Source organism: Aplidium turbinatum, chromosome 2 (genome assembly GCF_918807975.1).
Source record: "Aplidium turbinatum chromosome 2, kaAplTurb1.1, whole genome shotgun sequence".
NCBI classification, from domain to species: Eukaryota; Metazoa; Chordata; class Ascidiacea; order Aplousobranchia; family Polyclinidae; genus Aplidium; species Aplidium turbinatum.
In genome coordinates, this window is record NC_137473.1 from 30,272,887 (window position 1) to 30,344,975 (window position 72,089).

The 72,089-nt window shown below is 39.6% G+C and overlaps 3 protein-coding genes across 3 annotated transcripts; all 3 read right to left on the minus strand.

The window, feature by feature from the left end:
- Positions 1-423: 423 nt before the first annotated feature.
- LOC145788201 (prostamide/prostaglandin F synthase-like) lies at positions 424-23,897 on the minus strand. Its single transcript, XM_082599893.1, has 5 exons — positions 23,791-23,897; positions 14,915-15,119; positions 9,518-9,709; positions 5,020-5,147; positions 424-3,652 (listed from the first exon to the last, which is right to left on the minus strand). The coding sequence occupies exons 1-5, from the start codon at positions 23,848-23,850 to the stop codon at positions 3,641-3,643; spliced, it is 597 nt and encodes a 198-aa protein (XP_082456019.1). The 5' UTR covers positions 23,851-23,897; the 3' UTR covers positions 424-3,640.
- Positions 23,897-25,077, minus strand: LOC145788200 (NADH dehydrogenase [ubiquinone] 1 beta subcomplex subunit 10-like). The gene has a single exon (XM_082599892.1). The coding sequence runs from the start codon at positions 25,056-25,058 to the stop codon at positions 24,456-24,458; it is 603 nt and encodes a 200-aa protein (XP_082456018.1). The 5' UTR covers positions 25,059-25,077; the 3' UTR covers positions 23,897-24,455.
- A 26,838-nt stretch (positions 25,078-51,915) lies between these two features.
- LOC145788493 (uncharacterized) lies at positions 51,916-53,274 on the minus strand. The gene has a single exon (XM_082600255.1). It carries the CDS (start codon positions 53,272-53,274, stop codon positions 51,916-51,918), a length of 1,359 nt encoding a protein of 452 aa, XP_082456381.1.
- Between the last annotated feature and the right edge of the window lie 18,815 nt (positions 53,275-72,089).

Genomic DNA, 72,089 nt, shown 5'->3' on the forward strand with positions numbered 1-72,089 from the left:
TGACAAACTATCGAGCTTCTAACAACGGTTTCACTGTCAAAGTGAGGCTCAATACAGTAACTACCCCAGCGCTGCACTCACTAAATAATAACCTTTCTTATATACCGTAGTAAGAAAAAACTCACTCGACATCTAAAAAGTTCTAAAATCCAAAATTTTTAAAAATCATAATTTTTCATAATTGCTCACATGTTTATAGCCTACTGCTTGCTAGAGCCTCCCAACATGGTGATAAGGTAGTTTCAACAGCACTTTCTCAGTAGGCTATGCGTATGATACGTAGCAATAACTATTTTACTTAAAAAAATATTTAGAGTGGGCCAACTTACCTGAGTCTCAGGCTAAACATCTGAATATTTTCTGCTCAACTTTTAGGAATTCTCAACCAATTACACATTTATTTCTTAACTCTCACAACTTAAAACAGGCTCATTTTCAGTGCATTTTTTTAAATTTTACATGCGTTAAATTCAACATGAAAAAATAATTTTGATTATTTGAGCAAAAAGTCAACAATAAGTTCAATCTTAATGAACTTTTTGAAACATGCGGAATGTTCTTGCCCAAATTTTTATCAAATTTTCGACTGATTGAATAGGGGTGCGGTTGCAATATATTTGACATTTGCATACTCATTATTTGAGCCAAAAATAAATTCAATTTTAATATAAATTTGGAAACATTCTGAAAGTTCTTGCCCAAGTTTTTGTTTAATGGAAAAGTGTATGGGTACCATTACATTCCATGAACCCCCAGCGCCTAGGGGAAGACGGGGCAAAGCAGAACATCGCGATTTCTCACGTTTTGTACTCTTTGTTAGGCAACTGTAAACTGTATTTGCTGTGGAAAAATTGCGACTGGCAGAGCACAACGCGTGTCTTGAGGAAGTAAAATGTGTTTTGACATGGTTTGTTATAAGAAAGCGATGGAAAAGTAGCTACCACATTCGTTAGCATAAGCCAGGGGTCACCAAACTACGGCCCGCGAACTGATTTCATCCGGCCCGCCACGTGCTGTCGTTCCGTGCCGCCGTCGTTCTTGTAGTTCGTTGTTGTATGTTGAATTTGTACATTTTTCCACCAGGCAGCCTACAATACATGTTGGATTGTTGGTGTTCTGTTTTTATCATTAGGCTACCACAAATGGGGACAACCTAGGCCAAATTTGGAAAGATGTAGTGTTTTTTCAAGAGCACGATGCCCTGTAGTGTATCACAGCAGGAGATAACTTTTCCAGCAACCTTTCGATTTTCATCATACCTTTGCTTTTCCACCGCTGACTTTGTTATTTATTGTGCTCAATTCAAGTCAATAGAGATTCTAAATAGTTGTATATCTTTTCGCAATTTGCATCCGGCCCGCAGCTGTTAATCTCGCAGCAATCCGGCCCTCAGAGAAAAGGTTTGGTGCCCCCTGGCATAAGCGAATTTGTTGGTAGCTTTGTTTTTATCTTAGACATTGAGACATTATTTGTTGGTGACAAAAGCAACTTTAACCTAAAACTTCACAGGTTTCAGCAGAGATGTTATTTTCTAAAGGCTATTTGGGGCAAAGTGGGACAGTGCATTAAGGCAACATAAGACTCCAAAAGTCTAAATTGTATCTGTGGTTCTTCCGTTGATTGAATTTTTGTGGATACCAAAGGAAAAACCTGACTTGGCGATAGTACACGTTCTTTGTGTTTAACATGCTACCATAACACAATTTTCAAGAAAATTTTGCCCCATTTGCGGTCTAATCAGCATTCCGCGAGTGCTTTTGTCAGAGCTTTCAAAACAGGAATGGGCGTGAGCAGCGAAGCGTGCGACTGTACAGTCTACGTCACTATAGACTAGCAATCAGTTGATCGAGCAACAGTTGTTACTGTGGGCGAATTAACTGTAGGTTATGTATGTATTTACATCAAAACATCAGATTTTAACATCAAAACATCAGACAGTTTGCTCGAAACATCAGATCTCATGTTAAAACATCAGATGTGGTAACGTGGCTTTTGTTATTGCTGTCGATAGTGACGTATTCTCGAACAGTGTTTCTACTTCTTGGTCATTTTGAAAAAATTAAAAATTCATGAAACATTGGACTTTGCCAGTGCCATAGAAAACAATTTTTTTTTTTGAAATGTATTCTTGAATGTTCAGTTTATGCATTTCAATGCTTAATTCCCGTTTGAAAATTTAATTTAGTAGGCTATGCCTTTAAGAAGTTTATCGAAGGCCGGAGAAAATGACGGCGCGGGGCAACCCAGCCAGTAGTTTGAAAACCCATGGCGTAATCTAAACCTATGTATAAATTTATTCAGTGAAAGAAACTATCTTGGATGTCAAATATATTTGCATTCCTATGAAACAGGATACTAAAAGTAACACTATGAAGCGTTGATACATAAACCTAGTATACACTGTACACGAACAACTTAGCAATATAAATTCTGATCTGAATGACAATTACTAAAAGAAAAACAGTAATTTTGAAGGATCAAACTCTACTATTAATGGTGTAGTACAGTGCTTCTCAACCCCTGGGTCGCGACCCAAAACTGGGTCGCCGTTTCATTTGGCTGGGTCGCTGTAAGATGTGGTGATAAAAGATAATGTCTCTTGAGTCTTGAGCAAAGTTAAAACTGCCTACCACTAATTTAGTTTTCGTAATTTCCACTATTCAAACTACGTCGCTGGTTTCACCCAACGATTTTACCACACGCATTTTGCGGTGAAGGAGTACACACTAAACTAATTTAGAAGAAGAGTTTTTGTTCTGCAAAGCTTCAGAAACAACAACACGAGGTCGAGGCGAAGATATCTTTGCTTTGGTCGCCTCATTTATGAATAAAGAGGGTTAGAGTGGATAAAATGCTCCAGTATTTGCAGTGATGGAGCTCCAGCTATGCTCGGATCCCGCAAAGGTTTTACTGCTCGTGTGAAAGAATTAATCCTAATGTAGCCTACTCGTCAGTCCCTGTTTCATCAAACCAAAGGAGTGAAATTGTCTTCAACCTGGACATGACGTGAGATTGGCACTAAGTAAGATGGCTCCAAATTTTGACAAGTTGTTGAAACAATACAAAGTCAAGGCTCATATTAATTAAATTCGACATTTTGTTGTTATGTTTAAATGTGTAATATGAGTGTGGCTCATTTTTTCACGCTTACAAAACGTTGTGCGAAACGTAGTTTTGGAAATAGGGTCGCCAAATCTTCGCTATGACTTTGACCTTAATTTTTGGGTCGCCACAAATAAAGGTTGAGAAGCACTGGTGTAGTATGTGCTTCTCAAATAAAACAAAGGCCACAACAACAGGAATGCGCATGTTTGGAAACAAACAACAATTCATTTGTGTTGACCATGAGTTGTTGAGGTTACGCTTAGGTTGAAGATTATCATCCAGCAGATAGCCAAGTTTCGTATTTGCAACAGCAAGGTTTTCTTTAGTAGATTGTGGTTAAATTTCCTTAAATTGAACAACTAGCAAAAAACTAGTCAATTAAACGTAAAGCATGTTTTTCTACAAACGAGCCCATGAAGAAATGCGAATTATACGGTGTCAACAGAGCATACAGATGATAAGTGTGCTGTGTGGTGACATTTGAGTTCATTGAAATTTGAGATCTTGGAATGGAAAGCAGAGTTGTTCCGTGAGGTCATAAAGTGCACTGGAAATGCAGGCATAAGTTAATGATTTAGCTAATTACTTTTCGTTGTAAGACACACTGCAGTAGGCTACTACACTGATAGTTAGTATCAAACAAGCAAAAAGATCAAACAGGAAATTTTGTTGAAAAGGAAAGGAATTATATTATCGGTATAATAAAGCTTAGCTTATTCTGTACTAATATCAGTTTGTAATAGCTGTAACCAAATTAATTCAATCGTTGATTTATTCATGGCGAAAAAAACAGTACATTGGCTATTAATTATAAGATAATACACACTTAAGGAAATGTTTAAATGTTTTCAAAGCTTGTGTCAGTAGGAAATCAACAAAAAACAAAAAACAATGTGGTCCTGTGTTATTGTTTTGGCTCGGTTTGGTTGCCGCATTGCTAAGTGACAGCTTTAGTAGAAACCAAACAATTGAGAGCACACGTTCACAAGAGCGAGAGTTTCTTGTTTTGTGACTTCACAAAACTTACGACTTATGTAATATTACAACGGGTTATGTAACATTACAACGGATTATGTAATCAAACAGCGTGGCGGATGACTCGGTAAAACTATTTGTGCGTTATACAACTTGCCTTAATAGGAAATCTATGCAATGTGTCAAAAATTTAAGCCGTTTTTCCTGGATGTTGATTACGAGACAATAGCATGTAACATGTGTAATAATAAGAATTGTATCAACTGATATCAAGTATATATAGTAGGCAACAAACCTATGACATAAATTTGCAGTGTAAGCCAACAACTGATTTTCACATAATTCTGGCATAGCATTATGTCACATAAGATAATTTTACCTCAAACTGTTGCAACCAGCTAATGAAGGTAGCAAATAAAAGAAGTAGACTGATAGACATCATTGTTTTCAGATGGTAATAAGATAATTTTGAGTAAATTCATTTTGAGATGTATCAATCGGTTTGGCACACACAAAAAAAGATTAATATACAGTAGTACATAATTGCAACTTAGCTGTTGTTTCAAAAAAAAGTATCCTCACTAAAAGGTTCCTATATTTCATACCAGTAATAACTATAGCTATTTTTCTTCTAAATTTCAGCTTTACTAGCTGATTAATATCGAAATTAGAGCATTTTGAAAGTTCTGGTTGAATAGTGAAAAGGCTAGATAGCAGCGATAAGTGGATTATGCACCACACTGAAGCTTCATCACTGCACGTTTGCGTATTCTTTTGTCTTTTTACCACAAAACTGAGATTTTCAAGTAATGATATACGGTACCGGCAAGAAAAGTAAAGGGATCTATGGTAAACTATACAAATATAAGTTTTTGATCAGCATTGACTGTTCCGTTTGGGAACGAAAACGATGTTAAAGAAAAGTTAAAATTAACTTACGGTTGGCATTTCATCACTGGGTCCTTGACCAGTGTTTTCTTTTATAGCAAGAGCATCAAGAATTGCTTGATTCTCTACATGATCACTCGCTTTGACCTGCTTAAAGTTCATCAAGATTTCCTCACCACCTGGCAGAACGTTCAAACCAGCATTAACGTGTTTGCAGATGCATGCAAAAGGGAACAATACTGGTGAAGTATTACATATAAGAAAATTAATCCTTTCTAAGGTCAAGCGTCTAAAGAAGTTATAAAGATGTAATACAATGTAAAAATACTATTATTACGCTGGAGAATTATCTTGAGATTTTGTGATGTGAATATGATTGTATGATCTAAAGCAGTTTTTAATATGTTACGTTTACTAAATATCAATTTTGTAAAATTAAATGTATATATACCCCATATGCGTTTGACGGAAGTGATTTGAAAAGTACGGCACCTAATGGCGCAACCATGTCGCATACAAACGCACGATTAAAAAAAAATAGTAATGTGGACGTTTAACTTTAGAAGGTCAAGTTATCGTAGCCATACGTATGTGGCATTTTTCAAAGCCCAAGAACAAAGCTGAATGTTGTCACGAGAATTAGAATCATCTATTGTTTGCTATAAACTTCAGTATATCATCCACCAATGACGTGAGATTGAAATAGCTTCCTACAGTTGTTTTTGTGCAAATTCATTTGACTTTGTTTGATGACTTTGTTTCTTAACACTAACAACGCAATCAATACTGTATTTTAAAAACCTAAATGAGAAAGTTCACACTCAAAGACACAAAAATTGCACGAATTAACTTTGCAAAGTTGGTGGCTTTTGGAAGGATTTGCAATCTGGTTTTATTATTCTTTATATTTTAATCAAAGATAACATCCATCAATGATTTTCCATGTTTCTTTAACCTAGTTCTAGATCTATGTCATGGTACACAATAAATTAATGTACAAGAACTCAAATTAAAAAGTAATTGAACCACAAGATGCCAAATTGTATTTTGATAGCGAAAAATCACGACTTCTAAAAGTTTCTTGTTGGTACATCAACAAAATAAATTGTATTAGGCTCTACAAACCAGTGATTCTCGATGTTTGAAGGATTTAGGCGAATGCCAGGTAAGCTATGGCTCACTGGCACAGTTTGATTTAGGCGCTATACCGAAAAAAGCGCAAGATAGTTGCGATCACACGATATATTTTACCAATAAACCGGTACTAATCTCAAGTAACAGGTAACATTCTTACAAAGTAGTAGTGTATAGTACGTAGTAGTCCAGTTTTAATCCAGTGATGTTCTGTTACCGAGAGTGGCCGGATTCACCTCCAAGTGCTGCAATCGCCTTCACTCACAGTCTCACACCCTGCCTCCACATCGATCTGCCTAAAGTGTCCTGACTGTCCTCTCTTGTCAATGTTAAGCCTACCTTGCTGCTTTCCTCCTCAACTTGCCTTTTCCACGTTTTTTTGGGTCTTCCTTCTTTTCTATGACCCTCCACTTGCAACTCCAGCACTCTTCTCAAAACATCATCTGCATCCCTTCTCAAAACACGAAAACTTCATTCGCTTTCGCCAACTTATCAACATTCTCATTCTCGACACTGTCTGAATTTCACTCAACCAAACCTTACTCTTGCAGTCACTGCCGCTTCACAACCACGACTGGCATTCAATCTATCTCCTAGATAGCAAAACCCATCGACTGATTCAAGTTTGGCATTCAGCTTTTTAACAGGACCAACTATCCCTTCTTCAATCTTCTTGCATTTTTCACATTCAAAACCATCTCCGGATCTGCAAGTCACTCTCTTCATCTTTGCACATCTTCCATGCACCCACTTCCTGCATTTTGTACACATAACAGAATTTGCCATCACTTTTGAACTTCCACATACACCACTTGGGTCAATTTTGCTCATTGTGATTCCCCCTTCCATTTTACTAATTACAACCTTTGTCTTTTTGATGCTGACACGCATACCTTTACATTGAAGCGACTCCTTCTACTTCTCTCTCAGATCTTCCATTGTGTCACTCAACAAAACTAACTCATCTGCGTATAGTATCTCCATCAATAAATCTTCTCTTACACATTCGGTAATCACATCAGTCACAATGGCAAAAAATAGAGGAGAGAGAACAGAACCCTGGTGTACACCCGCTTCAGCAAAAAGTGGTCTGAGGGCAGATCCAACTCGAACTCTTGTCCCTGAACCGTCATAAAGACTCATTATTGCTTGCACGAGCGCCTCTGGTATTTCTTTTTTCTCATTGCCCATTCCATCACTCTGCTTGTAACTCTATCAAACGCCTTTTCTATGTTCACAAAACACATGTATGTACAAGTTCTTTCCCTTGTCCCAAGATTCCTCTTGCAACCTTCTCAAAATAAAAATAGCATCTGTCATTCACTTCCTAGGCATAAATCCACACTGCATCTCGTCCAGCCTCACCACAGATCTTATTCTATTCTCCAACACCCTTTCCACTACCTTCATCGCATGCTACAATAGTTTTATTCCCCTACATTACTCACAATCGATTACATCACCCTTTCCCTTGAAGATGGGTATCACCATGGTCGTCTTGCATGCATTCGGCATTCCTTTCCCATCTAACACACGTTGGCTGATTTCCTGCATTGCTTTAAATCCTGTCTCCCCACTTGCGTATATCATTTCCACAGTGACTTCAGATAGTCCAGGAGCCTTCCTCGATTTCATTTTCTTCATTGCTTGCGGCACCACCTTTCGAGTTACTCTCTAATGGACCTGCTACCTCGTCAGCTTCCACATTCTAATCTCAATCGTTTTCCTCGTTCATTATCACCTCCATTTGTTCTTTCCACATTCTTCCACGATCTTTCTCAATGAAACCAAGTTTTCCACCTCTTCCTTTAATACATTGTCCACCATCCACATCTTTCCCATCCCGCTTCAGAACCTACATGAACTTATATACTTTGTTGGGACTGTTTTTTAATTTGGTCAATTCCCGCTCAGCTTCTTTCTTCATAACTGTTGCAACTACGTATTCTCTTTACGATTTTTCAATTGCTTGTACTTGAGCTTAGTTATTTCTGATCTATTTCTGCACCAATCCTTGTATGGAACATGGAACTTTTTTCTCCCCAATTACTTCCCTCGCTGAAGTTCGCATGGTATCGCTTTCACATTTTTGATCAGTATTCTGTTTTTCCTGCATACCAACCCAAAGTCAATCTCAGTTTGATTTGCACCAGCACTAAAACTTACTTTTCTTCCTTCGTCTTTCTTAAACCAGGTATTAGCAGCAAACAGGTCCTTTTCGTTACAAAACTCAAGTAGTCGCCTTCCATCACGATTCCTTTCTCCCACGCCAAACCCTCCACGGACACCATCAAACCTATCAATTTGTTTGCCAAAGTGCCAATTATAATCCCCAAGACCCAATACGATCTCCTGATCAGTTCTTGTGCTCCATTCATGGGCTATTTTGTCATAAAATCTTTCTTTTTCTGCACCGGATCTTCCACTTTGTGGTGCATAAACACAGATTACTCTGATCACTACATGCTCGACCACCATCACTATCACCATTATTCTATTGCTCTGCTTACAAACCTCAACAACATTTTCACATAGCTCTTCTTTCACCAAAATCTCAACTCCTCCGATCACAATATCATTGCATGACCACCACAGTTTGTATCTCCATCCTTTGACACCCAAAAATTTGGCTCCTTTGTTCCTCTACCGGACTTCCAGTAAACAGCAAACATCTACCTTCCTCATTCTTAGCTCTTCACTCACTTTAATACCTCTACAACGCAAGCTTCCTACATTTAGACTTCCCAGTCGTACCCTGAATTTTTAACAGCAATGTTAGACAACCCGGAGATTCTTCGCACCCCCTGCCCATTTAAGGGCTGCTGAGGACCGGAGGCCATTCCTTTTTCAACACTTATCAAAACAAAAAGGTAGATTATGAATTGCAATTAAAATTGCAATTAAACAAATTGATTTGAACATCTGCTGTATTGGCTAAAACGGTGAGGCATAATCAGTGATGTAGGCTACACACAAGATTTACTATACAACAATGAAACTCAAAAAGTTTTCATATTGAACAACTTGAATTTTTTGTATATTGTTCATTGTTAATACAAATTCCAGTATGGAAAGCATTATCTAACTTAAGCTGAAAAACAGAAATCCCTTGAACCCGTCATCACTCCCATGCACCCAATAAAATACACTTTACTAGAAATAGCATATAAATCGCCCGGTGCTACAAAGGGGATGCTACATGACATGTGACTCCCTCACTGCACCTAAATGTCGTACTTCTCCAAAGCAGAGCATTGCTAATTTTATTGTACACTACAGTGAAAAATAAACAAAAATTTAAAATTTGTTTAAATGAAGCTAATACAATAAAATTAAAAAGAATATGAGCATCAAAATTCGATAAATTCTATAATTGAGAAATGAGAATACACCAAAGCTTACTCCTGTACAATACCTTTCTTCACTATTAAAAGCCCTCCCATCTGGTAAAAGTCGCCTTTGAAATTTCCTCCTAAACCTTCAGCTTTTGCCTTGTCTGCCAACTCTCTCGTTTTCTTATCCAGAGCCGCTCCCATGGCACCGAGCATAGAAACTGTACCATACTCTAGGTCCTTGTAGCATTGCTTTTTCTCATCAAAATATAGCTCTAAACAAAAAAACATCTAATCTTTTAGAGAATTAGCATATAAATACATTAACAGCATATAAGCCCAAAAGTAAGTTAGTTAGTGCACAGTTTTAAGTATTTTATTCCCGGTATTGCGAGGGTTGGACGTCAACAAGTTTCAATGATCCAGCTAAATGGCAGCTTTCCATGTGCTCCTATTCTGAGCGTTGACTGCCACAAGGTTCTCCTTTTGTAGGTCGCTCCGCATGTTAACGCAATATCTCTTGTTTGGTCGTCAACATGGATAAGATTACACCCTACTTTCAGCAACTGAACCTTCTTAAGCCAGGATTCTTCCATTTGTTGCACATTTATAACAGTTCTACTTCATCGTGTGAGCCTCTGGGGCCGTGGGTCTATTCTTTTACCATCCCAGACTCACGATGTTTCCGGACTAAACGGAAAGACTACTAGAGAGCAGCTAGTCGTTGGTTTCATTACACTAGTCTACAAGAAATTTTTACAGGACAAACTAACAATCACTTCCACCTAAATTAGGTGTGCTGAGCTCGAATCTGAAATCAGAATTTGGCTACCGTACTATGCCAGGATTTCATGAGAATTCACTTTTCGTTCTTTTTCCAGCAAATAACAAATATTTCACAGAGTTTATTGTCTCAATCATTGTATTTATGACGTAACAATGGTGTTAGCATTATGATGTAAGCAGGCCTCGAAATTCATTTTTGTTGACGGCGGACAAACGTGTCCGGTCTGAACAGCTATCTCGGCGGACACACCAGTTTTAGCGTCGATCGTCATGTTTAATCACTTTATCTTGATAATTCTTTGCCACTTGAGATCTATAGCTACTGTTCAGAAGGCTTTTTAAAATTACAGCAAAGTTACTCTGAAAGGCTTTCATCAGACCAACGACGTGCGCTTGAAGAGTCAAAGCGCCGTGTATTTGCTTAATACGCTGCATAACTCATTAACTTCCACCGAACGAGGTCGTGTGGCTTCTTGCGTCACAATGCTCTAGGCACGAGTCGGAAAACTTTTACACTAACGCCACTATTTTCTGCTGTGCAAAGTTTCATTAAGCTTTTTTCTTTAGATTTCTTTTTGCGTGTCATGCGAGCGAAAGTGAATTTTCCTTGGGAATACCAAAAATTAACAAACTTTGCTGCATCTTGCTGTAATAGCCTACTCGCATAATCTAATTTTGTAACCAGCCTTGCCTTATCAATATTACTCGGAGATCAAAGCCAGACATTGTGACATAAGACTTGAACTAAGTTACAGTGCGTGATTAGTGTAGAAGTACCGGTATTCCAATCGATTCTTAGCGAAGAATTTGCCTTTGTTACGCTGATTTAATGTCATCAATCGTTGAAGCAACGTAAAAATCAAAAGTTTTCCTGCTTGAATGGAACCTAAGGGATACAGTTATCCACAATGCACGGGAAATTATATTCTTGCAACAATTGTTCGACTGTTCGTGCTATGCAATGACGATTTGTATCGCTAGTTCCTGTGTTATTTTTCGGCAGACAAATATGACCGATCTAGATGGTACTTCCCGCAAACATCACATTCTGTGACGGTGGACATGTCCGCCGTGAATTCAAAGATAATGGATGGTCACTTATTTTTGTTCGGATGCGAAACGTACATAGAACAAAAACGTACAGTGTGCACTGTGCATCCAATGAGAGAGTGCAAAAGACCGTAGCCATAAAAAGGCGTAGAAAGTCATCGAGTCGGTACTCTCTCATTCAAACAGTTATACGAAAGCAAGTATTGCGTTTTTAAATAGCTAATTGACACAAAAAAGAAGAAGGAAGAACAGAAGAAAAAAACAAATACACAGGCAAGAAATACAAAAAAAAATTAATAAATAATTTATTGCAAGTTTTACTGAACAATTTGTAGCCTTTTTTCATGTTTTTTCATATTTTGGGGTGAATTGTCCCATACCTGACTCCCAATGAATTTGAAACTTTTTTGGAATAATTGGGTATTTGCCTGTTGAGTATAAAGCGAATTAGAACTTGAACGTCAATGTTATACAAATGCATAGATGATACATGTGTAAAGAAAGTTTTGAAGTGTTCCGGTAGCTTGTTATTATAAATTTTGAACATAAATTTGCTTATTTCTAGTTTACAATTGGAATTTACAGTTAGTATTTCATTATCTTGATAGAGTGGCAGTAATTTAGTTTTTATTTCAAATGCTCCTGTAACGATTTTAATTTGCTTTGTATTATATTCAAGTATTTTGTGGGTGTGCATCCCCAGTTGATAATTCCATATTGTAGATGAGAGTGTACTGTACAATGCTATAATAAATATTTACGAGAACTTTCCCTAGAAATAAATTGTCTAAGTTTACTTAGTACGCCTGAAGAAAAGAATAGTTTTTTCGAGACATTATTAATGTGCTGATTCCAGTTGAGTTTGTTATCTATTGTGATTCCTAAATAGCGTGTGTGGTCAACTTCCTTAATTATTGTACCATTTAACTTAATTTGCATTTAATTTTTATTGTTAAAGAGAATGTAGTTAGTTTTGCTCAAGTTGAGTGTCAATGGATTGTTATCAAACCCAGTGTATAGTTTGCATAATTGTTTGTTTATTACACAGGCCAACAAACATTTTTTTTCAAAAGGCACAACATGTGAAAGTCATTTTAGGGTATTTTGAGGCCCCTGATTACGAAAATGCACATGGTTTTTGCGAATTGGCTCTACTTTTTGAGATACAGCAAAAACATTTTTTTTAGCCCGTATAGATTTAAAGCCATGTCGTTTATTACATAGACAAAAACTGGAAGTGATCCCAAGCACATTTCTGAGTTGTATAAACGCTGTTTGGAACCAATCAAGTTGATTACAACTCAAACAAACAGCTATTTAACGTTTACTGGCCTAGTAACAATCAAAATACAATGTGAAGCAAGCCTGAGGGGTAGGGTGGTTTAAAAAAAGTGAAATTTTGAAATTTTAAAGTCTCACCCTTTCAAAAGTTACCATTTACTACAAAAACACCTTGTGAAAAAAAATTTTGAAAAATATTAATGTTTAGGAGTAGCTCAAGGCTTTTGAAATTTGGGGGTATTTGATGAAATGGGTCAAAGTTTCAAATTATAAATACATGTAATGTATTTCGTAAACCCTTAAAGCAAACATATATACATTATGTTTGGGTTCATTACAAAATGAATACAAAACTCTTAATGTGAAGTTTTATACATTCTTTTAAACATTTAGTGGTAGCTGAAACACGTTGAAATTTCAGTAAAATCTGGAATTGTTGCAATTGATAGTACACAGCACAAAGCACATGCAAAATCAAGTTCCAAACAATTGATAACCGTGAACCATTGAGACTTTCCCACTTCCAAGTGATGGTGTTTTTGTTGCTATCAGGCAAAGCTTTTCTGTGGACATACACAACTGCACAGTGCACAACCTGTAACACTAACAGATACTGAAGTTGGTCCTCATCACGTGTTAGTAGGCCAATGAACTCCTGAATTTGAGCTACTCCTTGTTCTGCGTGGTTGTTGACAACTTTTATGGCCTGCAGCACTGCACATTGCACAATGTTACACGCTGCTTGAAAATCTTCTCGCACTTTCCATGTTTCTGGATCTGCTTTGAGAAAATCATCAGGAAGGTTCATTCTCTCAAAAAGTATTTGGAATCTTTGTGTGACAAAGTCGTCCAAACAACTTCCTTTATTTATTCTATATTCACATGAATTCGCTTCGAAGGATCTGTATGTCCCCCATTATCCAATGCGAGAACCATTTTTCATTCACTGCTGCAGGCACGTTCTTGTCAAACAAGGCCAGTCCAATCAACTCTTCTGATAAATACTACAGGTGGCCAACAAGCTTTACTGATGCTGCTTTAGAAATGGCTGGGTTAATGCGTTTGGCCGAAGAGTAGACCTACACTTCATGTTTTGATTCTGTGAAGCTGTCCATCAGGCACAAGCTTGCCTGCAAGCAATAATTTGATGTGAAGTTGGGGATTGAAACAAAACCCACACTTTACATATTGCAATAGATGTAGTAACACAGAGCTTGTGTAGCGCTGGCTGGACAGTAAAAGCAAGGCAATGCCTGCTGCTCTGCCAATAGTATGGTATATGTCAGATTGTCAGTGGTTCTCAAACTTTTTGAGCGCAACCCAAATCTGAATTTTTTGAACATCTCATGACCCAAGCTTCAAACATCACAATGTATTTTTTCTGACATGCATGAAATAAAAAGTCACAGACAACCAGTTGTAGTACACAGTACTATGAAACAATGATTTATCATAAACAAATGATTGATTTATTTTAGTGTGATTGATGACACTGAAATTTTTCTTTCATAATATCTTCAATGCACGACTCTATTTTAGTGAGCGCAATGCGCAGATCGTAACCAGAGTCGAGGTGATTGTGAGCCTTGGTTTTAGTAACTAACCGTCAGTGTGCGGTGGAGGGTGACTAGTCCTCACACCCTTTGGTCGACGTTACCTTACATGCGAGATTGGGAGCTCCCAGTGTTGGGTTGCTCAAATTTGTGGCACCGGTACTGAAATACAGCGAAATCCTGAAAGCGGATCAACCTGTTTCGTGCCACAAGTGCCGAAGATCTTTGCTCGCACAGATACGTGGTCGCAAACGAGAACAAAAAAGTCATTGCTTCATCACCAATTATTGGCTTTTCCTTTTCAACTGAAAGTCCAGAATTTTTCAAGTGACGCTGTGGAAAAAAGTTGTTGATAGAACTGATAGTGATGCAGTTCGATAAGCTCTTCTTGTAGTCCTGCAATATCCTCTGGTAAGTCGTCAACCTTTGCCATAAACGGATTTCTGACCCACACCCGAGATGCCACATTTATGTCTGGGATGTAGCGACCGAACTCCGAGATAAGGTTTTCTAAATGCTCCAATAAGAGGGCCGCTTTCGGCCCGCAGGTTCCCTACCCCTGCTCTATAACAAAGTGATAGCAATACCTGTTTATGCACTATTTATGGTAGAATATAAACATTAGGCTTATTTACATAAAACATTAGAATTATAAACATTAGTAGAATATAAACATTGACAAGCTAATCTACTCTATGATTTAGTTTTGGCATGCACTGCGTAAAATACAGGTCAATTTGCAGTCATGTTTGGATCTTTTAATACCAGTAGGCACTAGGCACTAATGAGTTGAAATGTAAATATTCACACCTCCATCAAAGATCTTGTCATCAAAGAACTGCTTTGAACCATTTTGTTCTGGTCCAACTCCAACAAGTTTAACATTATGCTCATCAAGAATAGGTTTAATGGTGCTGAGATTATGTGAAATCCAGCGGCAAACTGGGCAGCCAAACCTTCTCAAAAAGTATATGACCACATCATTGTTTTCCCATAGGCTCTGCATTTTAGTAGTCTGCAAAAATATTTGCAAAAATACATATGAACATTGAACAAACTATTATTTATCATTATACGAACAAAATATTTTAGGTTACAACAAATCTCTTTCAATGGCATTGGTCTGTTTAAGGAAGCCTAATATTGTTGCACAAATCTTTAAGGCATCTTCTCCTAATCTTATCTCCAAAATTTATGTTGCAGACATCGAAACTGAAGGCGGCCATCGCCGCAAATAACCTACAAAAACCGACATTTTGTCCGCCAGGTCTCGTCCTTCCATCGGCCGCAATTTGTCCGCCGTGAAGTTCCAAGAAAATTTTACACAAGTGGCCTTATGAATAAAATACTTTGTCACATTAAATCACAAAGGATTAGAAAGCAGTCAAAGTACCCGATAAATCACAATATACCAGTGGTTCCCAACCTGGGGTCCGTGAGAAAGCATTTGGGGGTCCGTGACTACCTTGATGAATTTTTGGAAAAAAACAAAAAGCGATATTTTTACTTTCATTTCTCTCTTTAAATGCAAATGCGTCAAGCTCGAGCCGCGAGAATAAACTGTACTGGTATGCATTAAAATAAATCTATGCTCCTGCCAACAGTGTGTAGCCTACATTGACCACTACATCTACCACAACGCTTGTCGATTACAGTCAAATCAGGATTGGCTCGTCTGTTACGTCATAGAAAACATGCTGTGCAACCAAAGTTTACCTCATAGTGGCGGGAACGACACCACTGCTTGCAGTTGGAGACTTTGGGTCACCTTAATATTCAAATACTGCTGACATTTCTTGAACAATTTGTTCATTTTCTTATTTGAGCAACTGTTTAACCTGATATTAACAGCAGGAATCCTAGCGGCAAGCTGGCAATGCAATATGACACAGTACAGTTGTTGAGTACCGGTAGCATAGGCTAATTATTACAATAGTCAATAGTATGTTAATTGAGTTTCAGGCAAAATTTAGGTAGGGGTCCGCAGAATTAATAATTTGTCTAAAGGGGTCCGTGACAGCAAAAAGGTTGGGAACCAATGCAATACACCCTGTCTATGCTTGAATTGTTAACATTATTGATTGACCAAACAGCTGATGTCTGACATAAGCAGGATGCAAGTGTCGTGACATTACAATACACTTTATTGATGTGATATATTCAGTTTTCGAATTTAGTGTCGGCAGGTGCCGACGCAGATGTATGAATGGCGCATTAGCGTCGGCAATAAAAATGCCGAGGCCACACGAGCGCTTGTAAGGTTACAGGGTTAAACATTCCTCCCAGTCGTTATGGCACAGCGATAGATTTGTTCCTTAGTCAACACCCTGACGGAGCTCTGAGAAAGAAGCATGTAAATTGGTATCAAAGCCTGAAAGCCGCAAAACGTGGACGTTTTATTGCAAACGGCGAAGACGGTGTAGATTTACAGCAAAGCGATTCATTGATTGAATCTTTATCCTCGGACTTGGAAAGCTTCTTGAGGAGCTAAATCCTGGCAGTTTCGCATACTTGTAGAGGCTTTGAATCACTGATGCAGGCCTGGTCACTGAGATTGACAGAGGTAGTTTTCCGATTGTGGAAGTCTTGTTGCCGGGGAATTATTCCATCCATTAGATGCCACTGAATGGAGAGCAGTCCTTAACGTGCGTTGCTCAAGCGCACACCCCGAGAGTCAAACCAGCGCCACTTGATCTTGAAGTTTCTTTGTTTCAGAAGTCGTGCGCTAACCAACTGAGCCGATGCCAGTGATGACGCGAAAACATCATGCTCCGATACAGCATCTGATGATTCCGAATCTTAACAGCTACTTCTTTATCAAACAGACTTTGCCTTGTTCGCAGTATCCCAATTGTGCCGAAATTATGGTAGTGTATATACATAAATCCAATTGGTACCAACTAGCACATAATCATGTAAATTGGCATGAAAAGGGGAAGGCTTATGCTCTGCAGTGGGCTCTCACAGGCTGAAAATGATGATGATACGTAAATCAAGGCAATCTTCTCGCAGGGAGCTATTAATTTGTTACCGGTACCTGGTTGAGCAATTAACATTATTTTATGATAATTCATCGTTGCTAGATGTCGAATTAATGTAAAACAAACGTAAATTTCTTATTGGGTATTGTTGTTATGCAATATAACCCGCCAGTAAAATTAAATCGATTTGGGCTGGCTCAAACGTTAAATCAACCCAAAATTAACAGTTTACTTTTCCCCCATGGATGTGAGTTATTTAACATGAATTACTGTAGCAGCGTGCGACGTGCGTATCTTGTTGCTCACTTTATCGCTACTTTTGGTATCATTACATCACAACAATTCAAACAGTGCGGTCAAGATAGACTACTCTAGTCATAGACGCCGAGTTTTCAAAATAGCTGGGCGGGTGAACACATACTGTCACGTCATAAAGGTATTTTGTGCGTTTTTCAAAAGGGCAATTTTGCTAGGTTGTTGGGCTAGCCTAGTTTTACATTTAAGTCTATGTCTCCTCTAACACGATTTGGAAACAAGTAATAAATATAATTGGTACGCAACAACGTCTGGTCCTGGTAATTCAGTTCCGCATATGTTTTGTGATTGGTATGTGCGGGTTGCGGACGAAAACTGCAATACTGTACTAGTTCCATAATTACAGTACAGAAATTTTGGACTTAAAATTGAATTAATTTTTTTATAATTCCTGAAATGTCCGGCGGGCGCGGCCCACCCGCCTGCCCGGGACTCGGTGACTGATATAGTCGTCATCTACGTTGAATATATGTAACTCGTGACCAGCGTCACTACATAATCACCGTTCAGCGTTTTCTGGTACAGACGCTGGAATTGATTACCACCGCATTGCGCGTGTAATCAATTGAGCGTTCTGTACCACGTTCCTTAGTTGATTGTTTTGCGTTTCTTTCTTACTATATATGGCGTTGCTTTTATACACTGAATCAGTAAGTAACAAGAGGTAAATGGTTTTCTCACTTGGTTGGCTATCGCTACAATTATTATTGTTTATTTTATATTAAACGTCTGGAAATACAACAGACATTTAACTGGCGTCGCCGGCAGGATCTTGACAGAATTTCTACAGGATTTTAGAAACATGGAGAAACTGATCGAAGTCCTGCAACAACAAATTGCCAACCAAGAACGCCAAACGAAGGAACGACAAGAAGAACGTCACCGAGAACAAGAACAACGTCACCAAGATCAGACGAAAATACTCATGGAGCAACTACGAGAAATGCGAGCCCAAACTGCGAGATCACAGCCAACAACAATACAACAGCAGGTATCTTTACCTAAGTTCGTAACGTTCGATGCCACCACTGAACTGTGGGCAGACTATTGGAAGAGGTTTAACACCTTTGTAGCAGCACATTCAGTCGCACAAGACAAAATGCCGCAGGTTTTTCTCACCAATCAATCACCTAAAAAAAAAATGTTAACAAATTTGGCTGCGCAGGAAACAAACCCAAAGGAAGTCAACGATCTCACCATGACGGAAATTACAAATTACATGGCTCAACAATTCGACCCAAAACGCTTCATCGTGAGGGAGCGATTCCGTTTCTGGAGCGAAATGAAGCGCAAGCCCGGTGAAACAGCTCAAGAACTAGCCATCCGCATACGCCAGGCAGCTGCCACCTGTGACTTCTCGTCCATTTTAAATCCATTGGACGAAGCTTTACGTACTCGTTTTATTTGTTTAATAGGTAACGAGGCGGTGCTTAAGGGGTTATTCAAAATCAGAGCTGATGAACTTACTTTCAAACGTGCGATAGAGGTTGCATCAGAAACCGAAGAGGCAGCCAAGGTGGCCAAAGAAACTGTTTACGGCACTCCACCAGCACCAGTTGCAAAAGTAAGGACCATCAGCAAACCTCCAAAAACTAGGCAACTTACAGGTACTTTCTTTACTTCTAAAAATAAAGAATGCTATCGCTGTGGTAATTCCAACCACAACGCCAATGACTGTAGGTTTAAGAAAGCCACCTGCCATTTCTGCAATATTACGGGACACTTACAGAGTGTTTGTCGAAAGAAAGCTAGACAGTTCAAACCTTCTAAGGTAAATTGTATCGAGGAAATTAACATGCTCTCTAGTTCTTGCAGAAAGCCTCGAAATTCAAAGTTGGAAGTACCGATCTCCATTAATTCGGTAACTACACACTTAGAACTGGACACTGCTACAAATGGAAATTTCCTTTCCAGCGACGTCTGGACTCGGGTAGGCGCACCTCAATTGCAAGCACCAATGTCGCAGTTCCAATCTGCTACCAAGCATCTAGTACCAATCACGGGTTCTTTCACGGCCCAGGTAACTTGTCCTTCCACGGGAAGGTCAGATAATATTCCTTTTGTAGTCACGACAGTCAAGGGACTAAACTTGCTAAGTCGTGATGCAATCTCGTCTTTAGGAATTTCTATCGATAAATTCCTTCTATCTAACTATTCTACTTTACAGAGTATCCAGTCATGCGACAAGCCTGATAAGAGTCTGGAGAAAGCATGCTCCCTCTTATGTGACGAGTTCAAAGATGTTTTTAAGCCTGAACTCGGGTGCTTACGAGATTATGAACTAGATATAGATTTTAAGTCTGATGCTAAACCTGTTTTTCTCAAACCTAGGCTTGTACCTTTCGCGCTAAAGGAGGACTTAGCACAAGCCTATGATTCGGGTATTGCACGTGGTGTATGGACACCAGTTCAGTTTTGCGATTGGGGCACACCGGTTGTTCCAGTCCGTAAGCGTTCAAATTCTTCAGAAGCGAAGGCCAAGTTACGCATATGTGGCGATTATTCAGTCACGGTGAACCCTTCCCTGGAGACCCATCGCCACCCGTTACCCTTACCAGAAGACTTAATACAAAAGTTAGGTGGTGGGTATGGTTTCAGCAAGATAGACTTGGCTGATGCCTACAATCAGATTCGACTTGGTCCTGAAAGTCGAAAACGACTCGCATTGAGCACTCACCGTAGCGTACTTTTACAAAATGTTTTACCTTTTGGCATATATTCTGCTCCAGGTTATTTTCAGAAGATCATGGACGACCTTACAGCCGACCTTCCAGGGGTCGCAGTCTACCTAGACGACATTCTTGTCAGTGGCACTACTGCTGAGGAGCATCTCCAGAATCTTAGACGGCTCCTCGATCGACTTCACTCAAAAGGCCTGAGGTGTAGGAAAGACAAGTGTAAGTTTGCACAACCTCAGGTAGAGTATCTCGGACACATTTTGTCCAGGCAGGGCATCTCCAAAGGTCCTAAGGTAAACGCGATACTGGAAATGTCTGCCCCCACTGACGTATCTTCTCTTCGTTCATTTTTAGGTTCCTTACAATTTTATTCGAAGTTTCTACCGTTGAACACTTCCACTGTAGCAGAACCACTATACCATCTCACGAAAAAGGACATTCCTTGGAGATAGGGAAAACAAGAGGAAAACTCTTTTGTTCAGCTGAAGCATTATCTTTCTACTGATGAGGTTCTTACACATTTCAATTCGTCACTTCCGGTAGGTATCGCATGTGATGCTTCTAGTGTGGGCATCGGTGCTACTTTATTTCACCGTTACCCAGATGGCACAGAACGGCCTATAGCAAACGTTTCAAAGATATTAACAGCTTCGCAGAGAAACTATAGTCAAATTCAGAAAGAGGCTTTGTCGATAATTTTTGCGCTAAAGAAATTCTATCAATATCTTTTTGGTAGATCATTCATTTTGGTCACAGATCATAAACCATTGCTTAGTCTTTTTGGCCCGACCAAATCGACACCTTCTTTGGCAGCAAATCGTTTGGCTCGTTAGGCACTCTTTTTGTCGCAATTTACATACACTATTGAGTACAGGAAGACGAAGGATCATCAAAACGCTGATGCTTTGAGTCGCTTACCAGCAGGAGGGGATAAAGTCTTCGATGAAGAGGAAAGTGCGGATGACATTGATATCGTCTGCGCTATCGATGCTTTGGATTTGCAGGTCCAGACCCCGAATGCTGCCTCACTACGTAAAGAATCTTCTAAAGATCCTACCATTTCCACGGTAATGCGTTTCATTCATGAAGGATGGCCGGCCAAGTCTTCTCCACAAGACCCGGTCGAACCGTTTCAATTCCAAACTTTCTGTAAGGAGAGGGGTATGGTACACATCACGGGTGCCCCTTACCATCCGGAAACCAATGGAGCGGCGGAGCGCCTCGTACGTACGTTCAAGCAAGCACTTCGCAAATCTTCCCTACCCCCGAAGCAGGCCGTCTTGGAATTCCTACAGCAATATCGACGTACGCCCACTCCGAGTGGCTACTCTCCAAGCCAATTACTCAACAATCGTCAGATTCGAACCAAGATCGACACGCTTCTCCCCACATCGTCTCAAGTGGTACCAAGACAAAACCATCATAACGCGGACGCCTCCGAAAGTACAAAACGACATTTCAAACCGGGAGATCCCTGTTACGCGCTATCATTCACTCCACGACGGAGCCAGGATCCTCGTTGGGTTCCATCCGAGGTGATCAAGCGACAGGGTAGCCGAATCTTCCTGGTACGTCTGCTGCCACATGGTCCGACGTGAAGGCGCCATATGGACCAACTGCAACCTCGCTATGCATCATCGGAGGACCAGGAGCCGGGAGAAACTCCTGCACCAACAATCGACTCCTCCGCTGTCTCCACCTCAGCCCGAACGAATTCGGACGACACACCGACTGTACCGGAATTCGGGCCACACAACCCACGAAGGTCGAGCCGTCGCCGCAGACCTCCGGCTCGTTTCGGACTTTGAGTTTTATTGTTAATTCGGTGTCTTGTTCATTTTTTATGTTTGTGTAAAAAATTATCGGGGAGGTGTTATAGTCGTCATCTACGTTGAATATATGTAACTCGTGACCAGCGTCACTACATAATCACCGTTCAGCGTTTTCTGGTACAGACGCTGGAATTGATTACCACCGCATTGCGCGTGTAATCAATTGAGCGTTCTGTACCACGTTCCTTAGTTGATTGTTTTGCGTTTCTTTCTTACTATATATGGCGTTGATTTTATACACTGAATCAGTAAGTAACAAGAGGTAAATGGTTTTCTCACTTGGTTGGCTATCGCTACAATTATTATTGTTTATTTTATATTAAACGTCTGGAAATACAACAGTGACTCTAGTACATTTTTCGCTTCTCGTTTTACATGTTTTAGTACAATTGTTTCATAACAAACGTTCACGGCAATTGATGAGGCAATTTCAACTTTTGTCGTTTGGCCTCGGCAACGTTTCTGCCGAAGTAAAAATGTGCTAATTTTGAAAACTGCATGTTGATGCGTGTCGAAGTTCTGATGGCCGCCATGTGCTTGGCTGCGGAATAGCTTGCTTCAGTCGGACACGTTTGGCCGCCGGAAAAAAAGTTGTTTCGAGGCCTGTGTTGTGTAACTTATCTATCTTTACATGTGTTTTCTGTCCGAATTTCCAACTCTTTCATCCTATCTCTGAACAGTAGGCTATCCTAGCCAGGAGTGTAGCACGTACATTACATGGAAGAAAGCAATTTACTCTACATACCGTATTTAAACCGGTATACCATTTCTCATGCTTATGTTGAAATAAAAAAATGCATCAAAATTAATGATACGACAATGGGAGCAAGTCTTTTAGGTGCAGACAGTTAGGCGCCGGTCAAATAGGCGCGCACAGCCGCACACTGTTGCGTCAGGATATTTAGGTGCGTAACACTGTGGCGCCCGATCATTTAGGTGCTATTCTTAGCTAAGTCTGCAGATTGTATCAACTTGGCAGGTAGGGCAATGCTTTACACACAAAATGTTATATTGAACAGAAAAATATGTTGTTTTGTTAATGCGTGTGGATTTATTTGTTGTTAATCATGGCTTCAGTGAGTGAAGCTGCTTTATCCGGCAATGCTTTTCACACAAAATATTATATTGAACAGAATAATTTGTTGTTTTGTTAATGCATGTGGATTTATTTATTGTTAGTCATGGCTTCAGTGAGTGAAGCTGCTTTATCCGGCATTGCTTTTCACACAAGATGTTGTATTGAACAGAAAAATATAATATATTGTTTTTTTAATGCGCATGTTCGGCATTTATTTGTTGTTAGTCCAGGTTTGCGTCGGCGAAAGCTTTATCAATAAATTATTCAAGTTTCCGAACGTGACTGAGTTTACTTTAAGTTAAGTCAGATAATAACTACACTCGGCATCAGTAAAAATATACAGTAGCCTATGTTCAAGCGGGTGGCAAGCTTGAGTGAAGACTGAAGAGTAGCCTAGTTTAGTTTTCCGTGAAAACCCCAACTAGATTTTGCCAAAGCTGAGCTGATACAGTCTGCAAACTTTACTAGAAATAGCACCTAAATGAACGGGCGCCACAGTGCTTTGCACCTAAATATCCTGACGCCACAGTGTGCGTGCCTATTTGACCAGCGCCTAACTGTCTGCGCCTAAAATACATGGACCCACGACAATAGGGTCCTTTAATTATGCTTAACTATTGACACAAACAGTTATGCTAATAGCTCTATCCACCTAAATCTCATCGCTCTTACTTTTCACAAGCAACCAACTTAGTTTGTCTTCAAATAATTCTGTTTTTGAATTTCTGAAAACTAGGCCGTTAATAATTGGAAAATTTAAAACAGTTTAAATGAAAAAAATACACAGCATTTATTGTGTTACCTCACCACCAGGTACTCTTGCCAGCATGTTTGAAGCAATCTTCCGCAAAAGGTCTGCCATGATTTCAGTTAATGAAGTTAGCAATACACCAAAAGAAATCTGAAAACTAAATAAAAAAAGCACAAAATAACTTAGTGATCATTGCGCATGAGAATCATTTAATATTATTTTAGAAATTTAAAATAATATAATACATACAGACTATAGTACATTGATAGAAATTAGCAGTTATCTTGACTAAGCAAAACCATGCATTATTATCTATTCATTCTACTGGTATTATTAAAAACCTATTTACGTCACATGGGTTTAAAGTGGGAGAATAAGCAAAATCATACACCACGTACAATACATAGCTAAACCTCATAAATAATAACCGATGCACATTATGTGTGATATATATCTTACATACAAATACCACCACCATTTTGAAATGCACTACTATCATGTACGCAAATATTCAAAAAGCTCCTCAATTTAACACGAATTTGCTAAAGGAGCTAGCTAATATTTCATGCAGTTTTACATATTGTCAAACAAAACGATATTGTCAATGCTGTCAAAGCACACATCAACCCAATAACATTCAACTAAATGCAAAACATGTTCCATTGGTAATTGTAGTCAGCACAACTGATGCATGTGAAATTCGTGAAAAAATGCAGCTATTCACTTCCTTTGGCACTGTCTTTTCCTACTCTGGCAAGGTATCGATCTTCTATGAAGCGATTTTTTTGCTTTTGTAAGACATTTTTAGCATTGACACGAATTCCCAAATCACCATATTTAATCTGCCATGCTTCTTTAACTTTCTGTAAGGTTTCAATGAGATCCTTACAATGAACAATGTGATTTACTCCTTCACGATATGTGCAAACATCCACCCGTCTTTCTAAGATTTCAATAATTTCTTGATCAATTTTCATATCCCTTTTGAATTGGCACTCAGCTTCGTACACACATACCAGGTCATCAGTGGCACACTCCCAGATCTCTGGCACCCTTCGGAACTTTTGGTGGTAGTACCGCCTTGGATGTACAACTTTAATTGATTCAAATGCTTTATGAGCAACATCAAGTGGAAACTCAAAAGCATAATATAGAAGTTTAGAAAAAAGAGGCATCGGATTGTAATTGCTCATCAACTCAATCATGGGAATATTAACTTTAGGATCTGCATAGAGACTTCTCCTTTCTTTTTCATTTGGATCTTCTATGGGACCTAATACTCCAGGAATATCTTTTAGACCAGTTGATTCTGAAGACATTTTGCAAGAAAATACAGCTTATTCTGTTAAAACAATGAAAAAAGATTAAAAATAATCTAAACGTTAAACTAACCGCAACCTTCACTCAAAAAATCTTTTTGGTAATGGTTATATAAAGTTTTGAAGACCTTCTCTAAAATGTATTTATTTCAGTTATGCTACAAAATATCTATCAGTTCACGCAACAAAAACAAGCCTACATTGAGACTAAGATAAATGTTTCAATATAGCGATATTAAAAATGTGTAGCAGACATAATACTGTAGAATGTAGATCTAATTTTCTTGAACCATAGACACTAAGACAGCCACATAATGATTCATTGCATATTTTCAAAGAAGTGTAATGTTTGATATGCAATTGAGATTGAGCATGAAACATTGACCATGTTGTTCAACATTCCCATCTTGAGCAGAAAAGTCTGTTTTTAGTTTACATTTAGTGGCATATCAAAATGTACAAGTATATATTGTATGGAGTTCTTTGATCTTACATGATCAAAACCTTTGTCATCAGATGAACTACAAATTAAAAGCTGAAACGCAAACTGTGTTGCAAGCAGTTGCTTTAGAGCAGAGGTCGGCAAACTGCTTTAGAGCAGCGGGCCAAATGCGGCCCGCGGACAAACTTTTTGCGGCCCTCGAACGATCTTACTTTTAGTGCATTAACTAAAGTTTCATCATTATCTACGCATGAATTTATTTTATATTATAACAAAAAGTCCTTTAACATGTGTCCCGGCATTACTCGGTAACTCCCATGTACGCTACAAAATCTCTCAAAATTATGGTCTGACGTTACTCAAAATTAAAATGGAAATAATTTGAACTTCAATCATTCAACATATTGAAGGCCAGGCCTTAAAACTCGTGTTTTTTTCTGGCAGCCATCGTGGCCTACCGAGAGCTCCTTCTCGGCGGCCAAATCTGCGTGCTTGGAGGCCAAAATACAATAACGATAGCACAAGTAAATAGCATTAAACTTGCAACAATGTTAAAATGATCACTTAGCGTTGTTAAAGTCTGGGCGACGTCCAGCAATAGAATCGTTGTACCACGCATTAAATGCTTTATCGGGATTGTAATCCGGTATTGCGGGACCATCTAACGACCCTAAATTGTTTTAACTGCTCACAGCTCAGTAAATTGTTTCAACTGCAGACAGGGGTCCCACGCTAGAGTTGTCCAATTTTATTATGATTTTATGCTCAAAACAGGCTATTTTTTATGCTTTTTTTATGATATTCAGTACAATTTTGTGGCTTTTTTTATGTTTTGGGCAAATTTTTAAGGTCATGTACACAACAATTGCACGACTTGGAATGGTAAAAATACAATCGTTAAAAAGTGTTTTGGTTTAAAAATTGGCAAAACTATTTTAAACCAACACTTTTTACAGCAGCATTGCTTATTATACTGAATTCAGAACAACCACACCACATTCTCACAATGTAAAATACTTAAATGTGAAAACTACCAGGTATGGTTCCTTCGTAAAATTTTCAGTATTAGACTTTAAAAATGAATAACATTGCTTCGATTCACAATACAAAGTGGTTGATTATGAACATTTGGCCACATGTTCATACTCAAAACCTGCCCTACATTCTACAACTTTCCAAAAATTATACTGAAACACCACTTTTCCACTTCACAATAAAACACAATTAGCCACAGGAAGAAATGCAATTAAATTAAAAAACAAAGCAAACAAAGGTACAGAAAGTGTAACACAAAGGCTGCCCTCCAGTTTATAACGTTCCAAAAACTTTTGAAAAGCCACTACTCCACTTTACAAATATGTAAAGTATGGTGAGCAGTAATAACCCTTACGTTTCACCCCAACTTCACTTTTTTCAATTTAAGGGCAGCCAGTTCTTTATCGCACCGACGCTTTCTCTCAAGGCCAATACTAATTTCGCCTGCGCAGACAATAGTTCGTTTTTATAAAGTGTTTTACTAGAAAGAGCCTCTTGCAGCTTAGCATTCCCTTGCTCAATAATTTTCTCTGCAGTCTTCAACCCAATCTCGCATCTCTCAATCTCATCATTCAGCAAGGCCTTACGAGGCAGCTTTTGTGTTTCAAGTCCTGTAGCATCTTCTTGCTCTTGGCAACTCTGCCTCTCCCGTTCTTTCAAAATCTTTGTTTCTTCCAAAAAAGCCATATATTTACTTCTTGCTTCTTTTACTTGTTGCCAAAGTTCTTGTGTGATAGGAAATTTTAAAGTGCCTCCAAACTTATTGATCCATTCTTTAACAATTCGCAAAGATACAATGGTACCATATCTTCCTGTATTGCGTAGCCATGGCTGGCAAGTAAAGCCTTATTAATTGAAAAGCCGCATTCAGGAGCAGTATTTCCGTGACTTAATGCGCAAACAGTTAGAGCAAGATTGGTAAGTTGGGTGTATTTTTAGTACCATTTTCGTCAAGCGATTGTCCTATTTTCAGCCAATGGTGGTCAATTCGTTTGTAGCTTGATTGAGTGTTTTCATACTTACCAGCCAGCAGCAACCCACATCTTTCTAAGACATCTTGCCAATAGGAATATTTATGTTGACTTTTGGAAGTTGTAAACTCATTAGTGGTATCACTTGTGCTTTTTTTATACCATTCCTCTTCAACATCTTCATACTGGTACCTCAGCCACTGGTCCCTAACCTTGTCGCAAAGCTCTTCTACTGTTGTTGAGTTAAGTATGTCAAACACAGATGAAAGACATCCCTTCATCACACTAGCCACTCCAATGGTCAAATTCGAGATGGCATTGGTAGCACCATGAGCACTTCGTTTCTCTGGGTGAAGATACTGAGCATATTTCAGTATTGGTTGATTCAAAGGCAAATGATCAATCAGATATTTAATAGATTTTTTGTAGAAATTCATGCACCAATTTCTGAAATTTGTTTGGTCTGATTTTGAAAATAATTGGATCTAATAGCAATTGCTTTCCTTTAGTACCAACATCAATTAAATTTACAGGCTTCAAATTTTCGTTCTTCCCAACATCAATTCCAATATTTGTAGTAGCATCGCTGGAAAGAGCTTTCTTGCTGACAAACTTGTGCATCATGTTGGAAATAAGGTTACACATAGCAGGGTACATCAGATGAATTTTGGGTTCATTACTTTGAAAAGGTTGTAAAAATCCCTCAAAATCATTTGCAATGTAACTGCAAAAAGACAGCGTTGCTTCAACCAAAAGATCATTTAAATTCTTGCATATCCGCTTATATCTGTCGGTTTTTTGAACTGTGCTTCTCCTTGGGTAGAAATATCAGAAAATATTCCTTAATATTGGGATATTGATCTAAAACACGAACCGCAACATACTTCATTGCTAACCAGCGAGTTTGTGAAGGCTGTTTTAAAAAATGTGCGGTTATGCTTGTTAAATCCTGCATTCCTAAGAAGTCTTCTCTTCTGGCACTGAAATACTTGAAAAAAAAGTGGAGGTCTTCCAAAAAACCGTCAATATCATAGGCTAATTCTGTAAAACCTCGTCGAAATGCTGTGTGTACAGGATGCAAAGAACATGTCCTTAAATCAAGAACTGTTGTGTCAACGTTTTCTTGCAATTGTTTTACCAGCTTTAAGTGAAAACTGTTATTAACATTTGGTCCATCCATGCCGATATGAAGCAACAACTTACAATGGCAATGGTAAACTTCAGTTTCCTTATTTTCACTGCAAGCAGCAAGAGTCAGGATCATCATCAGCAAGTTAACATATAGGCTTGTAGGTAAAATACCCTTCAGTTTTATTTTGCCTTTTTATCCCAAAAGTTGATTTTACTTTTTAGGCAAAATAAACACTGCTTAAAAAGATCACTCACTCCAATCAAGGTAATTTGGATTTAAAGTTTTTTTTTATGCCAATGGTTAAATTTTATGACAATTTTATGACTTTTTATGATAGGGGTGAAATTTTATGCTATTTTATGATTTTATGCCGAGTGGGAGCCCTGACTGCAGTGCATACCGCCTTTCATAAAACCTGACCATTTATTCCGTTATGATGTCACCATTGAGGGTGTGAAGTCACTAACCCACAGCGTTTTCAACTATGAAGACAAGTGTTTTACCAACGGATGTCAACTAACCTAGTTCTCCTTTTTAACAACGATTCAATGTCCGACAACATTGAATCGATATAAAAACGACAATATTGCCAGCCGATGTAAATTAGCACTTCGGATTAACACTTTGTTAAAATAAACATCGGGAATTGCAAACAAGACTTACAGCGCTGGTGATCGCAGCTGAATATATTCAATACAACAGTATGATGATGATGCGCTGATCTAATTCTACGTCACTCTTTGATACTACATATTTTCGACATTTAATCCACGATCATTCTATTGCGAAATTAAATGATTGGCTAGAAGAAACCGGCGGCCAAACTTGGCCGACGGAGGAGGTAGCACCGGCGGTCATTCAAGCACTACTTAGCGGCCATGGCCACGATGGCCGCCGGCTGCTTTAAGGCTTGGAAGGCCAAATACGATTCAGTTCCAATTGCCAACTTTTATAAAGAATATGTCCAGAAATCCACCTATTCTCATCTGTATGACAATGCAAAACGTGTAATGTGTATTGTGTATGTTTGGAAGGGGTCTGCTACTATTCGGCGAGTCTGATTCGGCGAGTCCGATTCGACTAGTCCGATTCGGCGAGTTCCCTATTCGGCGAGAGCCTTTTTCGGCGAGTGCCCTATTCGGCGAGTTTTTGAAATTTTTGAAAGAAAATTATCGGGTACCGTAGCCTAATTATAATTGCCGTTTTTACGTAGTTTTAACGTCGCTAAACGTTGAAATTGTGCAGAATGGAATAAAAATAAAATGTTTGAACTATTAAATTAAAATTCGTCATGTCAGTTCAGTTGTTTTTATTTCTGACCATCATATGAAAGACAATACACGTCAACATAGCAAAGGTGTAAAAAAGGTAGAAGCGACAAAACGCGAACGTTAAAACGTGCTTGTGACCGAAGTAAATTATTGAGTTGAAAGAAACATACGCACCGACTTCAGGGGGGGCCGGTGCCCCCCGTAAATTTATGGTTGAGGGGCAACAAAAATGGTGATGACAAGTGGTGTTTCAAATATAAAACACTTCGCGAAGGAGATTTAGATAATTTAAACGGACTTAAAAAATGCCGAAAGCAAGAAAAGCCTACGTTGCTCTTGCCCGCAAAACAGCAGCTCGCGCATGGCTATCTCATACCAGTGGCGTAGCCAAGGGGGGGGTTTTGGGGGTTACAACCCCCCCCTTAGGCACGCGTGTGACGTCACGATATTGAGAATGATGCTTTCAGTCTAAAAACAAATTGCCTAATTTTAAACAAAATTGCATTAAAAGAGCGAGTTTTGCCAATACCAAACATTCAAACATCTCAGCCAGGAATTAGCAACAAGAAAACACAGAGACGTAGCTTTTTTTTCCGAAAAATGCCGAAGAAAACATGATCTTATCCTTTTGCTATGCTACCGGACAGCACCATTTTACAGGAATATTTGTACCCACATTTTTGTTGAAAATGCTCTCAGAATGCACCAAATTCGAAGCAATTTTTCAAAATTTTCTGGGGGAGGCCCCCCAGACCCCCCGCTGTTGGGTGGTCAAAACCCCCCCCCTTTCAAAATTCCTGGCTACGCTACTGTCTCATACGGTATGGAAATTTCAAAGTAGATGGTAGAGTACTGCTGGAATAGTCACGTAACTATTCACTGCAATATTAAGTAAACCAGCTAAATTAGACGCGCTATTTTCAACGAGGTCTTCCCGCTGTGAGATCAATTGTGATTCAACAGAACGCATTGTTTTTGCAATGTGTGAGAATTAAATTGAAAATCGAAAAAAGAAAAGGTGTTTAATGGTCTTGGTCGCAGATATTGCCTGCATTAACGACGTCTCTTACCGCTATTATCACCTAGCTAACCTGACATCATTGTTTTATGCGGCCGCTAAGGTTTGACATCGACTTTAACGATCATGGAATATGTTACGTAATAATAAGAACGATTATATCCTACACGCAAAAATAAAAAAATGATCTCCTCTTTCTGTTTTGTCTCGTGAGCTTTGCATATTGCTCAACAAGTGCATAAAGTTTAGAATTGACAAGAAATCATTGAATTTGAAAATTAAGTTTGAATCACTGCAAATAAACGTATTCAAAACTTTCACTTAAGCCGACGCGATTTCACAATCCGTAATCTACGTCGACAATGATTTTTAGTGCGTTCATTTTGAAAATTGCTGAGCTGGAGACAACAGCTTGTCCCGTGTTAGTTGAACTTGTCTTTTTGAGGTGAAAATCACTTGCGAACATCTCGACCTTTACTCGAGTATAGCCTACTGTATTCAATAAAAGACTATAAAGACTTTCGATAAAAAACAGAAGAGAAAACACTTCGCCGTTGTCAACGCTTTGAAAGTAAGTAATTAGCGAAACGAGGTTAATTAAACTGATACCGGGTTTTCACTCTGCTTGATATCATGATTTTTTGCGTTTTATTTCGATAACTTCACTGTCTTGATCGTTGTTGTTCACTCGCACGAAAAGGAAATGAATCGGCTTGTTTTCCAACAGTTCCAATTATGAGCTAACAATATCAAAATTTTTACGACTAGGCGTACTGCGTGCGTAAAACTAATCCTTTCAAGCAGCGCTTCTAATAAATTCGGTTTGCGACCTATTTGTTAATATAAACACGACACTAAGCTTAATCAAAGACTATTTTAATTGAGTAAATAGCGCTATGGTTATGACGTTATCACCTTTCTCGCCCCCCAAGGTTTTTTGAAAAGTCGGCGCCTATGGAAAGAAATTTGGCAAGGTCGCAACACCTTCAGAAAAATTTAAGATATGAAGGGAAAATAAAATAAAGAAAATGTTCCAAAAAAAAATAAAATAAATCATGTTTATGTCTGTAAGTTAGCACTTTTGAATAGTTAAAATGATTAGTTTGGATCAACAAATGTGTGGCCTACAGCTTGGATTTAAAAGAAATTATCGGGTACCGTAGCCCAGTTATCCCAACCAGCAAAAATTTCCGTTTTTACATCGTTTTAACGTCGCTAAATGTTGAAATCGTGTAGAAAAGAGAACTTTGCTGACTAGGATACGTTGAAGCTGAGAAACATTCACAGAAGCCCTTCGAATTGTTCCAAGAACCCATTTAGCATAACATTTCATTTGTACATTGATTCAACGTCTGAATACATTATCTTAAAAATGCAACGTATCGTAGGGCTTCTGTGAATGTTTTTCAGTTTCAACGTATCCTAGTCAGCAAAGTTCTCTTTTCTACACGATTTCAACGTTTAGCGACGTTAAAACGATAGGCCACACATTTGGTTAGCCTTTTCATTCTGTTACTACAATGGGTTCTCATTTGTTGATCCAAACTAATCATTTTAACTATTCAAAAGTACTAACTTATACACATAAGCATGATTTTTTTTGTAACATTTTCTTTGTTTTATTTTCCCTTCATATCTTAAATTTTTCTGAAGGTGTTGCGACCGTGCCAAATTTCTTTCAACTCAATAACTTACTTCGGTCACAAGCACGTTTTAACGTTCGCGTTTTGTCGCTTCTACCTTTTTCTACACCTTTGCTATGTCGACGTGTATTGTTTTTGATATGATGGTCAAAAATAAAAACAACTGAACTGACATGACGAATTTTAATTTAATAGTTCATTAGTTCAAACATGTTATTTTTATTCCTTTCTGCACGATTTCAACGTTTAGCGACGTTAAAACGATGTAAAAACGGCAATTGTAATTAGGCTACGGTACCCGATAATTTCCTTTTAAAAATTTCAAAAACTCGCCGAATAGGGCACTCGCCGAAAAAGGCTCTCGCCGAATAGGGAACTCGCCGAATCGGACTAGTCGAATCGGACTCGTCGAATCGGACTCGCCGAAACGGGCCATTCCGGTTTGGAAGCACATATTGCTGTAAGCAGCTCTTTTCGAAAATGAATTACGCAAAGAATAAACTTTGCACTCGCCTGTCAGATCGTCATTTGAATGACGTATTGCAAATATCATCAACAAAGTTGCCAGTTGATTTAAACACCTTGGCCATGACAACAGAAACAACATCATCCTTCAGATTGATAAATGATAAGCAAATAAAAACAATGCATTGCGTTTTAATACGTGTTTGATACTAAATATGAAACGGCAACAAACACGTCTCATTGTGCAATAGACACAGGAATAGGAGTTGCAGGTGCGCCATGATTTTAAGGATAATGTGGCGATTGTTTATAGGTTGAAATTTACGTGGCCGCACGTTACCGGAAGTTTGTAGATTTGGCCCAGTAGTACAGAAAGTTTGCCGACTTCTGCTTAGAGCAGGGACGGGCAACATACGGCCCGCGGGCCAGATCCGGCCCGCGACGGGATTTTGAGCGGCCCGCAGACAGTTCCCTCTCTTTACTTGATAATGTGGCCCGCGGCCACACTCTGCCGCAATCACTCACTACTTGCTTACTACGTCAAATAATACTGACTGTTAGTTATTCTTTAGTTGTTTGTGTTCTTTGACTCTTTGTTTTCGGTTTTTAGTCAAGTGACAAGCATATTATGTTACGTCATAAACAGGCCCTTCCATCCTTTTTCTTTGTCTCTTGTAAGAATCTCCTTCAGTCTGAAACCTCGCCTCAAGCCGGAAAAATAAATCAAAGTGAAATTTGGCTAAGTAGTGTAATAATTAAATGGAGAACGTATGCAAATAATAGTGACTGTTAGTTATTCTTCAGTTCTTTGTGTTTTTAGATTCTTTGTTTTCAGTTAAAATTAGATTATGAATTTACAATAAATATTTTCCCATTGATTTTGCCAAGAAACGTAAGCAGTAGGCCTTATGTTTGCTTTGCAATGAAAGTGTTACCGAAATCGACCACAGATGTCTCACTAACTTCAGCAGCTATTGAAGAACATTACGCTAATTGTTGATAAATTCATTAAATACTGTTTTTGATCTCTATGCTTTAAACTTCAAGTTTACATTACATACGATTTATTTCTTGTCTAAGTAGATAAATACGCGATTAATGTAGCAATTCGTGAATCCGGCCCGCCAAGTACTTCATTTTCCCATATCTGGCCCGCCGACTGGAGAAGTTGCCCGCCCCTGGCTTAGAGGATAGATTTTATCGGTGCTCTTTCACAATTCGCCCTGCCGGTCAAGTGAACTGGATGATGACGTCATCATACGTCACACACGTTGGAATAGACCATTATAAAGGAGGAAGTACGGGGTGGAAATGCACTGAAAAACACCTGAAGAAAATTGTCTCCCATTTATTCATTTGTTGTTCAATTTCAACTAATTTGCTATCGTTGGAAAGCACAAGCATAGATCTAACATACTAAGTTAATGCCAAGTCCCAAAATACCACTAGCTCCATCTGGTGGCCACTTAAACTTGACCAAATTCAAACCATTATCAAAAGTTTACTTTAAATATACATTTCTTGTTCAATTTCAACAGATTTGATATCGTTGGAAAGCACAAGCATAGATCTAACCAACTAAGTTAATACTAAGTCCCAAAATACTACTAGCTCCATCTGGTGGCCACCTAAACTTGACCAAATTCAAACCATCACCAAAACTTTATTTTAAATGATAAACAATCTATAGTCAATCTGGGTAATGCGCAGCGCAGGAGAAACAGCGATAATGCGCAGCGGTGCGCTTTATAAGAAACAAACAAAGAAATTTGATATTTAAAAGTTGGTTATTTACAGCTAAACTACCCAGTTGTTCAGTGGAAACCAAGTCAAAAGAAGGATTGAACGGTATCCATCCTAAAATCTTTCTTTTCATACGTCACCTATTTTCTCTTCGTTTTAACTTTGGGAGCCGGATTTCTAATTTTGCTGCTGCAAAGAAGAAAACGCTTGTATCAAAACGGCTCCAACGTGTAGCGATCATGCACACACAAACCTTTATTTAAACTAAAAAATAATAGAGAAGTAACTTTGTTTCTTTAAGAAAATGGAAAAATACGCATTTGGCCACAGCAACAAGTCACGCGTTAAATGCGTGGTAACCACGTGCTGCTTTGAAATTAGGAGCCAGACAGTGATACAAAATGGCCGCTGGGTCTGTTGTGTTTGTACATCAATCCCAGACAGCAAATGAGCCATCACGTTGCTTCAACGTTGAATCAATGTAAAAAACAAGTGATTTGCTGTTTGGTGCAGCAAAAGGGCGCTTAACTAAGAAATCGGATTTGACAGTTACAGCACAGAATTAAAAGTTTACTGGTGTTATTAAGATGTTAAAGTTTTAAACAACAATTGCAGCAAAAATTAGTCGTAAATCAACCGGAAACAGTGATGCCGGCGGCTCCACGGTGGGTGCAGCTTAATGTGAAGCGATACAATTCGCTTTCCCACTCCGGAAGATAAAAATGTGAAAGAAAACAAAAAAATAGTTTAGTTAGATAAACTACGGATTACGGAAGGTATAACTTCATATTTTCCAGATTATCTATATCTTCCTACAATATCACATTGTTTGTGTTACGTTTACTGTTCGAGCATTAGCAAGGAAAACAAATTATTTCCTTTGTTCGAGCATATAAAGAGAATGTCCCCACTGATTGATAACCCCTGTTGATAATTTGTGCCATAAACAGTAGGGTGACCCAAAAAAAACTAAATTTTGATTTTTAAACTTTTTCTTGTTTAGACCTATGCATTATGGTCCAAAATGACACCTTGCCAAGTTTTGTTGAGATTGGTCCACATTTGACGCCCTAGCAGTGGGCCGGTACCCCTCGCCGCGTCAAAATCGGCCAATCTAGCCGGTAGGCCTAGAATGCTCAAAATTGGCTTTGAAGAAGCAGAATGCATGGTTTCCTATCTAACTTCCAGAAGGTTTTCGGGTCTAAACCATTTGATTTTGGAAAAAAATGCAAAAAACACATTTTTGACCAAATGTGGCCCCCATAAACGTGTAATGTTCAACTTTTAGTTTAACATACAACACTAATTGACTAATAACACAAAATTTAAAATACAAGCAACTTTTGTTTAATCATAGACAAGCATTTTGTTTTTGCACTTTGGTTTACCACTTAACTTTCAACCACTGACCACTGTAATTACCCATTAAATAATTCAAAACAGTGTTTTTTTTTCATTTTTTGTATTAGTTTACCACTTAACATTTCTTAAAAATGATTTTGTGGTTGTGTCCAGCTTTTTGGTAGACAATGACTTCTTGGCCATATCTCGAACTTTATAACGGTAAGCATGAGTGACTTTAATTGCTTTGTCCAACTCGTTCCCACTACTTGAGGCAGAAGCCAGTTTCCTCAACATCATGCCCAAAACGCTCTCAACATCATCATTTGTTGCAGGCATGTTCTGTAGCAGAGTTTTGAATGATGAAAACTCCTCCATATTATGGTGCCAAGATCTGGGACTTTTATGAGTCAGACATTCAAACTCGGGAAAAACTCTAATGAGTTGAAAAGAGTCTTCCTGGTCCGATTAAGTCCGCAAGTGAGTGGAGTTTTGAATAGTATGCATTTGAACTAAGCCCTTTCCAATAACGGCTCTCTCAGAACTTGATCAAAATGTTTGCATCTTTTGCCACATTCGGACCTTGGTGGATATGCTCACACGATCACTTGCAAAAGCAAACACAATATGTGGCGCTCAATGACAGGCCTCGAAACTGAAGGCGGCCATCGTGGCCATGGCCGCGATTAACCTGCAAAAACAAACATTTTGTCCGCCGGGTCTTGCCCTTCCGTTGGCCGCATTTGTCCGCCATGAAGTTCCTAAAAATTTTTACCCAAACGGCCTTGTGAATAAAGTACTTTGCCACTTATAATCACAAAGGATTAGAAAGCAACCAAAGCACCCGATAAATCACAATACACACTGTCTAGTGTCTATGCTTGAATTGTCATTATTGATTGACCCAGCAGGACGGTGATGTCTGACATAAGCAGGATGCAAGTGACATCACAATATACTTTATTGATGCGATATATTCAGTCTTCGAAATTAGCGTCGGCAATGCGTGAATGGATCATTCAACGTTGTTAGATGTCAAATTAATGTAAAACAAACGTAAATTTCTTATTGGGCATTGTTGTTACGCAATATAACACGCCGAAAAATTAAATCGATTTGTGCTGACTCGAACGTTGAATCAACCTAAAATTAACTTACTTTTCTCCCCGTGATTTATTTAACATGAATTACTGTAACAGCGTGTGACGTGCGTATCTTGTTGCTCGCTTTATCGCTACTTTTGGTATTATTACATCACAACAAATCAAACAGTGCGGTCGTGATAGACTACTCTAGTATATTTTTCGCTTCTCGTTTTACATGTTTTAGTACAATTGTTTCGTAATAAACGTTTACAGCAATTGCCGAGGCAATTTCAACTTTTGTCGTTTGGCCTCGGCAACGTTTCTGCGGAAGTAAAAATGTGCTAATTTTGAAGACTGTGCGTTGATGCGTGTCGAAGTTCCGATGGCGCCATGTGCTTGTGATTGGCCGCCGAACAGCTTGCTTCAGTCGGACACGTTTGGCCGCCAGAAAAAAAAAAGTTGTTTCGAGGCCTGAATGAGGTACCACAGGTGCAGGTTGAGTTTCACGCGAGCACCAACAGCCATTTCAAGGAAAAGGTCCAGGTAGCCTATGTTGCTTCTTTTAGGAATGGCATTTGTGAGAGCGTTCCACATTTCTTAGTCATTCACTTCAGCATTGGTCAAACTTGGGGATATAAACCAATATTTAACAAAAAAAGCGTTAACATACTGGAAAAAATAAGCCAGTTCTTGCAGTGGTACTGAAATGTTTAAATAATGGGGCAGAAGTGTTGGTTGATGTGATAAACACGACGGACTCAAGTGGATCAAAGAATGAAACAAGAAACGTGATTGAAGCACTGAATGCTGTCAATTTGCTTGCATAGGCGCCGACTTTTCAAAAAACCTTGGGGAGCGAGAAAAGTGATGACGTCATAACCTGTGTTTCCTCTTCTGTTTTTTATCGAAAATCTTTTATCACATACCGTATATATTCGAGTATAGATCGAGATGTTCGCATACGTTTATTTGCAGTGATTCAAACTTAATTTTCAAATTTACTGATTTTTTGTCAATTCTAAACTTTATGCACTATTGCACTTGTTGAGCAATATGCAAAGCTTACGAGAGAAAACAGCAGAAACAGCTGTTAGAGATCAATTTTTTTTTGTTTTTGCGTGTAGGGTATAATCGTTCTTATTACGTAACATTCCATGATCGTTGAAGTCGTTGTCAAACCTTAGCGGCCGCATAAAACAATGATGTCAGGTTGGCGAGGTGATGATAGCGGTAAGAGACGTCGTTAATGCAGGCAATATCTGCGACCAACACCATTATAAACATCTTTATCGTTTTTCGATTTAATTCTCACGCATTGCGAACAAAACAATGCGTTCTGTTGAATCATAATTGATCTCACAGCGGGAAGACCTCGTTGAAAATAGCGCGTCTAGTTTAGCTGGTTCACTTAATATTGCCATGAATAGCCTAGTTGCCATAATATCGGAATGGCCCGTTTCGGCGAGTCCAATTCGGCGAGTCCGATTCGGCGAGAGCCTTTTTCGGCGAGTGCCCTATTCGGCGAGTTTTTGAAATTTTTAAAAGGAAATTATCGGGTACCGTAGCCCAATTACAATTGCCGTTTTTACATCGTTTTAACGTCGCTAAACGTTGAAATCGTGCAGAAAGGAATAAAAGGAAAATGTTTGAACTATTAAATTAAAATTCGTCATGTCAGTTCAGTTGTTTTTATTTTTGACCATCATATCAAAAACAATACACGTCAACATAGCAAAGGTAGAAGCGACAAAACGCGAACGTTAAAACGTGCTTGAATTCGTCATGTCAGTTCAGTTATTTTTATTTTTGACCATCATATCAAAAACAATACCAAAAACAATACAATACACAAAAACAACATAGCAGAGGTAGAAGCGACAAAACGCGAACGTTAAAACGTGCTTGAATTCGTCATGTCAGTTCAGTTGTTTTTATTTCTGATCATGTCAGTTCAGTTGTTTTTATTTCTGATCATGATATCAAAAACAATTCACATCAACATAGCAAAGGTGTAGAAAAAGGTAGAAGCGACAAAACGCGAACGTTAAAACGTGCTTGTGACCGAAGTAAGTTATTGAGTTGAAAGAAATTTGGCAAGGTTGCATCACCTTCAGAAAAATTTAAGATATAAAGGAAAAATAAAACAAAGAAAATGTTACAAAAAAAATAATGTTTATGTCTATAAGTTAGTACTTTTCAATAGTTAAAATCATAGGCGCCTAACTATTGTTTTGGCCATGGGGGCGAAAGCGTGTTTTATCAGCAGCAACGTAAATTCAGCGAAATGTCACGCAGATGGATGACGTAATTATGTCGTCACACTAGGATTGCTTTTATTGCCACACTCGAAGTTATCTCTACATTCGACCTACTGTTAATTATTATAAACAAAGCTTGACCAAAACACATGTTATGCGTCTGCGTTGGCTAGCGGTTGATGGACTGCGACTCTTTAAGCTAAGCACAACATAAAGTTTAGCAACGAACTAGATTTATTAGCATGAAACAAGAGACGAAAAGGTTTACTAAAAGGTATACTGTAAATGGAATGAAAATACTAACTTGATCATATGCTTGAAAATATACCTGTTGAAAGCAAAATCATTCATGTTTACACCAATTCAACAGCACGTCACCTTTAATAAATTTAAAAGCTGCTGACATCCGTAAACAGCCCTTGAAAAATAGTTACAGAGAGACCTTTGATTAAGTTTTCGACTTGACATTGCTCCCTTTTCACTACAATATCGCAACTTATAGCTGACCAGCTTCCAAGTTCCAATTCGCTGTAATACGCCCGTTTTTGTGTTGCAGATGAAACAAAAGATGCGCATATTCCCCGCCTTTGATCGGGTTTCTATGGCAACGGACGTGTGTGGGCCATGCAGTTTGCACGAGTCCGTTGTTGTGTTAATTATGCCGCTTGTGCGACTGTGGGCAGTGCGGTTTGTACCAGCCCTTGTTACGTTGGTTAGTGGTAACCTCAGGCCGAGACTTCAAGTTCATTTTCACAGCAACCGATTCACTGCCGCGACAATTCTCTGCAGAGGTTTCGACTTTCGAAAGCGACAGCGAGTATGTTTGCAAGCGCATTAAGTTAAACGCACGCTGCGTCAACGTAGCAAATTATGTTGTTTTTGGGTGCATTCAACATCTGATGACATTGAATCGACGCAAAATGGTAGATTTTTGCAATGTCACAGGCAGCAAACTCAGTCATTTTTACATTGATTCAACGTCTGCAGACGTTAAATCAACGTAATGACAGATTTTTTTTGTCTGGGGTGGGATTGTAGCATCGCTACTCGTTCTAGTGATTATTTACTGCGAAGCTGTTGCGGTTTGCATTTAAAAATGTTTTCCTGCTGCCGATCGCTAGTTCATCTATTGTTTTATGTATCAATGCCGCATAAAAAGTTGCTCCCACGCGGAAATATGCGTGGGGGCCTGGTCCCCACGGCTTAGGCGCCTATGGTTAAAATGATTAGTTTGGATCAACAAATGTGTGACCTACACTCCTACAGCTTAGATTGAAAGGAAATTATCGGGTAGGCTACCGTAGCCTAGTTATCCCGACCAGCAAAAATTTGTTCCAAGAACCCAGTTAGCCTAACAGTTCATTTTTACATTGTAGTAATAGAATGAAAAGGCTAACCAAGCGTGTGGCCTATCGTTTTAACGTCGCTAAACGTTGAAATTGTGTAGAAAAGGGTGCTTTTGCTGACTAGGATACGTTGAAACTGAGAAACATTCACAGAAGCCCTACGATACGTTGCATTTTTAAGATAATGTATTCAGACGTTGAATCAATGTACAAATGAAATGTTATGCTAAATGGGTTCTTGAAACAAATCGTAGGGCTTCTGTGAATGTTTCTCAGTTTCAAAGTATCCTAGTCAGCAAAAGCACCCTTTTCTACACGATTTCAACGTTTAGCGACGTTAACACGATAGGCCACACATTTGTTTAGCCTTTTCATTCTGTTACTACAATGTAAAAATGAACCGTGTTCTTGGAACAAATTTTTGCTGGTCGGGATAACTAGGCTACGGTATCCGATAATTTCCTTTCAATCCAGGCTGTAGGCCACACATTTGTTGGTCCAAACTAATCATTTTAACTATTCAAAAGTACTAACTTATAGACATAAACATGATTTTTTTTTTTTTTTTTTTTTGTAACATTTTCTTTGTTTTATTTTTCCTTCATATCTGAAAAGTTGCGACCGTGCCAAATTTTTTTCAACTCAATAACTTACTTCGGTCACAAGCACGTTTTAACGTTCGCGTTTTGTCGCTTTTACCTTTTTCTACACCTTTGCTATGTTGACGTGTATTGTTTTTGATATCATGATCAGAAATAAAAACAACTGAACTGACATGACGAATTCAAGCACGTTTTAACGTTCGCGTTTTGTCGCTTCTACCTTTGCTATGTTGACGTGTATTGTTTTTCATATGATGGTCAGAAATAAAAACAACTGAACTGACATGACGAATTTTAATTTAATAGTTCAAACATTTTATTTTTATTTCTCTCTGCACGATTTCAACGTTTAGCGACGTTAAAACGATGTAAAAACGGCAATTATAATTAGGCTACGGTACCCGATAATTTCCTTTCAAAAATTTCAAAAACTCGCCGAATAGGGCACTCGCCGAAAAGGGCTCTCGCCGAATCGGACTAGTCGAATCGGACTCGCCGAATAGTAGCAGACCCCCATAATATTGCCATGAACGTGACTATTCCAGCAGCGTAAGTTACTCTACGCTCTACTTTGAAATTTCCTCACCGTATGTCAATGTACTTAGATAAATCATGGAATGGTAGTGCCGGGAATAAGCTATTCGACTTATACACGGGAGAAGGAAATATCACCGATTTTCAGCTCAAAAGTAGGGATTCGACTTATACACGCGATCGACCTATACTCGAGTAGGCAATATGCGGTAGTGCAGGAGTGTATATTAATGAGTGTATGAGATGTATATATTTTCACATAATATACGTCAATACAGTGCTTATTGAAGCAAAACACGGATGACAGTTTTGAAAAATGCATTTTTTTTTAAGTTGTATTCACGTAATTGTTCGTTGTGTCGTAGTTTCAACTCGATAAAGTTTGCTAAAATCGATTTCATGTTTGAAGTCGCAGAAAATCTAAGGGACGTTCGGATATATCGTGAAATGAGAATAAACATTCAACCTCGCATTCGTTTTTTCGCTACCACGCGTTTTGACTTTAAAGTTGCTCTTCACGCGCGCGAAGATTAGCAGTGTGTGACTGTGAGCGTGCGTGCCTTGCGCATCTTAGTAGAATTCACGTTCCAGAGAAAGCCGTGCGATCAGCTTCTGTTTTGCGGGCAAGAGCAAGGTAGGCTGATTATCGCTTTCAGCATTCTTTAAGTCCGTTTAAATGATCTAAAACTCTTTCGCGAAGTGTTTTATTTTTGAAACACCTTGAAATAGCCATTTTTGTTGCCCCTCAACCATAAGTTTATGGGGGGCGCCGCCCCCCGGCCCCCCGGAAGTCGGCTCGTATGTAGTTTTGGGTCTTGTTTTTGACACAACTGCACTAAATAGTGGTTAGAAAAGTGGCGTCACTGTTCAATTTCAAAGCCATATAGGACACAATATCCTTCAACTAGCCTGCAGGCATCATAATTATGGAGCTTGTTTGTGGAGGAGCAGCTTCATGTGGTGACACAGAATCACCACATGAAGCTGTATTTAAAAGCTTTGCAGAAGTTTGGGTGAACAACATAAATGTTTAAGTTTATGAAACTTTCCAAACGAACAACAGAAAATTGAATAGAATTAAAGAATCGGTTCTAGATTTCTTATTCAGTTGGCTTCAAAATGGAATAAACATACGAGAAGATTACAAAAAGTTGGCTAAATTTAGCGGAAACTGCAAAACTGCGGAAATCATCATCATCGGGGGTAAGGGTTAGAGAGCATAGATTACTCGATTGTTAGAGTTAGGGTAAGTGGAAACTGCGATTAACGAGGGTAAGGGTTAGAGCATAGATTACCGTACTCTATGGTTAGAGTTAGAGTAAAGTTTAGTGGAAACTGCGGAAAAATGTTTGCGAAAAATGTTTGCGGAAACTGGGGTCAGCGAAAGTTAGGGCTAGAGCTTAGATTAGTCTATGGTTAGGATTAGCGGAAACTGCGATCAGCGACTTCAGCTTTTTTTTCTTTTTTCTCTCGATCTTTTCAGGGTACGAACTGTTCAGGGTACAAACTAGATTGCATCCTCTCTAACCCTAACCCTCGCTGATCGCAGTTTCGCAAACATTTTTCCGCAGTTTCCGCTAACCTTTACCCTAACCATTAGGGTGGGTCGATTACTCCATTTATCATATAAATTTGAACATAGGTGCGACTTCACCTTCTAAACATTTCCTCAAAGTTTAAAATCGTTTTGTGCACAGCAACCCATTACCCTAATGACCCCTGTTCCTATAACAGGGTTGCCAGATTGGGCAAAAAGTAGCGAAAATTTTTGTCGTTTTACCTCATCTTTTCGCCAAATCCGGCAATTCTGCGCAGTGAGCGAACTTCTAATAGTTGTGCGGTTTAACACGCCACAAAAAAACTTTGTGAAACTGACTCTTTATCTTATTCATGCGATAATGATCCGAATTTCATGGAGAGTGTCTCAACAAGTAATGCCTACAATACCATCCCAATCCCTTGTGTTGCAAGGGAAGCCGATCGAAAGATGGTTTCTAACGAAACAGTTGCTGCTATTGCCACTGCTACTTTGCAGGATGTGTTAGGAAGAGACTTCTCCACAGACATCATTATTGACCCACGGAAGGTGAGACATAGCTGAGTCAAGAGGCGTACTGGATTGAAACCAACCCAACATGTCGTCAATAATTTTATATCGCTCTATTTCGATGAGAGAAAGGATGAATCATATGTCTTTGATGACTACCACCACAGGAGAAAAATAAAAAAATACCATTACGTTTTACTGACACAACCTAGTGACATCTACATCTCTCATGTCACAACACCAAGTGATCATTCAGTTGACATTTTAAAATGTATGATCGACGAGAATATGAACATGGATGGAGTTTGAATAACAGGTTGTGACGGGACAGCAGTGAACACTGGGAATCGTAATGGAGTAATTGCTAGAATAGAAGATCATATCCATTATCCAGCATAAATTTCCGTGGAATATATGTTGGCCCATGCTGCCCATCAATGAGTTACCATTGCGGCTTCTATTTGGATTATTTGGAAAGACATCTGGTCCAGAAACATTCATTGGTGAAATTGGCGATATTCTGTGGTCAAACCTTATAGCCTTGGAGATCGCATTGTTTGATAAAATTGAAACTCCCCAATCCCCATTTGCCAAAATTGGAAAATTCAAAGGATTTAAGCACAGACCAAATGTACCTTTTGGAAATCTGCCATGCAATCAGTTCCGGGGAATGCTCTGAAACACTCTTACACAGAGATCCTGAAAAATGTAATCATTCACAGGAGCAAATCGAATGTGCCGCTATGTTAGTCAAAACCATCCATCAAAAGCTGTTGACATTGACACAATTCATTGCAACTGTATATGAGCCTTTATGGTTTGCCACTAAGATGGCCACAGATATCAGCGATGCTCCAGCAGTACTTTTCCTTATGATACAACTCAGTCGTGGACTTGAGCTAGTAGAAGTGCAGTCTGTCATCGACAAATTGATCAAGCAAAATTGTTATGCGGCTCATCTCGAAAACTTGCTATATGCCATGTTTCATGACAGTAGACCTGCCATTAGTGAGGCAGCTGTTAGGCGAAATCTGAAAGCTCGAAAGCTTTCATCTACAATAATACGAAGATTCCATCGCCCTGCTGATCAATTTTATCTTAATGCAATGGATTATATTGATATGGTCGACTGAGCATAGATTGACGTTACTGAATCACCATTATTATCATCTAAGAGTGAGGATAAACTTTGGGATGCAATAAAGTAAGTCCCAGTGAAGTCGTCATACACACCACAGACTCAAGCCGTTGAAAGAATGAATCGTGTGCTGGTAGTCGCTGAGGTCAGCCTCAAAACTAGGGTGGAGTGAAAAAAAGTTTTTCTGTCTTATCAATGAAGAGGGTTGATAAAAAGGTGTCATAAGGTCTAATATTGACTTTAAAAATATTTTTTTGATGTGGCACCCAAAATCGAGCGTGCCACCCAGCCCCATGGGTCACGCAAAGGTCAAAATTCATGAAAACAGCATAACTTTTTTTCTAATGCTCCTAGAAAGCTGGGAGTAGGCTTAAAAGTTGCAGAACAGCTATGTTCCTATATGCTTTAAAACAGTGGTTCTCAACCGGGGGTCCGCGGACCCCTGGGGGTCCGCGAAGCAATTTCAGGGGGTCCGTGAAAGTTTCCGAGTTTGCAGAATGATTAATAAATTACAAATTTAAAAATTGGTTGGTTGTGCTTTATTTGTGTACTGTATTACCGTGATTTTCCAACTGTACTTCCCAACGAACTGGTGTGATGTCCTTTGAACTTTCAAAGGACATTGCACAAAGGTTTGGTTTCCTAACTAAAAAAATATACAAATAGAGATGTACCGATATATCGGTATCGGTATCGGTGATATCGGCCATTTTTTGAGTATCGGTATCGGTATCGGCAAAATTTGGCCGATACTGTGGCCGATACTAAACACGGAAAAAAAGGCTTTTGCTGCGGATTTTCTAGAGAAGCAAAGATATAAATTTTTTATAGTAGTAACTAACGTCACATTGATGTAGAAAAATAACAACCTGTTTAAATTTTTGATAGTCACACTCCCATGACTTCTTGCGCGCAAGTTTTAACATTGGTTGCTTAGAGTGATTCTTTCACTTAAACAAAACATTTTGTTTCAGCGGTTTTGCGTTGTTCGATTCTTAAATTGTGTAAGGAGACTCAATTTCTCCAATATTTATCATTTGTGTTTCTTTTTTACTCTCAGCAGAGTATGAAACTTGTAAAAGTTTTTCATCCATACAACGTCATTATTGCGTTCATAAACGTAGTTGCACTGATGAGAATTTAATATTCGAAAACGCGTTCTGCAACACTGTTTTTTGCACTCTGCAATGCCTGATGCAGATTTATCTGTAGATTTCCATCACGCATTGAAGCGGTGATCTGATAATGAAATTTTCTACGGTTCGAGAAAAAGTTTTCTCTGCCTATAAAACGTTGAATGGTAGTTTAATTAATTATTTCTGAAAGTTCCTTGGTTTCATATTATCTGAATTAAATTATTATATCTGAAATCGGCATAATAACGTGACATCATCTAAACGTAACAGAAATAGCGAAGAGCAAGTATCACTATAAAAAAAAAACACAAAAATGCAACGCAAATAGGCAACATCAAAAGACATGGATGTTCTTTGACTTGTCAGCAGCAAGTGGTGATAACTGTGGCTGTGGGAGTTTGTTGCGCAGCCTACTTAGCCTACTCTGACATTGTTTAAGCTTGATGAGTTTATTACAACGAAAGGTGGAAATTAAATCACAAACTGATAGAACCAGCTTACTAAAAACAACCAAGTTACATGTTTTTTTTAAACGTTTAGCAACGTAAAAACGATGCAAAATTATACATTTTTGCTACCTTGGTAGTCTTGGCCTGGCAAAAGCTTCTCAACCAAACGACAAGCGCCCTTAAGGGTAGAACCTTTGACATACTGATATCCAATTGAACGAACCCGAACCATCAGATGTTAGGTTGTCCGTCCAATTGTGGCTATTTCAGCATTCAGCCAGAGAGTTGATTATTACTTTAAACTTTTTTTGGTAATTACACAACAAACAAGAGCAATAGCAGTGGTGGGAAGTTGCATTTTTCCTTTGTTCCGAGAAACGCAACCTTGATGACGTCATGAACAGCGTAGCTTCTGATTGGTTGATGATTCAATGGGATATCAGTATGTTAAAGTGCCTACCGCCCTTAGGTTGCACATTACTTGTCGTATAGTTTTTGTACGACTACACAAATGACTTGGTTTACATTTTACATCTTATTATCAATTATGATTGCCTATTTGGAGAGTTTGCGCAAACTCTTTATTAATTTTTCAGAAACCCCAATTATGATATAATGTTTCTTCCCTTATACCCCAGCTCTCAATCACGGTGGCCTTTCATTACTAAAACCTACTATTATGACACAACATTGAGTTGGGATTGGATTCTTGAATCTTCAAGTACCAAGGACTTCGAAATCCGTCCATTGTCACTCATAATGACGTAATAATGCCCCTTTGGCCCCTAATGTTGCCCATTTGAAGTTCCCCTTGCTGCTCTATAAATTTCCAAATTTGGTTGGTTTTGTGGCGTATTTTGGAATTTATTTATTGTAAGCGCTAAACTTGAACACAACTAATTTTAAATTTAGGGGATTTTTTGGTTTTAGACTAATTTGTCACTGTGTCAGTCGCGGTGGTGCCACCGCTTGTGTTTTAGCACAAGATCTTGTGGTTTTACTTTTGATCTTGTGCTCTTGTGCTTTAAGTTTTACCTTATTTGCATAAAACTATTAAAAAAAGCTTTTTTTAATAGTTTTATGCAAATAAGGTAAAACTTAGCATTTGATATAATTACTTGCAAATACCAAAATTGCTTCTTTTTGTAACACTAAAGTATCGGCCAAAATATCGGTATCGGCCTAAAAAAGTGATATCGGTATCGGTATCGGCCAAAATATTGGTATCGGTACATCTCTATATACAAATGAATTAGTTTTTTTAATAAGGCTTTGTTCAACTTAATTCTGTTGAGACAGCAGTCTAATGATCAATGCTTAACTTAGACTGCTGACTAACCTTTGCATTGCTATCACCACTCACAGTTTTGCAATGACAAAGATTATAACGAATTAATATTAATTAGAAATGAAAAAAGCGAGAAATTCTTTGTAATGGTCGCAAAATTCTATTGATTTTGATAAAATTTATAGAAAAACATCAAATAAACATAATTAAAGATTATTTATTTTTGATGCTGTGTGCCAACATATAGCTCATAACATAACTTCGTCAACGTCATCAATCGTCATAAGTGCGTCGCAAGTTCAGCAAATTCTTCTAAGTGTGTCGTTTCGAAACTTCTGAAACATTTGATTCCATTATAGGAGAAGCGATATACTAAAATTTTTGTAAGGGTCCGCGACCGCTTCGAAGGTATCAAAAGGGGTCCGCCAAAACAAAAAGGTTGAGAACCATTGCTTTAAAAGAACATTTTGTTCTAAATGCATCTATTGGGCAGATATTCAAAAAAACGAATTTTTTCCATTTTTGGGGGCAAATTTAGATGAAATTGCATTTATTTGATGCTTAAATACATTTTTTTACTACACTTTGTTTAATTATTTTGGGTGTTATTATGAGTCAGTCTACATATTTGGACAGATGGGAACCTTGGCTATTTTAGTTGAATGGTTATGGTTGGTTACCTATAGTTTGTTGGTAGATAGGCCTACTCATAGGCGTCGATTTTTTCTTAGAAGAGAGGAATTCTGGGTGGGCAAGAGTTTTCAAACAGATTTCATTGAATGTGTGTTTGCAAATTCGCAATGGTTCAGTCTTCGAAATTAGCATATTTTTACTTCGGCAAAAACGTTGCCAAGGCCAAACGGCAAAATTTGAAATTGCCTCGGCAATTGCTGTGAATATTTATTAGGAAAAGATTGTACTAAAACATGTAAAACGAGAAGCGAAAAATATACTAGAGTAGTCTATTACGAACGCATTGTTTGATTTGTTGTGATGTAATAATACCAAAAGTAGTGATAAAGCGAGCAACGCGATACGCACGCTGTTACGGTAATTCACGTTAAAAAACTCACGGGGAGGGGAAAGTAAGTTAATTTTGGGTTGATTCAACGTTTGAGTCAGCACAAATCGATTTAATTTTTCCGGCGGGTTATATTGCGTAACAACAATGCCCAATAAGAAATTTACGTTTGTTTTACATGAATTCGACATCTAGCGATGTTGAATTATCATAAAATAACGTAAATTACTCAACCAGGTACAGGTAACATATTAATAGCTCCCTGCGAGAAGATTGCCTCGATTTACGTAAGCTTATAAGCCAACATAATTTCGGCACAATTGGGACACTGCGAGCAACACAAAGTCTGTTTGATGAACTAGTCAGAATCGGTATCATCAGATGCTGTATCAGCTGGACGAGATAACGGAAAGCGAGGCGCAACAAGGAGTAGATGCTTACAATAATTTGACGTCTACTGGAGTTAAATCAATGCAAATAGCAGGCCTTGAAACACCTTTTTTTTCCGGCGGCCAAATGTGTCCGACTGAAGCAAGCTGTTCGGCGGCCAATCACAAGCACATGGCGGCCATCGGAACTTCGACACACATTTTTACTTCGGCAGAAGCGAAAAATATACTAGAGTAGTCTATCACGACCACACTGTTTTTTTTTACATTAATTCGACATCTAGCAACGTTGAATTATCATAAAATAACGTGAATTGCTCAACCAGATACAGGTAACAAATTAATAGCTCCCTGCGAGAAGATTGCCTCGATTTACGTATACACTAACATAATTTCGGCACAATTGGGATACTGCAAACAACAAAAAGTCTGTTTGATAAAGAACTAGCTGTCATAATCGGAATCATCAGATGCTGTATCGGAGCACGAGGTTGTCGCGTCATCACTGGAATCAGACACGTCAAGAGGCTCATAGCTTGGCTGTAAATCTATATCGTCTTTGCCGTTCGCAATGAAGCGTCCACGTTTTGCGGCTTTCGGGCTTTGATACCACTCCACAGGCCTCTTTTTTTTCATAAAGATCCATCAGGGTGTTGACTAGGGAATAAATCTATGCTGTGCCATAACGACTGGGAGGAATGTTTAACCCTAACATTACAAGCGCTCGTGTGGCCTCGGCATTTTCATTGCCGACGCTAATGCGCCATTTGCCGACGCTAATTTCGAAGACTGAATTTATTGCATCAATAAAGTGTATTGTGATGTCACTTGCATCCAGCTTATCGTCAGACATCAGCTGCTTGGTCACTCAATAATGTTAACAATTCAAGCATATACAGGGTGTATTGTGATTTATCGAGTGCTTTAACTCTTTTCTGGTCCTTTGTGATTATAAGTGGCAAAGTACTACTACTTTATTTACAAGGCCGCTTGTGTAAAATTTTCTCGGAACTTCATGGCGGACAAATGCGGCCGACGGAAGGGCGAGACCCGGCGGACAAAATGTCGGTTTTTGTAGGTTAATCGCGGCGATGGCCGCCTTCAGTTTCGAGGCCTGAATTATAGGGTGATATTTTTATAAAAGATTCTCCCAGCTGGGCACGTGTCTAAGCGCCGGCGAAGTAGGAAGTATAGTCAAACAGGCAAATGCGCGGAGGTTTTTTAAAAACTTTATTCTACATCATTTAATAAGCGGAAAATTCGTCTTATTTTTGTTCAGTTATGTTCGTCTAGTACTGCTCTATGATCGTGCAAAAAATCACAAACTTACGACTTGTGGTTTCGCGTCACGGTAATTAACGCTATTACTAGCGCATTCACGCAATTAACGTTGATTCAACGTCGTTAGACGTTAAATCAACGTTAAAGCATCGACTTTGATGGCTGGGATCGTTTTAACTCTAGATCTGACAATTCATTTCCTAGTTTTGTAAAAAAAAAACACGTTTCTTTAATACAGAACTTTTATCACCGTTACCTCATTGTTGATTGGATTATTTCGTTTATTCGATTATGTCAACCTGGGAAAGATATTGTTTACGCTACGAAATGTTGTGATGCAACAATACAATGAAAAGAGTCGGAAGATAGCCCTAATACAATAAAAACAAAAATGTGCTTTGAACAAAGAGACGATCGGTGGTAAAAGAAAGTAGAAATGCAGCTGTGAAGGTTTTAGTTCCATTGTTCTCTATAAATAGAGGAGATTAAATAAACGAACTAATTTTTGAAGTTTTTAACAAAGCGTTGGTACGCTACAGTCCTGTCCTCTTTTTCTACGGTTTCAAACAGTTCTTTAATTTCCTGAAAGTTCTTGAGTTGCCATCGACCACCGCGAAGGGCCTCAATTTGCGCCAAAGCTGTTACGTTATCTGCCTTGAAAATATCAATGTCCTTGGGTAAGTGAGAGGGCGTGCTGTCATACACTCCTTCCTCGCCAGTATGCTCCTTCAAGCAGCAATCTATTTCAAGACTTTCTATTGGACCATCCTCCTCAGTTAGAAACCGACGCAATGCACGTCCAATGTAGAGCAAGTTCTTCTTCTTTGAGGGATATATACATGCATACCATCGGCTTCTGACTGATGCTTCATCGTTCGGTGGAGACAAAGTTTGCCAAAACAATTTCAAATTATGTTCCCAACTAGAAGCTTGCGAAAATAGGGAACACTTGACTCGCTTTTCTTTCTCAACAACACCCCTTTTCTTTTTTGAAATCCTCTCCTCCTTTTCTTGAATTGCCTTTAAAAAGTCGTCACTAGTTATCACCCGTCCTTTCAAGTCCACCTTTCGCCGTTTCTGTGGGGGCCGTGACGTTGGCTCCTTTATTTTGGTTAGCAACAGCTCCTCAAAGCTAGCTGTTGCACTATCTTGCGGTTGTGCAAGTGCAATAGGCCGTGGAATCCACGCCGCTACCCACTCCATTCCATCACTAGGTGGAAGGTCAGGTTTTTTTTCCAATAGCCAAACAGACATTGCAATCACACATTCCCTCTGCTGTGATCGCTGTAGCTGTGCTACTGGAAGCAGGAAGTGTTGCAGTAGCAGGCTTACCTTTCTGGGGCGTATTTAAAGCTGTGGCAAGCAAATCTTCATCTTCTATAGACTTTCCCTCTGTCACCCACTTTTCGTATCTTTTCACCAGCCGTCTATCTAAACGCTCTCCTGGATATTTCGACTCATCTACTGGATATAATCCAGTAGTTTCAAAGCCCCTCTTGACGTTTTTTTCATTAAGGCAGTCTCGCCAAATTCTGCAGAGTTCATCCACAAAAAAAGACTTTCCAAGTGCCTGCTTGGCTCCATAGGCAGTACACCATTTATTAAGAACCTCTTCCCACTTTCGTTTTAATGGACCAAAACAAGTTACATCTAGTGGCTGTAATACATCAGTGACATGAGGTGGAAATTTGATTAAAATAATGTTGTTGTCCATAGCTGTTTTTATGACTCTGGCTGACACGTGACTGAGATGTCCGTCCATCAATAGCAAAATGGGTCTCACCTTTACTGTCGCAATAAAATGTTGGAACCATTCCAGAAACACGTCACTGTCCATCCACCCATTCTCACTGACAGCGTATGTAGTGCCACTAAGTTCGTTAGTACCCTTCCACGTACTCTGTAGATTTTTTCCTTGAAAGATGACCAGTGGGGATAACACATCACCTGCAGCATTACAACTAGCTAGAACCGTTGTATTTTGCCGACCTGCTCCACAAGTCACTTTGTAAGCTGTTTTTCTACGTGGACTCACGACTTTGCATCTTGCTGGATCGTGTGGGAAACCAGATTCATCGCAATTCCACACCTGGTGCGGTTGCAGGTTGTAGCCATTCACCACCTCCCGAAGGAGATCGTAGAAACCATAAATAATAAACGAATTACATGTAGCAGATTTTCTTGCGCTACTTATCATATTAGCTCTTTTCATGGACAGATGATTACGTTTCATAAAATTGCGTAGCCAATCATAACCCGGCTTCCCTGATGTAAACCTGGTTTTGAAGTTGTTGATTTCTAAATATTCTTGAACCACGTCCAGAATGTCGCTCTGCCGTGGGCTAAACCCATGCTGGCACAGAACCTTCACACACTGAGCCAAGGACGCCTCTACTTCCTCATCCAGTTCTGGCCTCCGACCCTTTTTCCGTGCAGGAACGTCATCCATCCTTGCTATCCTGCCCCTTATAGTGCTTTCTGGAATACTGTATTTCTTGGAAACTTTTCGTACGCTACTGGTGCCAAATTTGATTTCTTCAAGAGCTAACTGCATTATGTCTTCAGTCCACAAAGAAGCCATTGTAAAAGAAAAGATAGCTTTAGAATAATGAAATAGAGTAAAGTATTAGGAAGCCTACATTTTTCAAAAAATACGTTATTTATATAAGAATATATAGCGCAGGCTAGGCTAATTAATAGTTATTGTTAAACTATATTTTTTAAGCTCGTTCTGACCTTTTAAAAAAAAAATCACAACCTCACTGTTTTTTCTTAAGCTTGTTCTGACATTTCAAAGAGAAAATCACAACTTCTTTTTAGTAGTTTTGATCATTCAACTTCAGACAGCAAATCCGTCACTTTACATTGATTCAACGTCTGCGGACGTTGAATCAATGTAAAAATGATGGATTTTGCTGTCTGGGCTACTGAGCCATGTGATAAATCAAAGCCTTTGGTTGCGTCATAATGAATTACGTAATTCCAACTTATCGAGCGAGGAGCAAGATACGCGCGCCGGTATTTAAAAGAGAATTGCGGAGGAAAAGAGTGGAAAGCAAGATAAAGTTGTTTACCACAAAAATGAGCGTCACCGCGTAATAACTAAATTCTCGAAAACCTTTTCGAATGCACTGATTAATGATTTTAATTGGGAAAGAAAGCCAGAAAGTAGAAATTTTCCCATTCAGGTAAAAGTGAAACCACTCGACGTTGGACTAAAGCGGAAAATAACTCTATCACGTTGCCTTGCAAGGCGGCAGATCAAAGATAGCAAATCCGGTCGTAAAGTTGATTTTGCGTGAAAATTAGGTCGTTGAAATCAAGGCTTGATTACTCCTAACTTTGATGTGATATAGGCTTAATTTTTTTTTGTAGTCAGAGTGTAAAAATGGAGGTTTGATATTATCGAATTGAATCGCCGGTTTATACTTGTTTTGATACTCTAAATTGATGGACGGCGCATTATCGTAAAAACTGTCCAACCGCGCATTTGCCAGTTTGACTATAACCCAAATAAAACATCCAGCAATAGTAAGATTGAATCAATCTCTTAGTCTGGTGTAGTCTAAGAAAATTAGTTTTTTCTTGTAATCTAGTTGTCCTTACAATCACCTCGGCAATTGCCGACGCTAATTTCGAAAAGTGTGGTTAGTCTTTCTCACAAAGACTGCGTTTAGCGTCGCTGCAGCAATTAAGCTTTAATAGGTTGGATGTTTTCTTTCTTGCATCTTGCGATCTTATGAGCGCTGCTAAACTAAACAAACTTCTTTTATGTTTTCCTTTGCGACCTAAAAAGCGCGTAACTCGTGATTTGTTATCTTTAAAGAGGCGTCTTCGGACTTGCCGCATTTGTAAAAGCGATTGTTTTTAGTACGTCTTTAGTTTGTATCGGTTATTTTATTGTCATGTTCATTATGATGTCATATTCACATTCCCTTACGCTGACCGGGAACTGAAGTTTGATTGTGACGTAACGAAAGTGAGACCATTCGGAGAAAAGATCAAATTGCCGACGCAAATTTGGAGAAAAGATCAAACGTGGCTTTCTCTCACCAGGAATTGCCAGCTGTGGCAGTTGCCGTAGCAACAACAATGCAGTTTTTGCCGTTTTTCCACGCAGCGTTGTTACGGAATTGCTTTGTTCTGTCGGATACCTAGCGAGAGACATAGCGTAAAACAAGAAGTTGCGCTGCAGTTGGTTGGATAGTCCAGCGTTTAAGAAAAACGGAAATAATTGTAACGAACACTTCATAAGTGGCATGAAAACAGGGTGGGCGAAACATATTTTGCCCACCCTCGTTTCACGACAGGGTGGGCGTCGCCCACCCTGCCCACCCTATTTCGACGCCTATGGGCCTACTATACCATACCGTCTTTAGCATTAGCATATTATAGCGGACTTTATTATTGAGAGAACTTTACTTACTCATTGAACAGGATATTTAGAAGAGCACATATCTAGGTATTTAAATTAAAATAGAAAATGCACATCAAACCATAGCTAAGCCACAATTCGACTGACCTGCCACCATCCCCAGTCCACAATTGTTCAATCTGCAGGAAGTTAATTTAAAGCAACAGTAGCCAGCTTCGAGGAAATACATGCATATAAACCAGGGATTCATAGTATAGCATGAATCATAGTATGAATCCCTGATATAAACTATTGTATATACAGTTAGGGATGGGCAATTCAGAATAATTCACTATTCCAGAATTATTCCGGAATACTAAACCAAATCCAGAATCGAATCCAGAATACCGAATCCTATTAACTTCCAGGCTCCAGCAACACAAAAAGTAAACAATTTCGGACACAAAAGCTACACAATCAAAGCAAATGTTTGTTGCAATGCAACACATTAAGGCATTCTAAATGACTTCCAGGCAAACGGGAGCAGTGTTGCCAGATGATGGAAGCCGCTTGGCAACAAAAAGTAACTAAAATTTCACCAGATATTTAAAACACCTTAACAGGCCCGTAGCCTTTCTGGCAAAATCCCAACATTCTCGAGCAACAGCTACAATTATAATGATTTTGCCCAAAACAATTTTTTGGCCCCCCCACCTAAAAAAATTGGCCCCCCTTGCTCTGCGGTCTGACCCAACCCTGACCATAAATAAAGCAATTTCGCTTAAATACAAATAGTTTTTAAGACATAAAACACTGCCATCATCCATATGCAAACATCTTGCAAAACGTTTTCTATACAAGCAGGGATTATTTGCTAAAAAGACTTCACCAAAAAGTTAGTTGGTTCCAAGGTCAAAAAGCTTGGCAATAAAGACCTCTAAATTTCACCAGAATTTTTTAATTTGATATTCTATTTCGAGTTTAATTTAAATACCTAGATTAGATAATAGATATGTGTACTTCTAAATATCCTGTTTAATGATATTGATGAATATATAACATTCAATACAGGCCTCGAAATTCGTTTTTGTTGACGGCGGACAAACGTGTCCGGTCTGAGCAGCTATCTCGGCAGACAAATTAAGTTTCACGGCGGACACACCAGTTTTAGCCTCGATCGTCATGTTTAATCACTTTATCTTGATAATTCTTCGCCATTTGAAAACTATAGCTACTGTTCAGAAGGCTTTTTAAAATTTCAGCAAAGTCACTCCGAAAGGCTTTCATCAGACCAACGACGTGCACTTGAAGAGTCAAAGCGCCGTGTAGGTGCTTAATACGTCACATATCTGATTAGCTTCCACCGAACAAGGTCGTGTGGCTTCTTACGTCACAATGCTCTGGGCAGTTTGGGCACGAGTCGGAAAACTTCTACACTAACGCCACTATTTTCTGCTGTGCAAAGTTTCATTGGGCTTTTTTCTTTAGGTTTATTTTTGCGTGTCTTTTGAGCGAAAGTGAATTTTTCCTGGACGTTTTCTTTCTTACTGTAATACCAAAACTTAACAAACTTTGCTGCATCTTGCTGTAATATAGCCCACTCGTAGAATCTAATTTTGTAACCAACCTTATCAATATTACTCGATTAAAGCCAGACATTGTGACGTAAGACTTGAAGTAACGTTGCGCGTGATTAGTGTGGAAGTACCGGTATTCCCATCGATTCTTAACAAAGAATTTGCCTTTGTTACGCTGTTTCAATGTCAGCAATCGTTGAAGCAACGTAAAAATCGAAAGTTTTCCTTCTTGAATGGAATTAGGAGATACAGTACATTTTCTAGAATCTATATGCACGGAAAATTATATTCTCGCAACAATTGTTCGTGCTATGCAATGACGATTTGCATCGCTAGTTCCTGTGTTATTTCTCGGCGGACAAATATGACCGATCTAGATGGTACTTCTCGCGGACATCACATGCTGTGGGGCGGACATGTCCGCCGTGAATTTCGAGGCCTGCAATATCAAATTAAAAGATAGTATTCGCTTGCTTCAGTAAGTCCGCTACAATATGCTAATGCTAAGGACGGTATGGTATAGTAGGCCTATCTACCAACAAACTATAGGTAACCAACTAAAACCATTCAATTAAAATAGCCAAGGTTCACATCTGGCCAAATATGCAGACTGACTGACTCCATAATAACACCCAAAATAATTAAACAAAGTGTAGTAAAAAAATGTATTTAAGCATCAAATAAATGCAATTTCATCTAAATTTGCCCCCGAAAATGGAAAAAATCCTTTTTTTTGAATATCTGCCCAATAGATGCATTTAGAACAAAATGTTCTTTTAGAGCATACAGGAACATAGCTGTTCTGCAACTTTTAAGCCTACTCCCAGCTTTCTAGGAGCATTAGAAAAAAGGTTATGCTGTTTTCATGGATTTTGACCTTTGCGTGACCCATGGGGCTGGGTGGTACGCTTGATTTTGGGTGCCACATCAAAAAAATATTTTTAAAGTCAATATTAGACCTTATGACACCTTTTTATCAGCCCTCTTCATTAATATGACAGAAAAACTTTTTTTCACTCCACCCTACTCAAAACTGTCAGAAAGGAGAAAAGGAACTCTATGATTCATTCTATTTTAGATGCAAGGAAGCAGCGGCCTATATTTGAATCAAAGAAAGACTGTGTTGTTTAGTTTAACATCCAGGTATGGTTTTAACTCATTAAATTTCAATTGTGTTTCGTTTTCACTGTAGCCTACCTATTGAATATAATTTACCGTGAAGTACAAAATTGTATTTTCCATACCACCTGGGGTAAGTGGTTAGGAGCACACCATCAACTTGAAATTTTAACACTTTATTTAGTATGGCAAGCCTCACCTAAATACCGATTTATGCGACAATCCGACTATTTTGCGTGAAAATCGACCCACCCTACTAACCATAGAGTAATCTATGCTCTAATCCTAACCCTCGCTGATCGCAGTTTCTGCAACATTTTTCCGCAGTTTTGCAGTTTTCGCTAACCGCAGTTTCCGCTAAACTTTACCCTAACCACAGAGTAATCTATGATCTAACCCTAACCCTCGCTGATCGCAGTTTCCGCAAATATTTTTCCGTAGTTTCCGCTAACCCTAACCATACCCTAACCCTCGAGTTTGTTTGCGGAAACTCCGATCAGCAAGTTCGGCTTTGTGCTATTAAACTGCGACCAGCGACTTCGGTATTTTTTAATTTTTTCTCTTGATCTTTTCAGGGTACTAGGTTGCACCCGTTAGGGTTAGCGGAAACTGCGATCAGCGACTTCGGCTTGATGCTATCTTTCTCTCGATATTCTCGAAATTTTAAAGGCAGTGGCTATTTGACCGGCACCGGTCTTTGAATCTGAAACACTATTTGACCGGTCATGACGTCACTATGCAATCACTTTTTTTTCTTTTTCTCTTTCAAAGCAAAAGACGAGAAGCGCGTATATAAGTTCTAAATCCAACGATGTTATTCAACTTTTTAACATTCTACGATACGTCGCCGGCTCCTATTCTAGAGGGACTGAGTTCGATACTGCTGGTAGGACTATATCGATTTTTGTAGTTATTATCTTTTTTGTCCCGTACGCGTTGATGACGAAAAATAAAATGATTGATTGATGTGACCGTGTTTGCCGAACGAAGCATTACATTTTTGCTCTCAACAAGTTAGTTATATAGGCTACAATGCTTCTTTTAAAAAAATGGTTAGGCAAAATTTTGCTTTGAAAAGGAAAAAGAAAAAAAGTGACTGTATAATGACGTAATGACGGTCAAATAGTGTTTCAGATTCAAAGACCGGCGCCGGTCAAATAGCCACTGCCAATTTTAAAATGTTTGCCGAAACTGCGATCAGCGACTTCCACTTTTTTAATTTTTTCTCTCGATCTTTTCAGGGTACAAACTGAGGGTACGAACTGTTCAGGGTACGAACTAGGTTGCATCCGGACTTGTATACCAGTTCTAGCTCTCCTATTTAAGTGATCGGTGACCTCCTAGTCCTATAGCCTATAAACTCTTTCTGTTCTGTTTTTTGTTTTTAGTAGTAACCTACTTCTATCATGCTTTTCATTCCCGTAATTTTCTTGATATTGTCAAAATTTTTATTTTTGTCTTTCTTTTGTTTGTTTGCCTTGTTCCATCCCAGTTGTTGATGAAACTTTCAAACTTGGAATACGGTACAGTAGGCTAAAGCTATCTAAAAACTCAGTTTACATAATTGATTATTTATTGGGCTTAACAGTTCAGATCTCTCAAAATTCCAGGAGTTCTGCCTTCAATACGCAGAAAAAGGGATGAGCTCATGTTTAACATGAAGTTTTTTAACTTGCACAGCCGACAGTAGGCCTAATTGCTTTTTGCTTGGTTTCCACTTAATTTGCATAGGCCTATCATACCAGTTAAAATCTCAAACCATCTGAACAACAAACTAGTTTAAAAACTAGCCTAACAACTTGATAAACAGTCTTGCTTGTATTGGAAAATCAATAAATTCTTTTCGTTTATGTTTGCAAAATCAGAAAAATTTGTTTATAACTGGTCTAGTATTCCTGTGTTTCTACCTTTATAACCAGCAAAAATTTTTGCTTTTGCATATCCTACTCTAAACTTCCTCATAAAAATGTCTCGTTCATTAATTTTGAAGTCAGACTCCCTCAAACGAGAAAATGTCCTTACAAGTGAAGAAGCCCTCCAATTCGCATTGTGAAAAACGTAGAAGGTGACCTGCAAAACCTTTGCCACTTGAGCGCGCTCACCGCTAACCATCTTGCGGTAAACCATTTCACATAACCACAGAATTAACAAGAAAGAAACAGAAGCATGAGCTGTATGAAAAATAATGTGTGGGTTTCGAAAAGGTTAACCATTACACAACAAGGAAGGAAAAAAGCATGAGTTGCAAGGAAAAAATTGTGACTTTCCAAAAGAGATTGTAGAAGTAGGGTATTGCTCACTTGAAAAAGAGGTGGACAACTGAAGGGTCAGAGTGACAAAATTTGGTGCAACTACAGTTTGAGGCCTACCGCCCAGATGTGGGCATCCGCTACATTAAAAGCAGCGCGGTACTCGCTATACCTCTACTCGGGATAAACTAGCGTGCGCTACGTTACTTTTGTCTTAAGTTAGGCCTAGTCTTAAACATACAGGAAGTACTTCAATGGCGTCAAAATGACCTTACCCAACCCAGGGATATTTTTGTTTTGTTTTATTATCTTTATCCTGCATTGCCGGAAAGCGGACTTGAGCGCTATGCATCGGTGTACGCCTTCCGACGTACACCTGACCCACGCTGCAGCCGACGGCAATGTCTGTTTCTGGTTGTCTACTCTACTTATGACTTAAACTTGGTAGCCTACTACCTATTACTCGAAATCGATCACTGGGTAGAGGCAATTATCGTAAAGTTTCTTGCCCAGAGAAACAACAGCAAGTGCGGGTGGCTGGAGTCGCTTTTGTTGATATCTCTTACCAAACCATCCAAAAGATTAACCTTCTACTGGTCGCGAGCGATTACGTTTTTTGAAGTGTTTGTTTGCCCAAGGCAACAATGAACCCTCAAGAATATCATTTCCGTAGTTTTCTTGGTTCAGTTTCACTTTGGTCGACAAAAATCAATGGACTCCTTCCTGATTCGTTGACTGCAGCCCATACCATCACTGATGCCGCCCCTTGTCTTCGAGTGACTATCCGGGATTCTACGTCACCATCTCTTGACCAAAAACGATCATTCTGACTGCTAAAATGATGCTGGACATCAAATTTCTCCTCATCGCTGAACACAAGGTTTGGCAGTGTGCCTCCTCCTTCAATGCGTGAGAGCAGAATTCTGGCTCTGGAGAGACATTGCTTAATGGTATTGGCATTTAGCAACTGTTTCTTCATGTGTTTGAATGGGCTTGTAGCGCTAGAGAGCTCTGTCGTCTCTGACGTCACACGTACACGTCACTAGAGTTGTCCAGAAGGCTCCGCCTTGAGCGCATAACTGCACGTCTCGAGAATGCAATTCAGTAATCGGGAATTCAACTTCAGTAATCAACTTCACTACGCCGAATTCCTACCTTGGTTCATCGTTATGTAGATTTGCAGTCGTGTTGCGTTGTGTGATCGTATGTAAAACTCGCAATCCCACACTAGTACCTTCTTAAAGAAGTTTAGCTCATGATTTTAAATCAATCAGTCGTTTGCTATGTGAAAATCAGTCGTTTGCTATGTGTTCCAGACGGTTGTTCGCCTGGTCAAACGTCATGTAGAAACCGTTCGGGTCTACTGAATATTACGTCATGGAAATTCCTAAAACATGAGCCAAAATTGCACCATCGTCCGTAAGACTCGTGTCAAACCTGTTTAAACCTGTTTCAGTTGAAACCTGTTTGGACATGAAATTGCGTCACACGAACTGCTCTCGTGCCTTTGAGTTATCACAAATCTTTCTGATTCATTCTCGAAGTTGTTTGTTGGAAGTCGGTCGCACATTTAACTGGTTTATTTGGTGCTTGCTAGCTGGACAAATTCTCCGTCTTTTATCCAAGTAATCTGTATCGTAGTGACAGTTTTTAGAGGTGCAAGGCGTTGTATTTCGATTTCGATAGCCGCGGGCTAATTTTACAGGAATACACTTATTGAATAGACGTTTCAAGAAGTGTTTCTCTCTCGGTCGATACATACAGACGAACGGATTCGGGAATCTTATGTTACAATTTTCCCACGAAGAGATTATGGTTTACCGCGGGGACCATAAAAAATAAAAGACGAGTTCTTGTCAGTTGGTAGGTCAAGAAGAAATTAAAACAAAAAAAATAAAAGAAGATTTGTTGGTTGGTAGTCTACACTCTTACAGAAGCAAAGAAAAGTAAAAACATTTCTTCTCAGTTTGGTACTGAAGAAAAATAACTTTGACATTCATTGGCAAGAAAGAAGATTAAAGACAACCCATCTGTGCTTGTAGATTCAAGTGGAAGAATCCAAGCAAGTTTTGTGGACTTTAGGACTTCATACCCGTACAGCTACGGTATCGTGCATTTAAATTCTTTTTTGTATTTTTACGGTCTTTGCAGTTAAGTTTTTTATAACTACTGTAGCCTAATAATTTTGTGTGTTTGTGTAACTTCATTTTTTTAATTGTTAATTTAGCCCCAACATTTAATATGTCTACACTCGGTGGCGACAAGGACTCGACCGCCGTAGACTCGACTGAGTTTAAGCCTGATGATGTTCTTTGCGGTCGGGCAGGCCATTCTGGGGAGGGGCCCAGTAACGATGAGGCTAAGTCAGTTCGAGAGGCCCGGCATCTTAGAAGGGATATTTTGACTGAAATTGGGGAACTTTCTGTAGCCCTAGGTTCTTTGAGTGATAAGCAGGAACTGTTAATTTTTAGATCTAAGTTATCTACTTTAGAAGAGGAATTGCTGCATTTCCATGCTCTTTTGACTAAAATCTTTAACTCTGCAATCTTGGCAGAACTTCGTGATAGGGTAGATCCCGAATTTAACTCATTAAAAAATACCTTTGAACAAAAAGAAAGTGAGTTCTCAGATATGTTGGATGCTGACATACATCCTGAGGATAGCGCCTCAAATGTAAGCACTAGGATGTCTAGGACTTCGTCTCGGATAGTGGCACAAATTAACCTACAGCTAAGACGAGAGGAGCTCCAGATCCAAGCTGAGGCCGAAGCAAGAGCTGCTGAGGCCATCGCGAGAGCTGAGGCCATTCGAGCTGAGGCTGCCGCGAGAGCTGAGGCCGAAGCGAGAGCAGCTGAGGCCGCCGCGAGAGCTGAAGCGAGAGCTGCTGAGTTCGTACTCAAAGACGTTCAGTTGTGGGCTGAACAACGAAAAGAGGTAGTTTTAGCTGAATATCGATCAGAGGCGGGCTCCCGGCGTAGCTCTAAGAAGAGCTCTTCTAGGCATTCCAGAAATGAACATCAATCGCAGTTTAATTTACATAACCTTTTCCAAACGCCCGTTCAACCTGTGAGTGGACCAGGGCAATCCACACGTTTTCCAGCTGTTTCAGGAGGTCTTGGGGCCGCGGCTAAGGGTCTTCCGAATGCTGTAGAGCCAAGGTCTGTGAATTACAACCGAACTCCTCCCCCAGAGCGTACAGGTCATGGGGCCGCCATTAGTAGTAATGCTTTGCCCCCTTCACAGTTTTCTGCGCCGCTAGGTTTTGATCGCCCAGCTACACGTAATTTGGGTGGTTGTGAGAGGCGTATCGCGTCTCTTGATTTTAACGTGTGTGAGGATCGTGATCGGGCTGTGCACGTGACTGAGCCCACTCAGCCCCTTAAGGGATATAGCTTGTCTTCTCCCGCTAAATCGAGTTCTCAACAGCAGGATTGCTTTTTTGAATACCAAAATAGTGGGACGTTTTTCAATAAGGCGGCCTTGATTGGTTACGATGGTAATAATATGCCATTTATCTTCTTTAAAAATCGTGTTACGGCCTTAATGGCAGCTTCGCCCTTTAAGGGGACTCGTTTGACTTTGTTACAAGCAGCTTGTGTTAGAACAGCTGCGCAAACGATTGCTAATTTGGTTTCTGACACCCCTGGCTTGTCAGAGGAAGACAGGATAGAAATGTCGTTAGCTCGCTTGTCCCAGCGTTTTGGGGTTCGTGGAGGTCTTTTTGCAGAACCGGAAATTAGAAAGTATCGCTATGGTAGCAAATTGACTTCGACCTCTTCCAGTGATCTGAAAGAGTTTAAAGATGAATTATCGCAGTGTTTGCTTTACGCGCAAGCTTATGGTCAGCGTGACAAATTGGAAGGACGTTTTGTTTTGGATTTGGCTAAGCGACTCCCGTTTGACGCTAAGCAGCGTTATCTTGACTTTTTAGGTGATCAGTATGGTGGCACTGATGAGCCTACTTTTCAGAGTTTGTTTTTCCCACAAAGTCGTGGGAAAATCTAGAAGACACCTTGAGCCAGGACATGCAAACCATCTCAGCTTATCTCCAGAACTGGCGACTGAAACTCAGCGAAACCAAAACTGTGGCGGCAGCTTTCCACCTACACAATCGGGAAGCTGATCGTGAGCTACATGTCCACAACAACGGAAAACCTCTGTCCTTCTGCCCCGAGCCAAGGTACCTTGGGATGACACTAGACAGATCGCTCACATACCGCCACCATTTGGTGTCACTGCGCAAGAAACTGACATCCCGCGCTGCATTACTGAAGCGCCTGGCAGGCTCTAGCTGGGGGGCGAGGGCTGACACTTTGCGAATAGCAGCCTTAGCCCTTGTCTACTCTTCAGCAGAGTACTGTGCACCTGTCTGGTGCCGCAGTGCTCACCGCCACAACATCGACACTGCCATAAACAGTGCCCTGCGCACAGTGACCGGATGCCTGCGTCCCACACCATTGGACAATCTCCCCATTCTCGCTGGCATCCAACCTGCTGAGCTTCGTCGCGAAGAAGCCACTCTGTCCCTCGGTCGACGGGCACTGGAGCCTAATCATCTTCTCCACCACAAGATCTCTGCTCTCCCAAATGAGCACCCCCGCCGACTGAAATCAAGACACCCATTCGTGCCAGCCGCTCGGCTTCTGATCAACGAAGCTGATGAACAAGACATCTCTGCGGCTACTTGGGCGAACCATAAATGGAATTCTGAATGGAGGTCAAGCATCACCAGACTCCATTCATTCATCCCCGACGCCGACACACGCCCAATCGGCCTGACACTACAGAGACAGGCGTGGGTGCGCCTCAACCGTCTCCGTACGGGCGTCGGCCTTTTCCGCTCAACCATGCACCAATGGGGAATGGCTTCTTCCTCCTCCTGTGAATGTGGTGCCGAGGAACAGACCGCAGACCACATCATCAATGACTGTACCATCTTCAAGCCACCTAACGGAGTGGAAGGTCTGCGCGTCATGGATGATGAAACTAAAGACTGGCTGCTCTCTAGCAGCCTTCCAGTGTAGTCCGGGAACATCGTGAATCTGGGGTGGTAAAAGGATAGACCCTCGGCCCCAGAAGCTCAGACGACGACGACGAGAGTTTGTTTGAATTTGTAGTACGGGAGGAAACGCGTAAGTCGACTGATTTTAGCATTATGCTAATGGGCGATTCTGGTGAGTCGCAGCAATTTAAAAAGTTTGGCAAAGGAAAATTGCCTTCATGTCCGGTTAGGCAGACGTCCGTAAAACCCCATGATGATGTGATGTCAGGGAGTTCGCAGTACTCGACTGTTGTTGGCGCACCGCGCGGTGGTGAAGCCAGACGTAAAAACCTACCGGCATGCATTTGTTGTTCGTCACGTGGTCAAGTTGAATATCATTTTTTGTCTAATTGTAAAGAATTTTTGCGCTTGACACCTAAAGATCGGAGAGATGTCATTGTGAAAGCTGGCAAATGCTTGAATTGTTTGCGCCAGCATATGGTTAGGGATTGCGTTCATGCAAATAACTGTCGTAAGTGTGGGCCTAACAACGATAGGAAACACTATTTTCTTCTGCATGATTTTTATGTGACGTCACGTGATTCTCTGGATTCGGTTGGGAAAGATGATGCTCGTGCCAGAGTTCCTGTGCGTAATGTTAAGATTGGAAATGTTAAAGCAGCCTTTAACCGCGTTACTGCTGCTCGTGTTTTGAATCCAATGACTGGCAAATCGAAGTTGGTGTATTGTCAGCATGATCCTGGTTCGCAGTTGACGTTTGTTTCGAGTGATTTGGTGTGTGAACTTGATCTTAAACCGTACGATAAAGCGTCGTTTAAAATGGATACCCTGGCTGGTCAGAAAGCTACTTGTGCTGACCTTGTCAAACTCAACAATCAGTCGTTAGAGACAGATGAACTGTTTTGTGATATAACTTCGGTGGTTAACCCAGCTTGGGCTGACGATGTTAAAACTTTACCGCATAAACAAGATTTAAATGGTTTCCGTCATTTTCATGACATGAATATGTTTCATTTGAATGATTGTAGTACTGTAGATGTACTGATTGGCAACGACAACGCTTATTTGATGTGTGCAAAAAAAGAGCGTGTTGGTGAAAATCGTAGTGAACCACATGCTTTGCTCACTCCTCTCGGTTGGTTGGCTTGTGGTGGTAAGTCACCCTTAGATGAAAGCGTTGCTAAAGTGTGCAGAGTGCAGACGTCTTCAGAGTCGGATGTAATCTCTGGCTTTCAGCGTAAAATTGAGTCTCGTGATATGGAAATAGCAGACCTGAATAAAGTTATTCAGGATTTGACGTTGCAAAATGAAACCTGTGAATTGTCTCGCAATGATAAGTTGGCTAGAGAACTTGTTGAACCGAATATTGAGTTGAAAGATGGTCGATTTGAGATACCTGTTCCGTTGAAGGAAGATATTGATCTACCTAACAATTTTGTGTTGGCGTCAGATAGAGCTGCTGCTTTAAGAAAGAAAGCTTTAAAACAACCTGAACTTCGTGATTTCCTTACTGACACCATGAAAGATCTTAAATCAAATGGCTATATTGAGCGTACTGGTGAAGCAGGAAATGTCAAGGATTTGAATGGTATTTACCATACTTTGTGACGTCACAATTAAAAAAGCGCATTGTTTACGATGGCAAGTCTGAATTTCGAGGAACTTGTGTTAATGATGTAATGTTTTCAGGTCCTGACTTGTTAAACCCTCTGGTAGATGTCTTGGCTAGATTTCGGCTTGGTAGATTTGGTCTCATGGCTGATGTGACTAAATGCTTCTTTCAAATAAAGTTACCTGAGTCGCAAAGGGATTTGTTTCGTATACTGTGGTTTGAAGATGATGACCTTGAAAATGGTAGGATGGTACCATTTCGTTTTTGTGTACACCCTTGGGGAATAAAGAGTAGCCCGTATATCGCTTGCTTGGCTATAAAGAAAATGATCGAGCAGAATCCCAGCAGTGCTGGTGAATTGACTCTCTGCAATATTGCAAATAATATGTACATGGATGATTTTATATTTTCGGCTGATAGCTTAGAGGAAGCTCAGCAAATCACTCATGAATCAATTGCTTTGTTTGATAGCCGTGGGTTTAAACTTGGTAAGTGGAGTGCTAACAAGGAGGCTATGATTGTCTTGTCAAATTTGGATAATGAGATGCTTTCACCTTTGATTTGTGACATTGACTTTCAGACTGAAAATATGACTTTGCCATTAGCAAAAACATTGGGTTGTGTGTGGCAAACCGAGTCTGACGAGATGCGTATCGCATGTTCCTTAAAGCCCTTAACTAAACACACGCGCCGAAGTATGCTCAGTCAGCTTGGACAAAATTTTGATCCGCTAGGCTTTGGAGCGCCATTTTTTCTAAAAGCACGCCTTATACTTCAGCAATTGGCGATAGACAAGTTTGATTGGGACACCGAGGTCCCTGATAGCTTTGTTAAAGAGTGGGAGTCGTGGCTTCGCTCTTTGGACCTGCTTAAGGATTTTTCGTTACCGAGATGGTATTTTGCAAACTCTGGTGTGTGCAGTCCGGATGATATTGTTTCATATCAATTGCATGGGTTTAGTGATGCTTCTGTAGCGGACGCTGCTTTCAGCATATCCACCCATACACAGCCATCAGTGGGATGGCAACATTCCTGGGCAAAGTCGGCAAGGAATGATAGGACACGAGGTCGATTACGCTGCTGTATTGTTTACTAACTCAACTCAGAAGATCAATGCTTGCTCACAACGTAATTGTTTATAGTTTTTAATCTTCGATCCAGCAACACAGAAAGTAAAGGAAAACACCGGAATATTAAAGCTCCACCACCAACAACTGGATACGAAATGTCGTCGCTGCTACATTAACAATAAACTGATCCAAACGTCATCCTGGCAGTGCCAAAAATAGAAAACGGTAGCAACAACGAAACTGAGATATTGCTTTAGAATTACCAAGACTGATTTCTTGATACTGGTTTTAAGTTCTGACTTTTGATATTGCATTCAACTGATTTCCATATTGAAAGAACCGACTTTTCATATTGAACAAAAACTCAACAAACTATTGATTTTCACATAGCAAAAACTTAACACACTCTGATTTTTACATGTTGTAGAACTCTACAAAAGACTAGAATTCACATAGCAAACGACTGATTGATTTTCACATGGCAAACGACTGATTGATTTTATAGCAAGAACTGATTTTACATATTGCAAGAACTTAACAAACGACTGATTGATTTAAAACCATGAGCTTAACTTCTTTAAGAAGGTACTAGTGTGAGATTGCGAGTTTTACATATGATCACACAACGCAACACGACTGCAATTCTACATAACGATGAACCAAGGTAGGAATTCGGCATAGTGACGTTGATTACAGAAGTTGAATTCCCGATTGCTGAATTGAATTCCCGAGACGTGCAGTTATGCGCTCAAGGCGGAGTCTTCTGGAAGATTCTAGTGACGTGTACGTGTGACGTCAGAGACGACAGAGCTCTCTGGCGCTACACTTCGAATCAAGCTTTCTCTTCTGTTGTTTACTTACGTAGACTGATTAACGGAGTTCCGAGTGTGTCTTTCGTTCTGGGTAAATCTACCATTGTTGTAAAAAATCAGTTTTCTTGGCCGATAGCTAGGAAAGAGCTTGTTGCCGCTTTGAATACAGCAAGACTCGTGAAGCAGGCCTACGAGGCATTGAAGATGCCCGACTGCCTTAAGTATTTTTGGTGTGATTCTCGTACTGTGTTGCAGTGGGTTAAAAACCCTGATTTACGTTTGAATAAGTTTATTACGCGTCGAGTTGAGCATATTTTATTGTTGTCTGGAGCCCAGGATTGGCGTTTTTGCCCTACCGATATGAACCCAGCTGATGTTGGCACAAGGCCAAATCTTATTACAAAGAAAGAATTTCGAGAGTTGTGGTTAAATGGTTCTAGTCTTCTCTACCAGTGTGAGGAAATTCCATCTGTAGAAAATGCCACTCCAGTACCTGTCCATAGCCTATATCTTCGTGACGAAGAGGAGTCGCTTGACGTTGGACAGGGTGGTCTTCACAGATTGATCGAGGCCGCACCTTCTTTGTATGTTATGAAAAAGAGAATCGCTTATTTGGTTGCTTTTGTTGAATTTTTGTGCTGTAAAACGAGAAAGCGTAGCTTTGTGAAGCCAAAACTGGATGCATCTTATCTTAACAGTGCTTCAGAATTGGCTGTGAAGTTTGTTCAGAAGAGCGTGTATGGCGATGTGGTACATTTAATGACCAAACAATCGCCGGATGCCCTTGAGGAAGTGATAAAGCGAGGTAGTGTTGGCGCTTCGCAACGTGAGAAGGAACGCTTGAAAGAATTACGTTCACTTAAAAAGTACAGACCTTGTGTAGATGACGCTGGTGTAATCCGCATTGAAGGGCGCTTAAGTAATTCTCCCGAGATCTCCCTTGAAGCAAAGCATCCGATTGTTTTGCCTTCGAAGCACCCCTTCACTAGGCTTGTTGTACTGTCGCATCATAATGAAAATGCGCACTGTGGAGTACAGCACACTTTGTTGTCTACGCGACAGAAGTTTTGGATCGCTAATGGTAATGCCTCCGTGAAGAGGTATCTTAATGATTGTGGTGTATGTGCGATTGAGAAAGCACGGCCTATAAGGCAGCTCATGTCTGATTTACCTTTGTCTCGCACAACTGCGCATAGGAAACCCTTTTTTGATTGCGGCTTAGACTATCTTGGACCTTTAACCTTTGTTGAAGGTAGAAGTCACAAAAAAGCTTGGGGACTCTTGTTCACATGTATGGCATCTCGCGCTATTCATGTTGAGCTGGTTACGTCATTGTCGCTGAGTGATTTTTTACTTGCCTTTACAAGGTTTACAGATTTACGTGGGCAGGTTAATGCTATCTATTCCGACAATGGAAGTACCTTTCAGGCAGCATCTAAGAAGTTACCCGAGTTGATAGAATCAGCTGAATTTCACAACGCCCTGAGACAGAGAGAGATAAACTGGGAATTTATACCTCCGTATGCTCCGGCGCAAGGTGGCGCCTGGGAGGCAATGGTTAAACAATTTAAAATTGCATTTTTTCACATTTTGGACTCTTCAAGTCGTAAGCCCAATTTTATTGAACTGCTTACGTACACAGGCAGTGCCGTTCGGATCGTGAACGAACGCCCTTTGGTACCTTTGAGTGACGACCCTAGGGATTTTACTGTCATCACCCCTGCCTCACTTTTGACCCCATACTTAGACCCATACTGTGCTGTTGGGCAACCACATGATCGTGACCAATTAAGAAGGGATTATCGGTTCAATTTGTCACTTTTTCATCAGTTTTGGAGTAAATGGATTGATTTTTACTTGCCAGGTCTTCAGGGCCGGAAAAAATGGCTAAAAATGGCCGAGAATTTGGAGCCTGGTCAACTTGTAGTGGTAGGTTCTCTCCAGGACATTGGTAAACGTGGGAAGTATCAACTTGGGAGGGTGCATGAGGTAGTTCCACAAATTAGGAAAGGGAAGCCTGTGGTTCGTAGAGCTAAAGTTGCCGTCTGCAACTATGATGAGAGTACGGGGAAAGTGAAAGTAGACTGTGTGTTGAGGGATATTTCGTGCCTCGCCCCTGTAAAGAACACCTAAGTGTTAGGGTTTGAGCCTGGTTTTGTCTGCGGTGGCCGACACTTGTCTGAGCCCAGAACAGTCGGTTATTATCGCAACCATGGTATATAGCGTCATTTTTGCGTGTACCTAATACCTATGGTACCAATTTCATGTATCGTCGTGTTTATTCTTATTGCTGTTCATTCTTTGCATGCCCTTTGTATTTGCGTATTAACTTAAACGTGAGTGATTCAAACAATTTGTGTATCATGTGTTTTTATTCATTGGCTCACAATTGTCGTCAATTCTTTTTTAGTTATGCCATGTCAGACTGTCATAACTAGGGGCCGCTATGTTCCAGACGGTTGTTCGCCTGGTCAAACGTCATGTAGAAACCGTTCGGGTCTACTGAATATTACGTCATGGAAATTCCTAAAACATGAGCCAAAATTGCACCATCGTCCGTAAGACTCGTGTCAAACCTGTTTAAACCTGTTTCAGTTGAAACCTGTTTGGACATGAAATTGCGTCACACGAACTGCTCTCGTGCCTTTGAGTTATCACAAATCTTTCTGATTCATTCTCGAAGTTGTTTGTTGGAAGTCGGTCGCACATTTAACTGGTTTATTTGGTGCTTGCTAGCTGGACAAATTCTCCGTCTTTTATCCAAGTAATCTGTATCGTAGTGACAGTTTTTAGAGGTGCAAGGCGTTGTATTTCGATTTCGATAGCCGCGGGCTAATTTTACAGGAATACACTTATTGAATAGACGTTTCAAGAAGTGTTTCTCTCTCGGTCGATACATACAGACGAACGGATTCGGGAATCTTATGTTACAATTTTCCCACGAAGAGATTATGGTTTACCGCTGTGACCACTATGTGAAAATCAATCGTTTGCTATGTGAAAATCAGTCGTTTGCTATGTGAAAATCAGTCTTTTGTTATGTGAATTCTAGTCTTTTGGAGAGCTTTGCAACGTGTAAAATCAGTTCGTTGAGTTTTTGTTCAATATGAAAAGTCGGTTCTTTCAATATGGAAATCAGTTGAATGCAATATCGAAAGTCAGAACTTAAAACTAGTATCAAGAAATCAGTCTTGGTAATCCTAAAGCAATATATCGGTTTTGTTGTTGCTACTGTTTTCTATTTTTGGCACTTCCAGGATGACGTTTGGATCAGTTTATTGTTAATGTAGCAGCGACAACATTTCGTATCCAGTTGTTGGTGATGGAGCTTTAATGATTCTGGTGTTTTCCTTTACTTTCTGTGTTGCTGGATCGAAGATTAAGACCATGAACAATTACGTTGTGAGCAAGCATTGATCTTCTGAGTTGAGTTAGTAAACGATACAGCAGCGTAATCGACCTCGTGTCCTATCATTCCTTGCCGACTTTGCCCAGGAATGTTGCCATCCCACTGATGGCTATGTATGGGTGGATATGCTGAAAGCAGCGTCCGCTACATATTTCTGGTGACCCTGACGTGATTCGTTTTGCTAACTGTGAG

Coding starts and splice junctions, on each gene's coding strand:
- LOC145788201 (XM_082599893.1), bottom strand. CDS start 23,850: ATGGCAGACCTTTTGCGGAAGATTGCTTCAAACATGCTGGCAAGAGTA. Junction 9,710..14,914: donor TGACAAGATCTTTGATGGAG/GTGTGAATATTT, acceptor TTTTTTGTTTAG/AGCTATATTTTGATGAGAAA. Junction 5,148..9,517: donor GCTTTTAATAGTGAAGAAAG/GTATTGTACAGG, acceptor ACGTTCTGCCAG/GTGGTGAGGAAATCTTGATG.
- LOC145788493 (XM_082600255.1), bottom strand. CDS start 53,274: ATGGCTTCTTTGTGGACTGAAGACATAATGCAGTTAGCTCTTGAAGAA.
- LOC145788200 (XM_082599892.1), bottom strand. CDS start 25,058: ATGTCTTCAGAATCAACTGGTCTAAAAGATATTCCTGGAGTATTAGGT.